The 72089-nt window shown below is 35.2% G+C and overlaps 2 protein-coding genes and 1 long non-coding RNA gene across 8 annotated transcripts in view; 1 reads left to right on the top strand and 2 right to left on the bottom strand.

Moving 5' to 3' along the window:
* Window positions 1-3912, bottom strand: part of LOC104093854 (transcription initiation factor TFIID subunit 11-like) — a 5031-nt gene extending 1119 nt beyond the window's left edge. Inside the window, exons 1-3 of one of the 2 annotated variants that reach the window (XM_070187537.1) lie at window positions 3713-3912; window positions 1302-1626; window positions 270-357 (exon numbers count right to left, since the gene is read on the bottom strand). In XM_070187537.1, the coding sequence (XP_070043638.1) occupies window positions 270-357; window positions 1302-1618 (405 nt within the window). In that variant the 5' untranslated portion in view covers window positions 1619-1626; window positions 3713-3912. Of the gene's footprint in view, window positions 358-1301; window positions 1627-3712 lie in introns of both variants that reach the window. The other variant, XM_070187536.1, reaches the window with a different exon arrangement.
* A 17257-nt stretch (window positions 3913-21169) lies between these two features.
* LOC117278673 (uncharacterized) lies at window positions 21170-24364 on the top strand. Its single transcript, XR_004509025.2, has 3 exons — window positions 21170-21475; window positions 23089-23157; window positions 24149-24364. It is a non-coding gene; the product is annotated as an uncharacterized lncRNA (long non-coding RNA).
* Window positions 24365-35925: 11561 nt separating this feature from the next.
* Window positions 35926-43085, bottom strand: LOC104104010 (transcription initiation factor TFIID subunit 11-like). 5 transcript variants are annotated; one of them, XR_011411476.1, is made up of 7 exons: window positions 42892-43083; window positions 40475-40799; window positions 39443-39530; window positions 38387-38486; window positions 37017-37177; window positions 36471-36610; window positions 35926-36383 (listed from the first exon to the last, which is right to left on the bottom strand). XR_011411476.1 is itself a non-coding variant. In XM_070187255.1 (6 exons), the coding sequence occupies exons 2-5, from the start codon at window positions 40789-40791 to the stop codon at window positions 37050-37052; spliced, it is 633 nt and encodes a 210-aa protein (XP_070043356.1). In that variant the 5' UTR covers window positions 40792-40799; window positions 42892-43083; the 3' UTR covers window positions 35926-36383; window positions 37017-37049. The 5 variants fall into 5 exon arrangements, 1 of the variants encoding a protein (XP_070043356.1); XR_011411475.1 differs by having other exon boundaries at window positions 36471-36926; XR_011411477.1 differs by having other exon boundaries at window positions 36471-37177; window positions 38405-38486; window positions 42892-43085.
* Between the last annotated feature and the right edge of the window lie 29004 nt (window positions 43086-72089).

Consider the following 72089-nt stretch of genomic DNA (forward strand, 5'->3'; position numbering starts at 1 on the left):
TTATGAAGTCACATTAGATAGAAAAATTAAGTTCTGCCCATTTTCTCAGTATATTCCTTTTTGTCTAACTCCATTTCCCAGCCCAAGCAAACATAAGGCAACACATACATGAATAAGGCCACAAACACACACGCACAAGCTAAGGGAGAGGAGAGAACCACTCTCAAGACATCATCTGTTGTACTTTGTGTACAATAATATAGAACATATTCAGGCTTTGAAATTGAGGAAAATAAAATATGGTAAAGGGGGAGAATGGCAAAACATACCCGCTTCATGTTCAATTTCTGAAATCCAGATCTCCGAAAAGATTCATATCTACTCATTTGCTCCTCCGTAAATTGGGATAATATGGACCTGAAAGAGAAATGATTAAAAAAAAATGTGGTCTCCTTTTTTGCTTTCACTGATTTGAAAGGAACGGAAAATAGATAACAAAGTTTGACAACAAAAAGCCACGTACAAGTTTTCCGAAGCCAATATCCACCTCCTTTCTTCTACCTTATCTTATCCAAAAAAAATATCTACCTTCTTTCTTGAAGTGTCATAGTGACATTATTATTACCAGGTCGAAAACTGCTGAATATAGGAGAGAAATATTATCTTAATTGGAGCTTACATAACAAGGAGGTTTAAAAGAAAAACTTTAACATAACAGGTATATATAAAGCTGCGATGTACTATTCCCATTAGTTACTTTCCCATTTTGCCCTCACTTAACAATGCTCATACAAGAAAGACTTAGAGACTTGCTGGGAGAAAAGTATTTTTTTTTTATAGTAGGAGGCACCTCATAAAGTTTTACATAGAGCTACTCTTTTTTTTCCTTTTGGGGGATAAATTTTTGCATAGAGCTAATTTGAAAATGTGAATTTAATATTTAACACCTACTAATATTTTCTATTGGTATTTAACTGTATTATATCAAGCAAGATGCATCTTATAGTCTTATCTGTTCACAGATCTCAATAGAAGCATCAACCTTCTGGATATAGATACATAGTTTTTGAGAATTTTCATAGAGCAGATATCCTGTGGGTACGCAACATACTGAAGAGAGTTAAATTAATAGTTTGAGTAACAAATAAACAAGGAAGGGGAGAAAGACGAGAGGGAAGGAAACAAATGATATGAAAAGGAGCTTTTCTTGTATGCAAAGCGACTATTAGGCAGCTCCAACCAGCCACAGAAGCTATCACGGAACAAGATAATACCATACAATCCTGACAATTCTCTATGACTGAAATCCTTAAAAACAAAAAAGAATCAAGAAATTTGATAACATAAATTGACAAACTTACTGCATCTTAGACATTTTGTCAGGATCACTACTTGCTGAGAATTTTCCTAACTGCACATCCATGTTTTCTTCCTCTTCCTCCTCATCTTCCTCTTTGGGCTTGCTAATTGGACCAGTAGTACCAACAGAGACTGATGCAGCTCTAGATGCTGAAGGGTTGTCACGAGAACCGGTATTAGCATCATCACCTCCATGAACATGAACATCAACTGCAGCTTGGTCTTGGCCTTCATTCTCGTCAATGCCAATAGGGGATTCAGGGAGTGAGTCGTCCTGCCCCTCAAAAGCAGCTTCAAAAGGATCCTTAGATCGCTTCATGGAATTCACTGCACCAGAATGTGAGATTCAGGTGAAGTGTACACCACACTTATCATTCATCCATTTTGATTGAGATAAACCAACTTCCAACCATGAACACTGGTGTATTATGTTAGCAACCTTTTTTGGGGCAAGCATGGTAAAAAGATAAGAACTAGTTTGATTTGGACCTCATATGATAGATGTTCTGAGAAACTCTCAAACCAGGTTGATTGATAAATTAATGGCATTGAACTCTTACAGCTCTGATATTCTCAAGTCACATGATCAATTGCAAGCATGAAAAAAGATTAAAGCATTCAAAAGGAAGGTAAACAAAAGGATGAAGCAACAATGTTAAAGGAACTATGTTGCACTTTGGATTAGAAGCGACACCATCCATTTATATTTCTAGATGAAGAAAAAAATGAATGAGACTAGAAAATAAAAGCAGGTAGTCAACTAATCATGAAAAAAAACAAGAAACGCTGCACTATAGCAAGCGAGACCAAAAAGGTAAAGTAGTTGCACACTTTATTTTCAAGTAGTTGCCCCCTTGTCCTGTTAGTTTTTGATTATATAATTGTAGTTGTTTCCTTGAAAGAAAATTTGAAAAATAGAGTAAGATGCAAAACCTAGCACATAGTATAAAGAGATTAGAGAGGAATGCTATCATTCTTTACTTTTCTTTCCTTTGATTATTCACACTTTATCTTTTACCCTTTGTAAGCATCTCCTTTTAGTTCTAGAGTGTCTTGAGATATCATCATGGTTCTTTTTTTGATCGGTAAAGAGTTACTTTGTATTAATAAATAAAACCAGCAAAAAGCATAAGATGATGCCGGGAATGTTACAAACAAAAGGAATATATTACAGGTTGTGTAATGTGCTAATGAAGTCAATCAAGGCATCGGGGACAGAGACATTTACGACAGCCATGTTACACCAAACTTAAGCAAAAAGAAAACATTTGTTTTTGATATACACTACCAGTCCACCATACCGCAGCTAGTATAGATATCATCATGATTCTAAAAATAACATTTTATACTATTCACCAAATTTCATCTACTTAATCATATAAATTTAGGCTTTTGGCCGACTCTCGTTGGCGCATATGTTGAAAACTCCATAGGGTATGGCCCTACCGCTTTACCCTCCTCCCAACTTAAGAATAAGATTATGTATATGAGCAACACGGGAATTGACTATTTAAAGACGAAAATTTCCTTTTAAAGTAAGTAATTCATGTACAGTCAAACCTCTCTATAACAGCCTCGTTTATTCCAGATATTTTTGGATGTTATAGCGAATTGTTGTTATAGAAAATATATATATTATAACAGAACATGAAATTTGGTTCCGGAAAAACTTGGCTTTTATAGTGAAGTGTTGTTATATAAAGATGTTGTTATAGAGAGGTCTGACTGTATAACAATTCCTTCACTAAGCATTACATTACTATCCCTTCATCACTAATCACCGCAAAAATAATCATTGCATTATAATCACCGCATAACTAGCAAATGAATCCAACTTGTTTGGGATTGAGACATAATTGTTGTTGTTGTTATTGTTATATAAGTGAATTACACAACTCCTTAGTTGATTAGGGTAGTTTGGCACCTCCAAATTCCCTGTAAGACATTTGCATACATCATTCAAGAATATTGCAACACAGAATCTTAGCATGTCTGAACAGAGTGTAGATACAAAGAAATCCTCTTCTTTTTTTTTTCGATAACTAAGAAATCCCCGAGGTTTAGTGGTGCTTTGTTTGAAAAACAGTGGATAATCCCCCCCCCCCCCCCCTATCCTTCTCTACTTAAAGGACATGCTTTTGTCTGCAGGAGAGTCAAACTTGTAATGTGCGCCTAACCCACACATCACGGCTGAGTAAATCCTATAGGTCACAATTCACAAAGGGAAAGAATTGCATCTCATTTCAATCATAAGAGTCACACTAACAATTCAAGCAGACATATACTAATCAAGAATGTGGTAGAGAAATGCATTCACCATTCAATTAATCCTACTATAATATTACATGCACACAAACTAATCAAGAATGAGTATAAATCTTCTAAATATATAAATAGAAAGGAAAATCAAAACCTTTGAAAGCAAAGGGACCCAAAATATCGTAATTCTGAACCCTCGCAAAGATGATTCGGAATGGCGCGCCGTGTCGGCGAGTATATGAGATGGGTTCCGCTGTTTTGAAGAAATTGAACGGGCTTTGGGTTCGTGGGTTTGAATTCGGGTCAGCTCATGGGTCGTGGTCTTTAGTTTGGGAAGTGCACAAAATCGCCATTTTAAGATCTCTATTTAAAGTTGAAAAAAAAGTCATATTTATAAATTAAAATAATTTTGATTGGTGAAATTTATAAATTTTTTAAAGTATAACCGTCTCAAAATTAATTGTACACCGCCAAATATGAAGTTTGAATGTAGTTCAATAGATTGGGGTAGAGTTTAACGTTTTAAGTATATACAAATGTCTGAAAAAGAATAAAAAGTTTGAGTTTTGTCAAAATTAATTATATTTTAAATACTTTTTAAAAATTAAAGTTGTCTTAAATGAGATCGCTCAAAGCGGTTACCAGATGTTGTAGAGATTAAAAAAACTACAAGAATAAGTTACAAATAGACATTACTTACCAATAACTAGCCATTAAGTCATGCTACTAAAAATAACCATTAAGTCATGCTACTAAAAATAACCATATAAAAATTACCAATGATATATAACATTTAAAAAATCAATGCAAAAGAAATTTTTTCAATGGATATAGTCGGAATCCGTTGAAAACACATATATGAGGTAGTATACAAAATTTGAGAAAAATTAGAGGTGACTTAGATTTGCTTGAAGTCAACATTTATTACGAATGACACAAAACATTCAAAAAAATTTAGGCAAAATAAAAATTAATGAGTATGGTTAAAATTAATTGAAAACAAATAAATGAGGTAAAAAATAAAATTTGAAAAAAATTAGATGTGATTTAGACTATTCCGGAGTCAAAATTCGTTATGAATGATATAAAATAGTCAAAAGATCTAGGCAAAAAGATAGTTTTTTTCAAAAGGTATTTTAAATTCATTGAAAACACATAAATGAGGTTAAAAAAAATAAAATTTGAGGAAAACTGGAGATGATTCAGATTGGAGTCAAAATTCATTACGGAGGATATCAAATATTCAAAAAACTAAGACAAAAAAGATTTTTTTTTCCGATGAGTATGATTAGAATTTAATTAAAACACATAGATGAGATAATATACAAAATTTCAGGAAAATTAAAAATTATTTAGACTAGTTTTGAATCAAAATTCATAACGAATAATATAAAACATTCAAAAACCAAGGCAATTTTTTTTTTTTTTGGGTATGACTGAAATTCGTTGAAACATATTGATGAGACAATATACAAAATTTGAGAAAGATTAGAGGGTTTGAAGTCAAAATTTATAGTTGAAATCGAATTTAAAAATTTATGCGATATCTTATGTATATATGGATATATATGAGATACACAAGGGATAGATTGATACACATGGGATACACATCTCATGTATACATGAATATCTTTGGTTTAAATAAATCAGCAAAATAATAGTAAGAGAATGTAAACAAATATTGTCAAGCAAATTAAACATTTACGTACAATGGAGTTTCACTACAAATGGAGTCCTCACAAGGTAGGGGTAAGGTTGCGTACACACAACCCTCCCCAGACCCCACGGTGTGGGATAATACTGGGTATGCTTGTTGCTTGTTGTTGGAGTTGCACTAGAGTACCGTAGAACACCACTTGATGAGACAATATACAAAATTTGAGAAAGATTGGAGGGTTTGAAGTCAAAATTTGTAGTTGAAATCGAATATAAAAATTTATGCGATATCTTATGTATATATGGATATATATGAGATACATAAGGGATAGATTGATACACATGAGATACACATCTCATGTATACATGAATATCTTTTGTTTAAATAAATCAGCAAAATAATAGTAAGAGAATGTAAACAAATATTGTCAAGCAAATTAAACATTAACGTACAATGGAGTCCTCACAAGGTAGGGGTAAGGTTGCATACGCACTACCCTCCCCAAACCCCACGGTGTGGGATAATACTGGGTATGCTTGTTACTTGTTGTTGGAGTTGCACTAGAGTACCGTAGAACACCCCTGCAATACTGTGTTTCTTAATTTATCACGAAACGAAAAAACTAAAAAGGAAGAAACTTACAAAATCAAATAACTGTAACTTTTCTAATTAGTACAACTAGTGCTAGAACCCGCACAATGCGCGGATAATTTGACGGAATATTACTTTTATAAAATTATGATCTAATATATCATATTATTTTAATAAATAATAGTTATACTATTTTATTATTTAATGTAGTATACATAAATATAATAAAATCTATACAAAATCAAAGGATACAAAGCATTATAGTAATCAAATAAATTATTTATTCCTTATTTATTTTTTATTAAATTAGCAAATACTTAGTACTATACATTTTGTAATGTGTTTTTTTATTAATTTGTCAATTGGCTTAATATTTTGATATTACTTCTCTTCTAGTAGAACATACGTATATATTTTCTTATTCTAGAAAAATATATTTTTATATTTATGTTATACTGTTTAAAATTCTTCAATTATCTAAATTTATCAATAATTTTCTTGAGTGTTATTTATTTATATTTTGTTTATTAATTAATTCAAAATATAAATATTATAAAATTATCTTTATCCACCTCTTTTTGTACATTCATTTCTACTATAAAATTTGATTAGTTTTCTCATTTTATATTTACTAAAAATTTAAATAATATCATTTTTTACTAAATTATAATTTTTAATCCATCAAAAGCATAAAGAGATAAGCCTTTTATTATTTTTATATAAAATATACTAATATTTTTAATAATTAATAAAATGTGTTTTATATATAATATATTATCTTATGTATAATATCCTAATAATTTCTTTATATATTTGTTTTTTTCATTATGAAATTATGAGTTCTATTTATTAACTAAATTTTCGTACATGAGAAATTTAATTAGTATATGTATTTGTACGATATTATTTGATTTATTTATTTTTTTAGTATTCTTCATTTATGACTATTTTTTTATTATGATTTTAGTTATGTGTATATGTATGACTTTTCTCATAATAAATCTAATTATTTTTATAAGTCTTATATATATATATATATATATATATATATATATATATATATATATATATATATATATTCTTGGTTATCTAATTGTATTATCCATTACTTAATATTGTTAAATTGACATATGAATTATTAATAAATTACCAATTTAGTATAATAACTACTCCCATATATGTATACACACACACACACACACTACTACTACTATATTAGGAAGAAATTACTCTCTAATTTGAATTGGTAGTTTTTTATTTTTATTATTTTTGTTTTTATATTTTAAAATAATTTTAAAATTCCAATTTGAATGAGTAGAATATTTTTTGTATTTTCATTTTTTATAGATAATTATAAGATATTTATATTTATTAATTCAAGTAGTGTAACCAATTAATTTAAAATTTAAAACTTAAAAACAAATTAGTTAGAAAAGTAGTTTATTTTGTCTTAACAATGCCATTTTGCTTTTTGTGGTTAAGACACTTGTCTTAATGTAGTGCTTTTGCTTCTCCTATTCTATATAGATAGAAGAATATAGAAAGAAGATTATAAGATATCTATATTTATTAATTCAAAAAGTGTAACCAAGTAATTCAAAATTTAAAATTCAAAAATAAATTAGTTAGAAAAGTAGTTTATTTTGTCTTAACAATGTCACTTGGCTTTTTGTGTTTAAGACACTTATCTTAATATAGCGCTTTTGCTTCTCCAATTCTATATAGATAGAATATAGATAGATAGATAGATAGATTACTTAATATTGTTAAATTGACATATGAATTGGTAGTTTTTTTATAAAAAAAATTTTATTGTAAAATAATTTTAAAATCCCAAATTGAAACTACTCCTCAGTTTGAATGAGTAGAATAATTTTTTTGTATTTTTATTTTTTATAGATAATTATAAGATGTCTATATTTATTAATTCAAGTACACAACCAATTAATTCAAAATTTAAAATTCAAAAAATAATTAGTTAGAAAAGTAGTTTAATTTGTCTTAACAATGCCACTTTACTTTTTGTGGTTAAGACACTTGTCTTAATGTAGTGCTTTTGCTTCTCCTATTCTATATAGATATAGATAGAAGATTATAAGATATCTACGTTTATTAATTCAAATGGTGTAACCAATTAGTTCAGAATTTAAAATTCAAAAATAAATTATTAGAAAAGTAGTTTATTTTGTCTAAACAATGCCACTTGGCTTTTTGTGATTAAGACACTTGTATTAAAGTAGTGCTTTTGCTTCTCCTATTCTATATAGGATATAGATAGAAGATTTTCATTTTTTTATAGATAATTATAAGATATCTATATTTATTAATTCTAGTAGTGTAACCAATTAATTCAAAATTTAAAATTAAAAAAAAATAGTTGGAAAAGTTTATTTTATGTTAACAATGCCACTTTGCCTTTTGTGATTAAGACACTTGTCTTAATATAGTACTTTTGCTTCTCCTATTCTATATAGATAGAAGATTGTTTATTTAATTGAGTACTACTTTATTTGTCCATTGACAAATAGGTAAACTATAACGTGTAATTGTGATATAAAACAAAGAAGTAAATAGTAATCCGATCGTCTTAGGTATCAAATTTTATTTCGACAAGGACTAGATTCTACTTGAGTTCTTTGACAAAGTTATATTATATTATAAATATAAATCAACGCAACTATCAACCCTAATATATTTTTTCCTCTAGAGCAACAGTCAGTTCTTGGGCCTTCATCTAATAAGGTGAGAGTATTTTGTTTTTATATGAGAATGGGAACTCACAATATTCAAGAGGAAATAATTATGGATATCATAAGTAGGCTACCCGTGAAATCTCTTTTACATTTCAAGTGCGTTTCTGAATTTTGGAATACATTAATATCCGAATCTTACTTTAAGAAAAAACATCTCAAATTTCATGCCAATAACCAAAATTCTCAAAAACTGCTTTTTGGCCAAGGAATCAATAGAAATTTTTACTTTCTTTCTTCTTCTTTACCTTTTCCAAAAACAAGCGGGTTACAAATTTCTTCAGACGATGAGCTGGGTGTATCAGTGTTAGGAGGAATGCTTTGTGTTTATTTTAGCTAGAGTCTTGTAAGGGTGGTCAATTGACCATCCTTTGTCGGAAAATTATATTGTATATATTGGTAAAAAAAATATTATATTTTAAAGGTATATAATATATATTGAATACCCTTTATCGTGAATTTTTTTACTTCTTCCAAATTTGAACACCCTTAAAAAAAATTTTGGCTTCACCACTGCTCCTTAGCCCAGCAACACTCCTGCTGCTCATGACAACGCTCTCATTGTCATCCAATATTCAAAAAAGTCGGATCCCTAACAGTTATACCTTGTATAAATGTCATGCAATTCCAACAAGTTTTTGTTACCTTCCGCAAGAATTGGGTCGTGCAACTTTTGAGCAAACTGATAGTAGTTACCAAGATTAACTAACCACGTACAAGACAATACTACTGCTAAAAGTTGAAATACCCCTTCCTATATGCAATGCACTTGTCTGCATCAAATATGGAGAACTGACCTAAGTCACCAGCACTCAAAAACAAACTCGCCTGGTTTCTCGACACGTGTATACCGAGTCATGTACTACATGATTTTAATAATATCAATACTATTGGTATAAGAAATTAAGCTTTGAGTAAGTAAAACTTAAAGAATAAAGAATACGTTTATGCAAATAACGTAGATTTGGGGACTGCACGTGAAAATTTTTTATTCAAAAATAAATCTGAAAAAATTCGAAAAGTTTGTCTATAAATAGAAGATAAAAATGTGAGAAAAGAGGAGAGAAGAAAGGGAGAGGAAAGAGAGGAGGGAATGGAGAAAACAAATATTCTTCTATGCTAAGGGAATTTCTAGTCGTCTCATTCTTTCTTCCTCTTTCTTTCGAAAAAATCATCAATTCATCACCCCGTTTAAGACCCGAAAATACCCCAAATTCAAGCCTAAAGTACCCTCATAAACGTAGCAAGGTTCTGACTTTGTCTCTCCATTTTCGTTGAGGTCTCCGACGAGCCAGATTCCGATCAGATTTCCTTTCTTCATTTCATTCGAGTCCGCGAGAAGCCGTGTCGAGGTCCATTTTTTACTTTATCCTTGATTAATATATAAGTTTGGATTGTTTTATTATAATGTGTATTTGAGTAAAATTTTATGGTTCATACTTACTGATTATTTGAGCATGTTTCTTTTCCTATTCATAGTTGGCATAGATTAGTTTGTCCTCTTTTGTTGGTTTAAAGTTTTAGCAAGAACATGTTTGTTTCCTTTTAATCCATAAACAATAATAGTTTTCCAGTTCTCGTTAGTTTTCTTAAATTTTCTAGCTATTTTAGGTGGATTAGTTTTACAGAAGATTTAGTTCCATTAATTAGTAAGACATGAATCTTTCACTGTCATTATTTGTTTAATATAATTTTAGAGAAGAAAAAATCCATGTTAGAGTGAATCAAGGTGTAAAAGGCATTAACGTATAAAGGGAATTGGGCCATACGAACGTTAATGTGCCATGAAATAATTTTGATGTTAAGGAAGAATGGGTCATGTAATTTTCTGACTATAAAACTAGAAAGATCGAGCCTTTAGGAATCTTTGGGTCAAATAGTTTAAGTACTATGGCCCATAGTAATAAAATTCATAAGCTAGCTCATATTTCCTCCATAATAAATAATTGCAAAGACTTTTCATAACTTAGTAAAGTAATTCAATTTGTAAATAATTCTAGTAATTAAATTTCATACTTCTACACAATTCCATTTCATAACTCTTGACTTTACAACAATTTCAAATTAGTTTAAGAAATAATTCATGAACACAATAGTATGTTTCAAGTACGCTCTAAATTAATCAAATCATTGTAATTATGTACATGTTCGCGTGAGATAATTATGATTTCCAAAATAATTCAAGGTACGCGTTCGCGCGACTTTGGCTGAACAATCTTAATAATAATAAAAGTATTATTAATTGTGTACACGCACGCATGATATGATTTTTAATGCACCAAATAAAATGAGTACATGTGCGCGTGACTCGTTTCAAGATAATTCCATAATTACGAATAATCAAGCAATTAAAAGCGGTTTAAGGCAAAAATGCATAAATTTCCATGAACATAAAATGTCCTGAATTAGTAAAGTCAGGTATAATTATTAATGCGACCGTGCTAGAACCACGGAATTCGGGAGTGCCTCACACCTTCTCCCGAATTAACAAAATTTCTTACCCGGTCTTCTGTGTTTGCAGACTATAGTTCAGAGTCAAATTTTCTTGATTTAGGATTTAAAATAATTGGTGACTCGGAACATCGTAATTCAATAATTCCGAGTGGCGACTCTTAAAAAAAATCTCATTTCAATAATATCACTTAAAGTGAAAAAACTCCTTTATTTCCCCTTACCCCGGACAAAAAGGAGGTGTGACAGCTCTGGCGACTCTGGTGAGGAACACCAGAATTCGAGCTCGTACATGTCGACTTTTATTTGGCTTTATTAATTTTGTATATACTGTGATTTATTTGGACCTAATGTGCTACTTGTTTGCTTTTTACTGCTTTGATATTATTGAATTGTACATTATAAACTGTCTTCTCACATACCCCGTCGAGTCTTCTTGAAATTAAAATTGGGCATATGCTTGACATAGCCTGCTTTCTTTGAGATAGCCGAGGTACTTGCCACCCGGTGAAGAATTTTAGTCACACATATTTTAGGCGGGGAGCACCATCAGCTAAGCCGGAAAGCAATTCTACCGGTACGCTGACCCTCCTCGGCTCGAGTCGTCCGCTTGAGTAAGCCAGTATAGATACCTTCTCCATCAGAATTTAAACATAGAAGAACAAACCTCATGCCGGTATCCCTAGAAGGTTCTCTTTATTTGTATCACATGCATTTGACTTAGCATGGCTCGGCACATGCGCCGAGTTCTGTTTTAGGACATGTACCTTGTTGAGACCATTATGTTCATGTTATGTGCTACTTGTTGCACTATTTGGGAGGCTTGCATGTTGGTCGACTTTAGTATAAATCAGTTGAATGAATAGAGAAAAAAAAAAGAAAAAAAAAGATGTGGTCTAGTGCGCATGGTTTTTATAGATTAATTTTCACAAAAATGAGAAAAATAATTGATTTTACCAAACTACGCGGGTCTGATTCACATCGGATATGAGATACGTAGGAAACCTTTATCATGTCCGGCCCCAATTTTCAAAAATCCAAAAATATTTTCCTTTAAATCTATCTTTGAGACATCAAATCCAGAAATTTTAAAAATAAATTCCGAAAAAGAGTTGAATTCCAAAATATTTTTTGTTCTGCTTCAAAAACTTTTCTTTCGAAAATTAAAAAGAAAATTCAAAATCCAAAAATATTTTTGGAAATTCAAAGAAAAAAATCAAAATTCAAAAATATGTTAATTTTTCTTTAGAAGTCTTTCTTTCGAAAATTCCAAAAAAAAAATATTTTCTTTCTTCTTTAGAAGTCTTTCTTTCAACAATTCCCAAAACAAATCCAAAAACTTTTTCCTTGTTAGGAACTATCATGGTCTGAATTGTATAAGAGTAAGAGTTAGTTTATTTACTTTATTCCTGATCTTCCCTGAACTACGCAAGATCTGATTCATGTTCCCACATGATACATAGGCAACCCACACTAGGTTCGATCGAATGATTTTGAAAACAAAAGTGAAAAAAGAAGGAAAAAGGAGAAAAAGAAGAAAGAGGTGAAGAGCGTGTTCATTCTAACATGCTTGTTATTTGAAATAAAAGCTAGTTAAAGGTGGTCGGTTTGTTGGCTTGCAATGGTGAATCACGAAAACAACCCAGGATCACTCTATCATCTTCTCAACCAAGGGAATAAGCACCGCTATTGTTTATCCGACTAAGATCACGAAAAGGTAAGTACATAGTTTGGTGGTGAAAAGTAGAGGCAAATGTTGGTTGACTTTTACTAGGTTTGAGCAACAAGACATACTTTGTGTGAGACGATCTGTGATGATAAGGAGACATGAGAATTCTTCCAAGTCTTTTGGTAAATTTGTTGCAATAAAACTTCTCATGCCGCCAGTCCTGAAATCCGATAACCAATATTGGGAACAGTTTGATCAAAAAGTCAAAATTTGAATGTTGATTCCAAAGCAATCTTATTGAATTCCGTAGTAATGCTGATGTGAAAATGCGTAGCTAAGATGTCGAGTTTGGTAATTGGAAAGTCACTCCCCTCCTTGTCGGAAAAGAGTCTTGATTACTTATTTTGTCATAATTTCTATCATCTGGATTACTTCGAGATTACGATCCAGATGTTATTTGTTTGTCCTGTCATCAAACCTCTCTATCATTTAATCAATAAAATGTAACTTTTCGCTTTGTGTCATTTTAATCCATTGTATTTAATTCTTCTTGCATATATAGTTCTTTTCATGCCGATTTTAGTGACATGACATGCATGCAGAGTTTTCGGCTAGCTTTTGAAAAGCATGTCCAATCTTGATTTGAATCGATGAAGAAAACTTGGAGTTCCAAGGTGGAAAAACTTTGATGATAAGCCTGTGTCAAGATCACATAGAACCAAAACAGTCATATCCGTAGAGGTTAAAGGTGTTTATCTCAAACCATCATGAATATCGACTTAAGGATAATTGAAAGTTTTGAAGTCTGGCTGGACTAATCGATAAAAAGGGTTTTGGCCACGACCTACCATAATCTAATCATATTAGGGAAGAAAGCCCAAATCTCCAAAGAAGGTATATTCCCTGGAATTTTTGAATGGATTAGCTGGTACTGAAGTGCGTCCTTCCACATCAAGATAAAGAACAAAAAAATGTGGGTCCAAATTGTCAAAGGTCATTTATTACAAATAAGATATTGACTACGGAGCTATACAACTGACAAAACCAAGAAGACAGTCATGTCCATCAATGTCGAACTTGAGAAGAGATAGAACTGTTGGCATTCTTGAGGCTGGGAGGCCCTTTTTCTGCTACCCAAATACTTTAACCCCTTCCCTTGGAATCAAGTATAGAGTCAAAAAAAAAAATTGAAGATCCATGCTACCAGAAAATAGGAGCTAGGGCAATTTGATTTTTTTTTAAAATAAAAAAAATAAAAAAGAAAAGAGAAAAGAAAGAAAAAAAAAATGAAAAAACAACAACGATCTTTCGTGTTAGTTTGAGCTACGTTTGACTTGATTCCTTTAAAGGATACGTAGGCAACTCTATATTAGGGTTCGGTCTAATCAAAAATAAAAAAATCCCCAATATCTGAAACTGGGGCAGAAGTTTTCTTTATGAAGAGTCGATTCCAAGAGTTGTAAGTTACAAACCCCTCATCTTGAATCTATTTTGAGCCTTTATGCAACCCTTTCTTTCGAACCCTATCCAAAAGCCTTTCGAATAAAGACCTCCTAATTAGTCTTTAAGAATGCCAAGTGAAGCATGCAATAAGCAACAATTGTCACACGATATTGAACAATGTCAAGTTGCTCGCACAAAATAATAAATGGAAATGAGAGAGTCTTATTGGTGAAAGCCTTCATGTGCACTGTAAGGCGATGGTAAGTAAGGATAAATAAATGAGAGAGGCAGGTTGGTGAAAACCTTTCGAGGCACTACCAGTCGAAAGTGAGCTATGATTTGATGCAAATGATTGGCGCAAAGAGGCCAACATCAAAGGCGAAAGGGAATAGCAATAATAAAGGGTAGATTGGTTGGATAGATTTGGCCGCTCAGTCCAAAATGCATGTCATGATCATTAGAGTTGGCTACCACATTCAAAAAAATTCCCTTCTTTCTTTCTCCCCTCCCCCTCCCCCCCCCCCCCCCAAAAAAGAAAAAGTGGCATTTTTAGTTAAATACTATTCCTTCTTACTTTTACATCGCGTAATTGTGTGCATTTGCATTATTATTTTGAGTCAGTCTTTGTTAAAACAAACAAGAAATGATTTCAAAATTTGTTACCAACTTTCTCACTGTACAAAGCAAGTTCTGTCCTAGCACATCAAAGAGGTCATACCCAGAAAGCAACATGCACAATAAGTTGTTGAAGTAAAACAAGATCTAAAGGATCATGCAGAAGGAAGTTCTAGAGAGAAAGATTTGCTGGTGTATTTGTTTAGAATCCAGCAAATAAAGGGCCACAAAATTGATTATCGTTTTTCGAAAGTGCAAACAAAAAATGCGGGGCATATGCGGCATTTTCAAAGGCACACATCCATCTGTGATCTCCTCCAATAAGCCGAACAAAGTGTTTCAAATAAATTGAAAAGGCCACTAAGAAAGACTTTCTTCATGGAAAAAATTGATAGCACTACGGACACAAACCGATATCGGGTAAAAGATAATCAAGGTTGATTTTTAAAGGAAAAAACCGCCAAAGCGAAGACTTGCTTTGTAGACAAGGTTAGCCATACCATGGACATCAAGGTATGAAATAATTAGGGGCAATGTCGGAAAGCCAAGATCTCTAGAAAGCGATACAGAGTATCCGAGCATCTCGGTACCACACTGACAGAATCAATTTTTCGACAACAGTGATCGTGAATTCATGCAACTCAGGGCATCAAGGCCACTAACCAACCACCACTTTGAAAACTCACAATTTTTCTTTGTTTAAAGAAGAAACAAAGCAGTGCAGAATGGCGATTCATAAAGGACGAATGTCACCAAAGGTAAGTTTCCTCAAAATCTCCACTTTTCTTTATTTTTAGCATGCATCACTACCGTTCATATATCTCATTTATGAAGCTTAACTCATGTAGAACCTTTTTGTCTAAGGGGATCCAGCTCATATTTCCAGGTAGAAGTACTCTTCACTCTCAAGTTATTTTACGTAGCTTAACCCATGTAGAAATATTTCGCTTATGGGTATCTAGTTCATATTTCCGGGTAGAAATACTCTTCGCTCAGGCTGTTTTACGAAGCTTAACCCAGGTAGAACCTTTTCTCCTAGGAGGATCAAACCTATATTTTCGGGTAGAAGTACTCTTCGTTCAAGCTATTTTATGTAGCTTAACCCAGGTATAATATTTTCTCCTAGGGAGATCCAGCTCGTATTTTCGGGTAGAAGTACTCTTCGCTCAGGCTATTTTACGTAACTGTGATAATCCGATAGGTCATCTTTAATTTTAACCTTCACTTCTGTATTTCGGGACCTAGTACTTCGTTCAGGCTATTTTATGTAGCTTAACCCAGGTATAATATTTTCTCCTAGGGGGATCCAGCTCATATTTTCGGGTAGAAGTACTCTTCGCTCAGGATGTTTTACGTAACTGTGATAACCGATAGGTCATCTTTGATTTTAACCTTCACTTCTGCATTTCGGGAACTCGAATAGTTCCATTCATCCTTCCTCAATTAGCATACACAATTCGTATCTTTTTCCGGAAGGTTTTTATGAGAAAATTGATGAAAACGTGAAATCGTGCTTTAAAAACTTATTTGAGTTGACTTCGGTCAATATTTTATGTAAATAGACCCGGATCAGTATTTTGACGGTCCTGCTGGGTCTGTATCGTGATTTGGGACTTGGGCATACCCGGAATCAAATTCGGAAGTTCCTAGCTTGATTTAACGCCATTTGTCGAAAACTAGAAATTTAAATGTTTAAAGAATTCTTAAATTTGGCCATAATTGGATTTTATTGATATCGGGTCCCGATTTGCATTTTGAGAGTTCGAGCAGTTTCGTAATAATATTTATGACTTGTGTACAAAATTTGAAGTTATTCCGAGGTACGTAGGCACGTTTTCCGTTAGTTTTTGAAAAATTAAAAGTTTTGATTTTATAAAGCTTGAGTTTCTAAAGTTTGACTCGAGTTTGACTTTGTGGTTAACGGGTCCATAATTTAGTTTTGAAAGTTTGTACACGTCCATTTCACTATTTGAAACTTGTATGCAAAACTTAGCGCGATTCGGAGTTGATTTGATAGGATTCAGACGCTTGGTTAAAATTTTTGATGTTCTTGAGATCTCTTTGAAATCCATGCATTTTGGCATTCAATTCTAAATTCTAGATGTTATTTTGATATTTTGATCGCGCGAGAGATTTCATATCATGTTTTAGGACCTGTGTGTAAGTTTGGTTGAGGTCCCGAGAGGTTCGGGCGAGTTTTGAATAAGTTTGAGCAATTTGGCACTTTGGGCCGCAAAACATCGAATTTGTAGGCTTGTTAGTATGAATTCGGAAGTTATATCTTTTAATCTATAAGGAATTTGGAGATGATCCAAAATTAAAAGTTTTATCACTTTGAGTCTAGTTTCCAGAAAGTTAAACCATTCATCATTTGGACATTTTTACAGAAAGTAATGATCGATTTATTGAAGACTAGTACTGCAGTTTGCACTGCAATTGTTGAGAAGGTCGCCTTTTTAAAATGCGACCACCCTGGAAATAAGCTGAAACATGTCGCATTTTAAAGAGGTGACCTGCCTGGGCAGCTTAAAAATATATTCCAGCTTCTTTTCTTCATTTTCTTTTGAAAACTAGTCCGAGAGTGGTGATTGTTTGAGGGTTCTTCAAGGAAATCATTGGGGTGAGTGATTCTAACCCGGATTTGATTATATTTCATGATTCCATAATTATTTTTATCGTTAAATTAGTGAAAATCGGAAAAAATCTTTCAAAATTGTAAAATAAAGAGTTGAAGGGCGATTCGATATCGGAATTTGTTAATTTTGGTATGGTTGAACTCGTGTTGGAATGGGTATTCGGGTTTTGTGAATTTTATCGGATTCTGAGGTACGGGCCCGAAGGGTTGAATTTTGTTGACTTTTACGAAAATGATTTAAATTGAACCTCTTTCGAATTATGAGTAGTTTCTATAGTTTAATTTGAATTGTTGGCCAATAAATTTCTAGATTTGGTTGGTTTGGAGGCTTGTTCGAAAGGAAATGCTGTGGTCGAGTGATTGCTTGAGTTGCGAAGCAAGGTAAGTATCATGGTTAACCTTGACTTGAGGGAATATGACTTGTTTGCCTATTTGTTACGTGATTAAATGTGTGGGTACAACATATATGTGAGGTGACGAATACTTATGTGTTGTAGTTGAGTTAAATCATGCGGGGTGGAACTTGTTTTTTTGTGATTTATTGCCTATTTAATTACTATATCTATGCTTAGGTTAGGCTATTACTTATTTGATCATTCTTTCTGTATTTATTGCTCATTTAATAATTGTTGAATATTTTGGAAGTTGAGGTTGGTACCCTGGTATCATATTGGACGATAAATACAAATTCCCGCATTTAAATTATATTTTAGAATTTATATTATCCTTGCTCCAAGGTAAGGAAGAGTGTAAAAGCACGAAGGGTGATGCCGTGCTATTTTTATATTATCATCTATTGATTTATATAGTGATGAGGAGAGTTAAAGCACGAAGGGTGATGTCGTGCCATTTATATCATTTATTCATTATATTGTGGCAAAGAAGAGAGTTAAAGCATGAAGGGTGATACCGTGTCATTTCATGTTACTTATGACATCATTTTATGGTATGGATGAGAGTAAAAGCACGAAGGGTGGTGCCGTGTTATTTTTATATTATCAACTACCTGTTTTCATTGTTGATGATTTAATTGGCTGCTGCATGATATTTCTCCTACTGTAATTATCGTATCTTTTCCATTTTGCATGTCACCTCACAATTTGTACATTGTTAATCATTATGTTCGTTACTGCTTCGTATATGTATATACTTGCACAGGTTGTTTACGTAGGTGTCCTGTCATAGCCTCGTCACTATTTCGTCGAGGTTAGGCTCGACACTTACAGAGTACATGGGGTCGGTTGTACTCATATTACACTCTGCAATTTTGTGTAGATTTTGGAGTCGGTCATAGCGGCGGTCAGTAGATTGCTCGGATTGATTGCTTGTACAGAAACTTGAGGTACAGTTGCACGACGTTCGCAGCCCTGAAGTCCTCTTCCATCTTATGCTAGCTCTTTATTTCATTTCGGACAGTTTATTTCATTCCGTCCATTATTTGTATAATTCTAGTCACTCGTGCACTCCTGACACTAGTTCTGGGATGGTATTTAGACAACGTTGTTATTGTTGGTTTACTCACTCTATTTAAGATTTATTTCAGTTATGTTGGTTTCTTATTATTATTGAATTTGAACTGTTAAAAATGGCAAAAATTATTCTAACGTTGGCTTGCTTAGCAAGTGAAATATTAGGCGCCATTACGGTCCAAGGGTGGGAATTCTGGATCGTGACAAGTTGGTATCAGAGTACTAGTGATACAGGGTACCAACCTCTGGTTGCATTCCTTCCTAGTGATACGGGGTGCCAACCCCTGGCTACAATTCCTTTTAGTGATACAGGGCGTCAACCCCTAGTTACATTTTCTTTTCATTAATACAGGGTATCAACCCTTGGTTACATTCCTTTTCAGTAATACAGAGTACCAAACTGTGGTTGCCTTCCTTTCTAGTAATACAGGGTACCAACCCCTGGTTACATTTATTTTCAGTAATACATGGCACCAATCTCTGGTTACATTTTCTTTCAGTAATATAGGGTACCAACCCCTGGTTACATTTCTTTTCAGTAATATAGGGCACCAACCCCTAGTTACATTTTCTTTCAGTAATATAGGGTATCAACCCCTGGTTACATTCCTTTTCAGTAATACAAGGTACCAACCCCTGGTTGCATTCCTTACTAGTAATACAGGGCACCGATCCTTGGTTGCATTTTCTTTTCAGTAATACAGGGTACCAACTCCTGGTTACATTCCTTTTCAGTAATACAGGGTATCAACCCCTGGTTGTATTCCTTCCTAGTGATATAGGACGCAACCCCTAGCTACATTCTTTTTAGTGATACAGGGCGCCAACGCCTAGTTACATTTCCTTTTCAGTAATACAAGGTACCAACCCCTGGTTACATTCCTTTTCAGTAATATAGGATACCATCCTCTAATTTCATTTCCTTTTGGTAATGCATGGTACTATCCCGTGGTTGCATATCCTCACATAGCTAGTTTATATTGATGTCTTCGTTTTCCTTTTAATAAATTAGATAATTTATAACTTTCTTTAATAACTCACAAAAACTTTCTAGTGCCAACTTGGGGCAGAAAATATTATTCGTTTTGTTCGTCTTTGATGGCTTTGCAGGACCTTGCCGTAAAACACAGATTGTAACGATTAAAGCTTGTAGTTTTAGTTATCTTTAGAAAAGAAGAGGTCTTTTGATCACAAGACTGTCAGAGTTAGTTTTGATAATATGTCAACAACCCGTCTTTCCAAGAATCAAGTTCCAAACTCTGATAAAAAATAGAAGATTTTTCGAGCACCAAGACGGTTGGGGTCGAGCTTTGACGTAATGCACACATCGACCAGCATCTCAAAATCTATCTTCTTTGCTTCTAATTATGAAGTCAACAAGCCCCAAGCTAAAGGCACTTACCTTCCAATGTGGGTTTACACGGTTTAAAGTGTAGATGCAAGATGCAAGACACGAAGAGTAGATAGGACCCTGTATTTTCCTTTTTCTTCAATGTAATTTTACGTAATAACATGATCGCGGCTCAGAACCTCGACAAAACCTCACTCGACTCTCCAGCTCATCATTTCATTACTCTCCTTGAACTACACGTGACCTGATTCCCTTATAACCTGGGATATGTAGGCTAGCCGAAACTAGGACTCGGTTGCACTCTTGCACTCTTATCTCTTATTTCTTCCCTTTTGAATAATGATATGGTCAAAAATTAGTCAGATGGATCACCTTGTCTTTGCCTGAAAACTCTTCATGTTTCCAAGCAAAGAGGAGCATGCTGTTAGCACCTAATTTATTACCATAGTTAATTTTTATCACCTTCTACTATGTAAATATTTTTAGGGGTTTAATCTACAGTTTTTATCTTTGTTTCACCTTTTTTATAGGGTTAAAAAAATTAAAAATAATTTAAAAGGTCAATTATTATTATTAATATTTTTTTATCATTAATTTTTTTTTAAAAACCCAAAATATTTAAATAAAAAAAATTCTTTTTAAAAAAAATAAAATTCGGGTGGAAATATAAAAAAAGGGAAAGGGGAAGATGGAATTAAAAAATAAAACTAAAGGGGGTGGGAATTAAAAGGAAAGTGGAAACTAAAAAATAAAAAGTAAAGATACGTGGGAATTAAAGAAAAAAAATAAAAAAGTGGAAATTAAAAAGAAAAGTAAAGGAAGATGAAAATTAAAAATTAAAAGTAAAGGAAGGTGGGGAATGAAAACAAAAAGAGAAAGAAAATGGGAATTTAAAAAAAAACTAAAAACATTCCGAAAATTTCTCTATAAATAGAAGAGAAAAGTGTGAGAAAAAATGGAGAAGAAAAGGAGAGGAAAGAGTGGAGGAATTTTTTTTTCTTCTCCTAAGATCTAAATCTAGTAGCAAAAGACAAAAGAATAACATCAATTTCTTCTTCTAAAAAACATTCCGGCAACTTTACCCATTCTTCTCCACCTCAAAACAACTCTTCTTTTTTACATAAAACAACCCATCTAATATCTTCAACTATCGCCCAACTCAGTCGATTTTAATCCTTCGAGGTTGTTGATTCTAGTTCGAGTTTTCAGGTCTATAACTCGACTGAAGATCACTGTGTGTGGAGTTTCCCTTTCTCTGTAATCGTTTGCAATTTCGAGCAATAAAGGTTCATTTCTATATTCTTATTCTCCTAACTATTTGATTCTATTAAAGTTATATGGAAGATTTATTTCGTTGGAGTGACCCCAATTTTGAGACAATAAGTGTAACAACCTAGCCGGTAGTTTTGAATATTATAGTCACGTTTCCCAATTTACTGCTTATTTTATGCTCAAACTGTTGTTATGTAACATGTCGGGGTAGTTGGATTAGTGCTGGGGATGTTTCGCAATGAATTGTGACACTTAGTCCCAAGGTTGGAAACTTAAGTTAAAAGAGTTGACCAGATATTGACTTATGCGTAAACGACTCCGCAATGAAATTTGGATGGTTTCGATAGTTCCGTATGGTTATTTTGGACTTAGGAGTATGTCTAAATATTTATTTAGAAGTCCGTAGTTGATTTTGGCTTGGAATGACGAAAGTTGAAAATTTTGAAGTTTGGAAAGCTGAGAAGTTTGACCGAGGGTTGACTTTATGGTTATCAGGCTCGGATTTTAGTTCCGAAAATTGAAATAGGTCTGTTGTGTCATTTATTACTTGTGTACAAAATTTGAGGTCAATCGGAATTGATTTGATAGGTTTCGGCATCGATTGTAGAAGTTAAAATTTCTTAGTTCTCATTAAGCTTGAATTGGGGTGTGATTCATATTTTTGATATTGTTTAATGTGATTTGGGACCTCAAGTAAGCTCGTATCATGTTTTAGGATGTGTTGGCATAATTGGTTAAGGTCCCGGGAGCCTCGAGTGGATTCTGGATGGTTAACGGATTGGAATTTTGACTTAGAAATCTGATAATCTGCTGAGTCTTGTTTCCTTCTTCGCATTCGCGAGGGAGGTATCACGTTCGCGGAGGGCATCTGCAGGCAGGTAAGGATTTGTTCTTCACGTTCACGAAGAGGGCAAAATGTTCCCAAAGATTTGGGTGAGTTGTGCATCGCGAACGCGAGAGGGCAGCTGCGTTCGTAAAGAAGAAATGCAGCCTGGGATGGGACTCATGCGATTGGTCTACACATTCGTGTGAATGGCTTCACGATCTCGAAGCTTGGGAATGTTTTTTGTCATCGCGTTCGTGAGTGGATCCTTGCGTTCATGAAGAGGAAATTTTGGACAATAGCATTTTGTGCTTCGCGAACACGAGGCACCTTCCGCGTTCGCGAAGGGTAATTTCCTGAGCAACAGAACTTAAGTTTTGAAAATGAGACGAAGTCTCATTTTTCCACTTTTGGGATTTTGAGCTAGGTGTGAGGCAATTTCTCGGGAGATTTTCAAGTAATACATTGGGGTAAGAATTTCTAACTCGATTTCGGTTAAATTACACGAATCCATTATTGTTTTTATAATTAAATTAGTGAATTGAGTTGAAAATGGTAGAAATTTTCTAGACTTTAAATTAAGGATTTGGAGGTCGAGTTGATGTCGGAATTTGATAAATTTGGTATGATTGGACTCGTGGTTGAACGGGCCTTTATATTTTATAGCTTTTGTCGGGTTCTATGACGTGGCCCCCATATTGATATTTGAGTTAACTTTTTAGATTTTAATTTGAAAACTTAGCATTTTCATATGGAATTGATTCCTATAGCTTATATTGATTGTATCGAATTGTTTGTGGCTAGATTTGAGGCGTCTGGAGGCCGAATCCTGAGGAAAATATTTATTTGAGAAGATAATTTGCATGGTTTGAGGTAAGTAACACTTTTAAACTTGGTTTTGAGGGTATGCATCCCTGAATTACGTGTTATATGATTGATATAGAGGTGACACACATGCTAGGTGATGGGCGTGTGGGCATGCACCATAGAAATTGTGACTTAATTGATTCTGTGGAGTTGTGAAGTCAAATAATTTTGTTATTTTCCATATATTCTCCACTTTGTTTGAGAAATTGAGCTAAGACTCATATTAAAATCATGCTGAGGTTATATGCCGGTATTATTGGGACCCACAGAGGTCATGTTGCTGTTGAATTATTTGCTTAATTTGAAATTATGTACTCAGTGACATTCATCATTTGCATATCATATCTCAACTTCTGTTTCCATTCATTGATATATCATACCATCATGTTGGGATGATATTTATGACATTGTGAGCCCGATAAACTGGAGATATTGATGACTGAGTGAGGCCGAGAGCCTAGATGTGAGGATAATTATGAGATCAGGATGCACGCCACAACATATTTTATTGATTCATGCCATGATTGGCTTATTATAGCGCTTGGGCTTGATCTGCCCCTCCAGAGTCTGCACACCCACAGTGAGCGCAGGTGTGCGAGTGCCGAGCGATTGGGAGGATTGAATGACTCTGAGGAATGAGTGACTGTGAGGATTGAGTGATTGTGAGGTTTGAGTGGCTGGGAGGATTAAATGCATTGATACTCTGAGAGCATACATATGATTTTTTTCACTATGTGGCATTACAATTGGCATGCATAGTTGACATGTAGAGGTAGAGATGTATCATCCCTCATTTCAGCCACACTTGGGATATTTTACATGTATTGACCTTGAATGTTGAACTTGAAAGCATGTCTACATTTCTGTACGGTTATTTTTTATATTTGGATTATATCTGTTGAGCTTGTCACTTCTTTCAGCTCAAAGGTTAGTCATATTACTTATTGAGTACATTGGGTCGATTGTATTCATACTACACTCTACACTTCGTGTGCAGATCTAGGTACTTTCGAATACGGCTACTGCTAGATCTCCGGAGTTTTATCTGTTGGAGACTATTAAGGTCGCTGCCTTGGCGTCCCCAAACCTTGACTCTCTTTCCTTTCAGCTATTTGTATTGTTCTAAATTTCTAGACAATATTTTTATCAGTTAGACTATATTGTCATTTAGATGCTTATGTACTCAGTGACACTCGAGTTTTGGGAATGTATTATATTGAGTCACGATATTTTTTGTCAGTATTTATGAGATTTCACTCTTAAGTTTAAATTTATTATGTTTCCAAACATAAAAATACGTGGTTTATTGTGGTTTCCGGCTTGCCTAGTATTACAATAGGCTCTATCAGGACATGTGAGATTTTGGTCGTGACAAGTTGGTATTAGAACCTAGGTTACATAGGTCTCACGAGTCATGAGCAGGATTAGTAGAGTCTTATGGATCGGTACGAAGACGTCTGTACTTATCTTCGAGATGCTGCCAAAACCTTAGGAAAATTTCACTTTCTTGTATTCTGGTCATGCGAATTTCTTGATTTCGGGAAATAAACTTCTGTTATTCTATTCTCTCACAGATGGTGAGGATGCATGCTACCAGATCAGTGGACAGACACCAATTCCACCAGCTAGAGCCACGAGAGTTCAGGGTCACGGTAGAGGCCTAGGTGCAACTCGTACAACATCTAGAGCAGCACATGTAGACCCACCAGTTACTCCAGCTTAGGAGCGGATTCCAGATATAGTTGAACTGGTGGGACCAGCTCAGGCACCAGTTGTGCCTATTATGATTCCAGGCCTTTAGGAGGCTTTGACCCAGATATTGATTGTTTGCACTGGCTTTGCTCAGGCGGTTTTAGCTCAGGATGCACCAACCACTTATCAGGCTGAGGAAGGTACTCATACCCCAGTCGCCCGTACTCCAGAGCAGGTGGTGCAGGGACTTCATATACTGGGGGTACTACCATCCTAGTCAGTTGTAGTTACTCATACCCAGGTGGGTCCTGTTATGAGTGATGAGGAGAAGAAGAGACTAGAGAGATTTGGGAGGCTCCAGCTTCCATCATTCAGTGGGGGTGATTCAGAGGATACTCAGGATTTCTTGGATAGATGCCAGCAGATTATTCGAGTGTCGGGTATTCTGGAGACTAGTTGGGTTTTATTTACTACTTTTCTATTGATGGGGGCAGCCTTCAGATGGTGGGAGACCTATAAGAGAAGCAGGCCAATCGGTGCTGCACCACTTTCATGGAATGAATTCTCCATTCTCTTCTTGGAGAAGTTTGTGCCACAACCCCGCAGGGAGGAACTACGTAAACAGTTTGAGTAGCTATGTCAGAAGGGCATATGTGTGACCCAGTATGAGATGAAGTTTTAAGAGTTGTCTTGCCACGTAGTTTGGTTGGTTCCCACAGACAGGGAGAGGATTAAGAGGTTCATTGATGGCCTCAACTATCAGTTGCGTTTTGTTTTGACCGGAGAACATAGCAGGTGCTAAGTTTGATGAGGTGGCTGATATTGCTCGGTGGCTAGAGTTGGTCCGTAGTCAGGAGCGTGAGGAGAGGGAGGCCAAGAGGCCTTGTGTTTCAGGCGGATCCAGCGGTGTTCCTTCTGGGGGACAACCCTACCACAACATGAGTCGTCCTTATACGCCCGCTCAGATGGCTCATCCAGTTCATCATGGCGCATTAGCTAGGCATGGTTCATATGGTGCTCGATCGGGTCAGTGCACTCCCAGCTCAGAGTTTATCTTGTGCTCCATCAGCTTAGGGTTCATCGGTACCAAGTTCTTCTAGCAGTTATTCTGGTTCTCGGGGCTTGACTCAATCCCCACCACCACTGGGGAGTTGCTTTGAGTGCGGGGAGTTTGGACATATGTGGAGACAGTGTCCCCATCGTTTGGGATGTTTAGCTCAACAGAGAGGTCGGGCTATGACCTCCGCATCAGTTACTTAACCATCCGCTCAGCCAGCTCGAGCTGGGGCTCAGGCAACCAGAGGGTGCCCTAGAGAGGGAGGCCGATCAGGTGAAGGTAAGGTTCGATGTTATGTTATTCCTGTCAGGCTAGAGACCGTTTCTTCAGATGCAGTGATTACAAGTATTGTTTCAGTGTGCCACAGAGATGCTTCCACATTATTTGACCCTGGTTCCACTTACTGGTATGTATCATCATAGTTTTCTCGTTATCTGGATATGTCCCGTGAGCCCTTACTTTCACCTGTTCATGTACCTATGTCGGTGGGTGATACTGTTATTGTGGACCGCGTGTATCGGTCATGTGTAGTGACTATTGGGGGATTGGAGACTAGAGTTGATCTCTTATTACTTAGTATGGTTGATTTCGACATGATTTTGGGAATGGATTGGTTGTCTCCATGTCATGCTATTCTGGATTGTCATGCTTAGACAATGACGTTGACGATGCGGGGGTTGCCATGGATCGAGTGGAGAGGTTCTCCAGATTATGTTCCCAGTAGGGTAATTTCATATTTGAAGGCCCAACGGATGGTTGGGAAGGGTTGTCTGTGATATTTGGCCTTTGTGAGAGATGTTGGTAATGATACTCCTACTATTGATTCTGTTCCGGTAGTGCGAGACTTTCCGAATGTGTTTCCTGCTGACCTGTCGGGTATGCCACCCGACAGGGATATTGATTTTGGTATTGACTTAGTGTCAGGCACTCAACCCATTTCTATTCCTCCGTATCGTATGGCACCAGCTGAGTTGAAGGAATTGAAAGAGCAACTTCAGAAGCTTCTTGATAAGGAGTTTATTAAGCTCAGTGTGTCGCCTTGAGGTGCACCAGTTCTGTTTATGAAAAAGAAGGATGGTACTATGCAGATGTGCATTGACTACAGACATTTGAACAAAGTTACAATCAAGAACAAGTATCCTTTGCCGCGTATTGATGATTTATTTGACCAGCTTCAGGGAGCTAGAGTGTTCTCTAAGATTGATTTGAGGTCTGAGTATCACCAGTTCAAGATTCGGGACTCGGATATTCCGAAGGCAGCATTCGGGACATGTTATGGTCACTATGAGTTCCTTGTGATATCTTTTGGACTGACCAACGCCCCAGCAACATTCATGCACTTGATGAACAGTGTATTCCAGTCGTATATTGATTCGTTTGTCGTAGTATTTATTGATGATATCCTGGTGTACTCACATAGCTAGGAAGAGCATGCACAACATTTTAGGATTGTACTACAGAGGCTGAAGGAGAAGAAATTGTATGCCAAATTCTCCAAGTGTGAGTTCTGGCTTAGTTCAGTGGCATTCTTGGGGCACGTAGTATCCAGCGAGGGGGATTAGTGTGGATCAGAGGAAGATAGAGGCAGTTCAAAGTTGGCCTAGACCATCTTTAGCTACTGAGATTCGGAGTTTTCTCGGCTTGCCGGATATTATCGTCGCTTCGTGGAGGGTTTCTCGTCCGTTGCGGCGCTTTTGACCAAATTAACCCAGAAGGGTGCTCCATTCAGGTGGTCGGATGAGTATGAGGAGAGCTTTCAAAGCTCAAGACTGCCTTGACCACAACTCTAGTTCTAGTTTTGCCTTCAGCGTTAGGTTTTTATATAGTGTATTGTGATGCTTCTCGGATTGGTATTGGGTGTGTCTTGATGAAGGAGGGTAGAGTGATTGCTTATTCTTCACGCTAGTTGAAGCCCCATGAGAAGAACTACCATGTTCATGATTTAGAATTGGCAGCCATCGTTTACGCATTGAAGATTTGGAGGCGCTATCTCTATGGTGTGTCTTGTGAGGTGTTTACGGATCATCAGAACCTTCAGAACTTGTTCAAACAAAAGGATCTAAATTTGAGGCAGTGGAGATGGTTGGAACTGCTAAAATACTATGATATTACTATTTTGTATCATCCCAAAAAAGTCAATGTCATGTCCGATGCCTTGAGTAAGAAGGCAGTGAGTATGAGTAACCTTGCTTTTATTCCTGTTGGTGAGAGACCGCTTGCATCAGATGTTCGGGCCTTGGCCAATCAGTTTGTGAGATTAGATATTTCGGAGCCCAGTCGGGTTCTAGCTTGTATGGTTTCTCGGTCTTCCTTATATGATCACATCAGAAAGCGTCAGTATGATGATTCCTATTTGTTCGTCCTTAAGGACACAGTTCAGCACGGTGATGCAAAGGATGTTACTATTGGAGATGATGAGGTGTTGAGGATGTAGGGCCGGATTTGTGTACCCAATGTAGATGGGCTACGTGAGTTGTTTCTTGAGGAGGCTCACAGTTCGCGGTATTTCATTCATCCGGGTGCCGCAAAGACGTATCAGGACTTGAGGCAACACTATTTGTAGAGGATGATGAAGAAGGATATAGTGGGGTTTGTAGCTCGTTACCTAAATTGCCAGCAGGTGAAGTATAAGCATCAGAGGTCGGGCGTATTATTTCAGAGGCTTGAGATTTTGGAGTGGAAATGGGAGCATATCACCATGGACTTCGTAGTTAGGCTCCCACAGACTTCGAGGAAGTTTGATGCTATTTGGGTGATTGTGGATCGGTTGGCCAAGTCCGTGCATTTTATTCCAGTCGGGACTACTTATTCTTCGGATCGGTTGGCGGAGATCTATATCCGCGATATTGTTCGCCTTCATTGTGCGCCAGTGTCTATCATGGGGAAGCGATAACTATTATTGATTAGGTTATTTTTATGGACCCACAAAATTTTAGAAGATTCGGGACTGGTCACTCTAATTCATGCATTTGGTGTGGACTATAGCACACAAAAATCTGGGAATCTTCCTGAATTACCATTTTATAGCCCTAAATCGCCAAAAGAAAAATGAGGAACGGTCATGGAGAAGCGATAACTATTGTTCATTAGGTCTTATTTGAAGGACCGCAAAGTTTTAGGAAATTCGGGGCCGGTTGTCCTAAGTCATGTAGATGACGTAAAGTATAGAACACGAAAATCTGAGAATCGTCCTGAATTCAAGTTTTATGCCCCTAAAACGCCAAAAAATGAGGAACGGTTATGGCGAAGCGATGGTTATTATTCATTAGGTCATTTTTTATAGGCCCGCAAAATTTTAGGAGATTCGAGGTCTGTAACCCGAATTCATGTAGATGGTTGGGGATATAGCACGGAAAAATCTAGGAATCGTTCTGAATTCTTATTTTATGACCCTAAAATGCCAAAAATGGGGAACAGTCATGGCAGAATGATGACTATTTTTCATTGCGTCGTGTTTTATGGGCCTTCAAAATTTTAGGATATTCGGGTCGGTCGCCCACATACATGTAGATGACGTGGACTATAGCACACAAAAATCTAGAAATTGTCCTGAATTCCTATTTTATGGCCCTAAAATGCTAAAAATGAGGAACATACATGGAGAAGTAATGACTATTATTCATTAGGTTATTTTTATGGGCCCAAATAATTTTAGGAGATTCGGGGCCGGTCGCCCAAATTCATGCAGATGGCATTGACTATAGTACACAATAATCTGGGAATCGTCCTGAATTTTATTTTATGGCCCTAAAACGCTAAAAAAACATGAGCAATCGTGGCATAGCGATGACTATTATTCATCAGGTCAATTTTTATGGGCATGCAAAATTTTAGGATATTCGGGACCGATCACCCAAATTCATGCATATGGCGTGGACTATAGTACACGAGAATCTAAGAATCCTCCTGAATTCTTTTTTTGGCCCTGAAACGCCAAACAATAAAAGCGGTCATGACGAAGCGATGACTATTGTTCATTAGGTCATTTTTCTAGGCTCGCAAAATTTTAAGAGATTCGGGGCCAATCGCCCAAATTCATGCAGATGGCGTAGCACACAAAATCTAGGAATTGTCCTAAATTCCTATTTTATGGTCCTAAAATGCTAAAAATTGAGTAACGGTCATGTCAAAGCAATGATTATTTATTATTTATTTTTTATATGTCCGAAAATTTTAGGAGATTCACGGCAAGCCGCATGAATTCATATGGATGGCGTGGACTATAAGACATAAAAATTTGGGAATCATCTTGAATTCTTATTTTATGGCCCTAAAATGACAAAAAATGAAGAACGATCATGGCAAAGCGATGACTATTGTTCATTAGGTTATTTTTTATGGGCACGCAAAATTATAGAAGATTCAAGGCCGATCGCCCGAGTTCATGCAGAGGGCGTGGACTAGCACATGAAAAACTGGAAATCGTCCTGAATTACAGTTTTATGGCCCTATAATATCAAAAAATGATGAGTTTTCATGGCAAAATGATGAGTATAGTTCATTAGGTCATTTTATGGGCCCGCAATATTTTATGGCCCTAAAATGTCAAAAAATGAGTAACGGTCATGGCAAAGCGATGACTATTATTCATTAGATCATTTTTTATAGGCCCGTAAAATTTAGGAGATTCGGCATCGGTCACGCGATACATGTAGATGGCATGGAATATAGCACACACAATTCTGGGAATCATCCCGAATTCCTATTTTATAGTGCTAAAAAACAAAAAATAAGGAATGGTTATGCGAAGCAATGACTATTGTTCGTAAAGTCGTTTTTGATAAACACGTAAAATTTTAGGATATTCGAGGTCGGCCGCCTGAATTCATGCAAATGACATGACTATAGCACACAAAAATCTAGGAATCATCCTGAATTCCTATTTTATAGCTTTAAAATGCCAAAACAAAATGGAATAGTCATGCTGAAGTGATGACAATTGTTCATTAAGTCATTTTTTATGGGCCCATAAAAATATAGGAGATTTGAAACCGGTGACCCGAATTCATACAGATGGCGAGGACTATAACACACGAAAATTTGGCAATCGTCATGAATTCCTATTTTATGGCCCTAAAATGCCAAAAAACGAGGAACGATCAAGTGACTATTGTTCATTAAGTCATTTTTTCGAGCCCCCAATATTTTAGGAGATTCAGGGTCGATCACCCGAATTCATGCAGATAGCGTGGACTATAGCAAACGAAAATTTAAGAATCGTCTTGAATTCCTGTTTTATGGCCCTAAAATGCCAAAACATGAGGAACGGTCATGGCGAAGCGATGACTATTATTTGTTACGTCTTTTTTATTAGCTCGCAAAATTTTAGGAAATTCGGGGCCGGTCGCCCGAATTCATGCAAATGGTGTGGACTATAGCACAGAAAATCTAGGAATCGTCCTAAATTTATGTTGTATAGCCCTAAAATGCCAAAACGTGAGGAACGGTCATGGCGAAATAATGATTATTGTTTGTTAGGTCGTTTTTGATCGGCCCGTAAGATTTTATGAGATTCGGGGTCGGTCTTCCGAATTCATGCAACTGGCGTGGACTATAGCAAAAGAAAATCTTATAATCGTTCTCAATTCCTGTTTTATGGTCCTAAAACGTCAAAACATAAGGAACGATCATGGCTAATCGGTGACATTGTTTATTAGGTCATTTTTGTGGCCCCGTAAAATTTGAGGAAATTCGGCCCGAATTCATGCAAGTGGTGTGGACTATCTTACACGAAAAATGTGGGAATCGTCTTGAATTCGTGTATTATGCAACAACAACAAAAATTAAAAAATGAAATAGTCATGGCGAAACGATGACTATTGTTTATTAGGACATTTTTATAGGCCCGCAAAATTATAGGAGATTCGGGTCTGGTTGTCCAAATTCATGCAGATTGTGTGGACTGTAGCACAAGAAAATTTGGGAATCGTCGTGAATTCCTGTTTTATGGCCCTATAATGCTAAACAACGGGAACGGTCATGGCGAAGCATGACTATTGTTCATTAGATCGTTTTTGATAGGCCCACAAAATTTTAGAAGATTCGGGGCTGGTCACCCGAATTCATGCAGATTGCGTGGACTATAGCACACCAAAATCTGAGAATCGTCCTAAATTCGTGTAAAAATACCAAAAGAATAAGGAACGGTCATGGAAAAGCGTTGACTATTGTTCATTAGATCGTTTTTGATAGGCTCGCAAAATTTTAGAAGTGCCGGGATTGTGTGGACTATAACACACAAAAATCCGGGGATCATCCTGAATTCCTGCTTCATGGCCCAGAAATACCAAAAAACGAGGAACGATCATGGCGAAGCGATGACTTAAGTTATTTTTGTGGGCCCACAAAATTTTAGAAGATTCAGGATCGATCGCCCGAATTCATGCAAGTATACACATATTATTAGGACTTTAGTAAAAATTGTGGCGTATCTTTAGAATAACCTATTCACAAACCCTGGCGAACCACCAAAATTTGCCAAAAAATTGAGCCAGGGGGAGTAACAAAAGTCATAAGAAACTAAAGATCCTAAACTAGAAGGAACAAATTTCTTGTCAAGAACCAACAGGTAATGCAATTTTGTTACCACTCATTTCAGCAAGCTCAATTAATTAAACAATATCTTATATAGCAATACTCCTTAAAACATAATTATCTTTAAAAGCCAAAAGGCTAATCCATAGTAACAAACTCCAACGGCCTTAGGTCAGGACTTTGCGGCCATAGTAACAAAATGTGTTATCAATGCATACTCGAATTCCAATTCTGCATATCCTATGGCAATCTGATGCAAGAACACACTGCTCTCCCATCACAACATCTGAAGATTCAAAAATATATTTAAAAATAATATAAATAAATAATATATATATATATATATATATATATATATATATATATATATATATATATATATATATATATATAATGTGTGTGTGTAAAATTTGATATTTATTGTATGATTGAGGTGGACCTAGAGTTAGTACGTGCAAAGGGAATTATCAACGAAATTTACCAATCACCAAAATACCCTAATGCAAGTATTAGAGGCTGCTTTCACGGCTCAAACACAAGACCGATAGGTTAGGGAGAAACAATTTTACCGTTATTCTATGTTTTTCCTTAGTGTTTTGTAAGTTGGATACTTTCAAATTACAACTTTATTAAACCTTTTTCGAATATTATGAGTTACTGAGTTAAAAGAGAGAGAGACTAACCATTTGAAAAGACCAATGAGGTGAATAGGAAGAACATAATCATCGAAACCTTATCCATGTTGTATAAAAGAAAAGTGGTCTTTTTCTTTTACTTTTGAGTGCTTCGTGCTGTACAACGACGACGACAACAACAACAACCCAGTATAATAGTGTGTACGCAGACCTTACCCCTACCCTGGGGTAGAGAGGCTGTTTCCAATAGAAACTCGGCATCCTTCCCTCCAAGAACTCTCCACCTTGCTCTTAGGGTGACTCGAACTCACAACCTCTTGGTTGGAAGTGAAGGGTGCTTACCATCAGAGCAACCCACCTTGTCCAAGTGCTTCGTACTGTAACAATATATAATACCTAGTTCATTAATAACTTACTAATTTTGCTGGTGAACAGCCTCTATTTGCAATTATGAACTTTGATTACGATCTTGAATTTTGAATAGCGGAACAAAGAAAATCTTTTGTTTATGGAAGGTTAATGAATGAAAAATGTCTCGTCTATATAATTAACCTACCTTATATAGAGATATATATGTACTGGATCTTCTTATGAATCTCCCATAATGCAGTTCATATTTATCGAGATTTGCTATATTCACAATTTCACATTTATGTATTTTGAGACGAGTGGGTTGCTCTAGTGGCAAGCACCCTCCACTTCCAACCAAGAGGTTGTGAGTTCGAGTCACTCCAAGATCAAGGTGTGGAGTTCTTGGAAGGAGGGAGCCGAGAGTCTATCGGAAACAGCCTCTCTACCCCAGGGTAGGGGTAAGGTCTGCCTACACACTATCCTCCCCAGACCCCACTAGTGAGATTATACTGGGTTGTTGTTGTTGTTGTATTTTGATATGGAAAAATACAAGAAGTTTAGTCAAACAGGTGCATAAGTGTAACAACTTGTTTACACCAAATCGATATATGAAAGACACGTGTATTGCATATACTCTTTAAATATATATATTCTTAATTAGTTTGTAATGCGAGCAGAGGCGGATGTAGCCTTTCAGTGCCGAGTTCATCTAAACCCAATACTTTTGGTGCGATACATAAATTAATGTGTACAAGCTTAAAATTACAACAAATAGTATATATGAACTCATATAACTTAAATTTTGGATCCGTCTCTGAATGCTAAGTATTTTCCTTTTTTTGTCCTACTTTTTTGTATATTCATTTTATTCATCTACTTTATAGGATTTCATGCAATTTTGTTAACTTTTTTGAAATATGGATATAATAATAATATTCTAGCTTTCTAGGGAACAATGCAATATTTACGACCTCCTCTTAAAGGAGTTAATTTCTCACTAGAGAAAATCATATGCCTTTGTAAATGTATGTCCCAGTTATTAGCCTTTTTGAGACTTCAAAAGTAAATGCATCGTTTTTATAGGCAACCTCAGCAGTTGGAAGAACTTATCCCCCTTGCTCGGTCTCCCTTGCACTAAGCTCAAGTCTTCTAGTAAACCGACGACTAGAGTTTGGCCGTCCTGAGTTATAAACACTACTAACCTCAGTTCAATGCCTAATTTCTTCCATAGCACTCTCTATTAGAGGGCCGACTGTTGTCTTGATCGGGCGTAATGCTCCCCCTTCGTCATAAGAATTTCGAAGTGAAAAAGCCCATCAACTAGTTCAAAAGTCTACTACTAACCTTTAGCATACACACAAATATTTAGTCCTCTTAGCATACTAATAATATTTAGTTGTCTTTTGTTTTAAGATGACATATGACAACTTATTTCTCCCTTTATTTGAAAAACACATTAAGTCATTTCTCATTTGATGTCAAGTTTGGCGATGAATGTCATTCATATTGCTCCATTTAAGCTCTGTCTCAAGCCAGTATTATAAAAACTTAGTTTCTCTAACACTAATTTTCTACAATTTTTTACTAGCGCTAAAAAATTAGGACGTAAAGTAATCATATTAACGTGACTAAAACTTAATCGCAACTAACGGGTGAAATTCAAAAATAGTCAGATTTACAAGTGGTAGTTGAAAAATAGGTACAGTTTCAAAAGTAATCAAAATTTAGCCACTTTTCATATAAAGATAAATCTGAATGAAAACGTTGTTCAAAATCCGGAAAATATTCCAGCATAATATACTGGAGTTCAAATGTTTTACATATGAGCTTCCAGCATAATATACTGGAGTTATAGTATATTATACAGGAACTCCAGTATATTATTTACTCCAGCATCATATACTGGAGTTCCAGTATAATATACTGGTCCAACATAATATGCTGGAAGTTCATACACAGGTGTTCCAATCTCTGGTATATTATGCTGGAACTTTTCGTGTGCTGGAGTTTCAGTATATTATGCTGGAACTTTCCGTATTGCAACAAAATAATGGCTATTTTTCAATGTCTTTACAAACGCTGGTTACTTTTCAATTACCAGTCCGAAGACTGGCTAGCCCGTACTATTTTCACGCAACTAACTGGCATTGCCTATATTAACAGCTTGTTTGGATGGTTGTTACATGTCGTTTCATAATAATGCATCGTATTGTATTGTATTGTTTGATGAATACAATATTTGAATAGATTGTATCGTTTGTCATCATTTCATGATGTCACGCACTAACAATATGAAGAATAAACTTGCAACATTATTTAAAAAAATAGAATAAGAAGTAGAATCATTATATAACAAAGTAAGATAAAGAATAAAATATGATTATTTAATAATAAAGAAGGGCAAGATGAGAGAAAAAGCGATGCCAACACACCAAATCAATTGTTACATAAAGTGAACTTTTCGTCGTTATATAACAATAAATTTAACGATACGATACAATAAAATTTAAGTACCTATCAAACAAATATCATATTTAAAGTAAAAATACGATACAATACAATAGGTAACAACCATCCAAACAAAGCTGTAAAAAGTATTTTTGTCCAATGGTTAAAGATTTGGTCATCAACCATATCGTTCTTGACATTCTAACATTTCCTACTAAGTATGCCCTTCTGAACAGGGAAAAAGGAAAGCGACAGCTGAAAGTCAACGTACTACACTCTCAAAACTGTACAATTGAGTACTTCAAGATGTACCACGATTCATCGACTTGGCTGAATGCTCTTCAAGTTAATTCTCCGAATAATCACCAGCATCTCAAAGAAGACCCAGCATCTCACCTTGTAAAGGTAATATTGAGCTCCAGAAAACCTAAATAATCAGTCATTGAGCTTTTCATCCAAGATTTACAAGGGTGTCCGACGACTTTCTGCAAGGAAAATGGCTGGCTGGTTCAAATCTGAGATAAAAGGAAACACAAGATGAGAAACACTATCAAAACTTAGAACGTGTGAATAAATAACTGAGTATGAAAGTTGACGCCCACCGTTAGAATTAAAGAGGAGCACCCAAACTGCTCCGCACTGTCCTTTGGATTCTTTTTCTAGTCAACAAAAGTTTTAGTTGATTTTGCCTCCTTCAAACATCATGGCGGATGGAGTATTGTGGTCCATCACTCCATCTTTTCTGTTTTGTCCGAGTGCATCCAAACGTTCAATACCAATAGATGATACCAAGTCTCGCACATTCAAAGTATTAGTAGGTTATACAAAAACTAATTTAAGAGACAGTGACTAGATAGACGTGTGGTTCTTACAGATATAATGATGTTGTTATTAAATAGCCACATTTTCAGTTCGAGGTTCGGAGCAGTATGAAAATAGTTTGAGACTATTTCTTGTCAATTTTTATAAATGTTAACTTTTTCCCTCTGATTAAAGCAAACCCCACATTTAACAGGGCAAAACTGCCACAACTTTGTGAGTAGCAATGTTAACTTGACCTGAAAGTGCAAAGAATTATGGTTTTATGAAAATCTAACAAAGGCATATAAAAGGGCTCAACTGGTGTAAGCAAAGGGAGGACAGCTAACCTGAACTAAAACTACAGGTTGCTTCAACATCCGCTAACGGAAAAGTCTTGGCACTGATTTTTTTGGAATCTTGCCTTCATGTTTTAGCCTTCTATATGCTTCTCTAACGTGACACGGCCTGATTGGCCCTGTATCTTTTCTCTCTGCCATCACCATTCTAGCTGCAAAATGAATTATAATATGACTGAGTATCAAATTGATTACTTGGGGACTATGTTGCGCGGACTCTCCAAAACAGCTGCCGCACCCGTGTCGGATCCTCCAAAATAAACTATTTTTGGAGGATCCGACACGCACCCATCGATATTTTTGGAGAGTCCGAGCAACATAGCTTGGGAAAAAATTAATACAGCATAGGCCCTTCAACTTTTCTTCACCGAGGACATTTCCACCTTAAAACACTAAAGATTGTCACCAGCAGCCCTTCAGTTAACTAAAGTCTCACATAGTAAAAGCACTATTCAGGAATTAGCAACTTTTCACTGCATAATTACAGTGGAAATTGGTTAACCACAGCTCACTTAGGTTTACAAAAGACATTCCGTCTATCAATCTTTTGACGAAGGGAGAGGAGAAGCAGGGCAAAGAGTGAGATTGAGCTTTTACAGGTAGAAGGTAGCAGAGAACACTAGCAACAAAGGGGTGGCAATGCTTTTGGGTCAACAGGCATGCAGAAAAGTCATTTTATTTATCTTGCCTTAAAGCCCTTCTCATTCGCTGATTGCAGGTGTTTCCAGATCTATCAGGGCTTTTCTAGAAAAAAATAAAACCATATATGTAATGCAAGGAAAAATTAAGAATTTCATTCATAACGATTTCTTAACAATTAATATATCTTTTTGCCAATTATATTTATTATTTTGCACCGCTTTGTTCAAGATAGAACTTATTGGCAATCAGGCGCACGCCTTAGTGCCTTGCCTACACTGAAGCGCAGCCTAAGACCTAAGTGATTTTTTTGAGTTTCAGGGCTTAAGCGCGCCTCGAATGAGCCTTTGACAACAGTGGTTTAATTAGCACAGGACTCTTCCATGCAATGTGTGAATCCCTAAGACATTTTATGCCACTCTTTAGTACTTTATAGGGGTAAGTTTCCAAATAAATTTTAACCACCAACACGCTTAGTCATGGACAGTATATGACAATATGGGCTCTAAGGCTTTGAATCATGATTGTCGCAAATTGATCAGACACCAATGGCAGTTTGGCCAAATATTTGAAGCTGTGCACTAGGCTCAAAGAAAAGAAACTAAATAAAGTTTAGGGGAGAAAATAAAATCATGCCAGAAACAACACCCCTTGTTGTTTCCAAATCATGAAACATTTTGCTTCAGTAAGCATCTTATAAAAAGTTATAGATGTCTATGGACCTGTTTCAATTAGCTCACCAACAAACATTTTCGCTATCCCAGAAACCACAATTGTCATAGGAATAGATATCTTGGCACTTCCGGTGATGCTCGTCAGCAACTGCATTGACAACACAGAAGAAGATTCACGAGAGAGTACGTAAGAACATCAAATTATCCAACTGGAAAAGCAAACATCTCACGCCCTGAGGCTTCAACAAGTTCCTCATGTTTCCCAATAATATTCACAGAGATTTGGTTTCATTCTCAATTTTCTGAGAATCACGTCTGTAATGAAAGACGAAACACTTTGCTTCAATGGGCTAAATGTTAGGGATTGGTCAAATATCTGGTAATGAGGCCATCTCAACTCAAACAAATGATACCAAATCATGCTAGGAAAAGTATAAGATTAGACAAGTAAGCATCTCAATGGGCCACAAGACCATAGAGAACAAAGATATTCTCTCCAACATATATCTTTAACAATTTGTCATTTTGACATTATATTCTTACGGAAAGACAACACTTAATGCTTAAACGGGCTAAATGTTAGGGGAAAATATCAGATAAAAGGCCCTCTGAACTCACACAAATCAGACACAAACTAGCATGAGACTGCATGTGAGACAATTTCCAAATTAAAGTCTTCTCATAGAGAGTTGGAGACGGAGGGAGAAAATTACTATATTAGGAACTATGCAAGTCGAAGAGATGAAATATTTTGCGAGTATCAGAGATGAATATAAAGAAAATGGAAGTGGTTTATTGGTTATGAGGGCTCCGTGGAAGGACTGGACAATACTGATTATGAAGTCACATTAGATAGAAAAATTAAGTTCTGCCCATTTTCTCAGTGTATTCCTTTTTGTCTAACTCCATTCCCCAGCCCAAGCAAACATAAGGCAACACATACATGAATAAGGCCACAAACACACACGCACAAGCTAAGGGAGAGGAGAGAACCACTCTCAAGACATCATCTGTTGTACTTTGTGTACAATAATATAGAACATATTCAGGCTTTGAAATTGAGGAAAATAAAAGATGGTAAAGGGGTAGAATGGCAAAACATACCCGCTTCATGTTCGATTTCTGAAATCCAGATCTCCGAAAAGATTCATATCTACTCATTTGCTCCTCCGTAAATTGGGATAATATGGACCTGAAAGAGAAATGATTAAAAAAAAATGTGGTCTCCTTTTTTGCTTTCACTGATTTGAAAGGAACGGAAAATAGATAACAAAGTTTGACAACAAAAAGCCACGTACAAGTTTTCCGAAGCCAATATCCACCTCCTTTCTTCTACCTTACCTTATCCAAAAAAAATATCTACCTTCTTTCTTGAAGTGTCATAGTGACATTATTATTACCAGGTCGAAAACTGCTGAATATAGGAGAGAAAAATTATCTTAAATGGAGCTTACATAACAAGGAGGTTTAGAAGAAAAACTTTAACATAACAGGTATATATAAAGCTGCGATGTACTATTCCCATTAGTTACTTTCCCATTTTGCCCTCACTTAACAATGCTCATACAAGAAAGACTTAGAGACTTGCTGGGAGAAAAGTATTTTTTTTTGGTAGTAGGAGGCACCTCATAAAGTTTTACATAGAGCTACTCTTTTTTTTCCTTTTGGGGGATAAATTTTTGCATAGAGCTAATTTGAAAATGTGAATTTAATATTTAACACCTACTAATATTTTCTATTGGTATTTAACTGTATTATATCAAGCAAGATGCATCTTATAGTCTTATCTGTTCACAGATCTCAATAGAAGCATCAACCTTCTGGATATAGATACATAGTTTTTGAGAATTTTCATAGAGCAGATATCCTGTGGGTACGCAACATACTGAAGAGAGTTAAATTAATAGTTTGAGTAACAAATAAACAAGGAAGGGGAGAAAGACGAGAGGGAAGGAAACAAATGATATGAAAAGGAGCTTTTCTTGTATGCAAAGCGACTATTAGGCAGCTCCAACCAGCCACAGAAGCTATCACGGAACAAGATAATACCATACAATCCTGACAATTCTCTATGACTGAAATCCTTAAAAACAAAAAAGAATCAAGAAATTTGATAACATAAATTGACAAACTTACTGCATCTTAGACATTTTGTCAGGATCACTACTTGCTGAGAATTTTCCTAACTGCACATCCATGTTTTCTTCCTCTTCCTCCTCATCTTCCTCTTTGGGCTTGCTAATTGGACCAGCAGTACCAACAGAGACTGATGCAGCTCTAGATGCTGAAGGGTTGTCACGAGAACCGGTATTAGCATCATCACCTCCATGAACATGAACATCAACTGCAGCTTGGTCTTGGCCTTCATTCTCGTCAATGCCAACAGGGGATTCAGGGAGTGAGTCATCCTGCCCCTCAAAAGCAGCTTCAAAAGGATCCTTAGATCGCTTCATGGAATTCACTGCACCAGAATGTGAGATTCAGGTGAAGTGTACACCACACTAATCATTCATCCATTTTGATTGAGATAAACCAACTTCCAACCATGAACACTGGTGTATTATGTTAGAAACCTTTTTTGGGGCAAGCATGGTAAAAAGATAAGAACTAGTTTGATTTGGACCTCATATGATATAGAGTTCTGCGAAACTCTCAAACCAGGTTGATTGATAAATTAATGGCATTGAACTCTTGCAGCTCTGATATTCTCAAGTCACATGATCAATTGCAAGCAAGAAAAAAGATTAAAGCATTCAAAAGGAAGGTAAACAAAAGGATGAAGCAACAATGTTAAAGGAACTATGTTGCACTTTGGATTAGAAGCGACACCATCCATTTATATTTCTAGATGAAGAAAAAAATGAATGAGACTAGAAAATAAAAGCAGGTAGTCTACTAATCATGAAAAAAAACAAGAAACGCTGCACTATAGCAAGCGAGACCAAAAAGGTAAAGTAGTTGCACACTTTATTTTCAAGTAGTTGCCCACTTGCCCTGTTAGTTTTTGATTATATAATTGTAGTTGTTTCCTTGAAAGAAAATTTGAAAAATAGAGTAAGATGCAAAACCTAGCACATAGTATAAAGAGATTAGAGAGGAATGCTATCATTCTTTACTTTTCTTTCCTTTGATTATTCACACTTTATCTTTTACCCTTTGTAAGCATCTCCTTTTAGTTCTAGAGTGTCTTGAGATATCATCATGGTTATTTTTTTGATCGGTAAAGAGTTACTTTGTATTAATAAATAAAACCAGCAAAAAGCATAAGATGATGCCGGGAATGTTACAAACAAAAGGAATATATTACAGGTTGTGTAATGTGCTAATGAAGTCAATCAAGGCATCGGGGACAGAGACATTTACGACAGCCATGTTACACCAAACTTAAGCAAAAAGAAAACATTTGTGTTTGATATACACTACCAGTCCACCATACCGCAGCTAGTATAGATATCATCATGATTCTAAAAATAACATTTTATACTATTCACCAAATTTCATCTACTTAATCATATAAATTTAGGCTTTTGGCCGACTCTCGTTGGCGCATATGTTGAAAACTCCATAGGGTATGGCCCTACCGCTTTACCCTCCTCCCAACTTAAGAATAAGATTATGTATATGAGCAACACGGGAATTAACTATTTAAAGACGAAAATTTCCTTTTAAAGTAAGTAATTCATGTACAGTCAAACCTCTCTATAACAGTCTCGTTTGTTCCAGATATTTTTGGATGTTATAGCGAATTGTTGTTATAGAAAATATATATATTATAACAGAACATGAAATTTGGTTCCGGAAAAACTTGGCTTTTATAGTGAAGTGTTGTTATATAAAGATATTGTTATAGAGAGGTCTGACTGTATAACAATTCCTTCACTAAGCATTACATAACTATCCCTTCATCACTAATCACCGCAAAAATAATCATTGCATTATAATCACCGCATAACTAGCAAATGAATCCAACTTGTTTGGGATTGAGACATAATTGTTGTTGTTGTTATTGTTATATAAGTGAATTACACAACTCCTTAGTTGATTAGGGTAGTTTGGCACCTCCAAATTCCCTGTAAGACATTTGCATACATCATTCAAGAATATTGCAACACAGAATCTTAGCATGTCTGAACAGAGTGTTACGTGTAGATACAAAGAAATCCTCCTTTTTTTTTCGATAACTAAGAAATCCCCGAGGTTTAGTGGTGCTTTGTTTGAAAAACAGTGGATAATCCCCCCCCCCCCCCCCTTATCCTTCTCTACTTAAAGGACATGCTTTTGTCTGCAGGAGAGTCAAACTTGTGATGTGCGCCTAACCCACACATCACGGCTGAGTAAATCCTATAGGTCACAATTCACAAAGGGAAAGAATTGCATCTCATTTCAATCATAAGAGTCACACTAACAATTCAAGCAGACATATACTAATCAAGAATGTGGTAGAGAAATGCATTCACCATTCAATTAATCCTACTATAATATTACATGCACACAAACTAATCAAGAATGAGTATAAATCTTCTAAATATATAAATAGAAAGGAAAATCAAAACCTTTGAAAGCAAAGGGACCCAAAATATCGTAATTCTGAACCCTCGCAAAGATGATTCGGAATGGCGCGCCGTGTCGGCGAGTATATGAGATGGGTTCCGCTGTTTTGAAGAAATTGAACGGGCTTTGGGTTCGTGGGTTTGAATTCGGGTCAGCTCATGGGTCGTGGTCTTTAGTTTGGGAAGTGCACAAAATCGCCATTTTAAGATCTCTATTTAAAGTTGGAAAAAAAGTCAGATTTATAAATTAAAATAATTTTGATTGGTGAAATTTATAAATTTTTTAAAGTATAACCGTCTCAAAATTAATTGTACACCGCCAAATATGAAGTTTGAATGTAGTTCAATAGATTGGGGTAGAGTTTAACATTTTAAGTATACACAAATGTCTGAAAAAGAATAAAAAGTTTGAGTTTTGTCAAAATTAATTATATTTTAAATACTTTTTAAAAATTAAAGTTGTCTTAAATGAGATCGCTCAAAGCGGTTACCAGATGTTGTAGAGATTAAAAAACTACAAGAATAAGTTACAAATAGACATTACTTACCAATAACTAGCCATTAAGTCATGCTACTAAAAATAACCATTAAGTCATGCTACTAAAAATAACCATATAAAAATTACCAATGATATATAACATTTAAAAAATTAATGCAAAAGGAATTTTTTCAATGGATATAGTCGGAATCCGTTGAAAACACATATATGAGGTAGTATACAAAATTTGAGAAAAATTAGAGGTGACTTAGATTTGCTTGAAGTCAACATTTATTACGAATGACACAAAACATTCAAAAAAATTTAGGCAAAATAAAAATTAATGAGTATGGTTAAAATTAATTGAAAACAAATAAATGAGGTAAAAAATAAAATTTGAAAAAAATTAGATGTAATTTAGACTATTCCGGAGTCAAAATTCGTTATGAATGATATAAAATAGTCAAAAGATCTAGGCAAAAAGATTTTTTTTTCAAAAGGTATTTTAAATTCATTGAAAACACATAAATGAGGTAAAAAAAAATAAAATTTGAGGAAAACTGGAGATGATTCAGATTGGAGTCAAAATTCATTACGGAGGATATCAAATATTCAAAAAACTAAGACAAAAAAGATTTTTTTTTCGATGAGTATGATTAGAATTTAATTAAAACACATAGATGAGATAATATACAAAATTTTAGGAAAATTAAAAATCATTTAGACTAGTTTTGAATCAAAATTCATAACGAATAATATAAAACATTCAAAAACCAAGGCAATTTTTTTTTTTTGGGTATGACTGAAATTCGTTGAAACATATTGATGAGACAATATACAAAATTTGAGAAAGATTAGAGGGTTTGAAGTCAAAATTTGTAGTTGAAATCGAATTTAAAAATTTATGCGATATCTTATGTATATATGGATATATATGAGATACACAAGGGATAGATTGATACACATGGGATACACATCTCCTGTATACATGAATATCTTTGGTTTAAATAAATCAGCAAAATAATAGTAAGAGAATGTAAACAAATATTGTCAAGCAAATTAAACATTTACGTACAATGGAGTTTCACTACAAATGGAGTCCTCACAAGGTAGGGGTAAGGTTGCGTACACACTACCCTCCCCAGACCCCACGGTGTGGGATAATACTGGGTATGCTTGTTACTTGTTGTTGGAGTTGCACTAGAGTACCGTAGAACACCCCTGCAATACTGTGTTTCTTAATTTATCACGAAACGAAAAAACTAAAAAGGAAGAAACTTACAAAATCAAATAACTGTAACTTTTCTAATTAGTACAACTAGTGCTAGAACCCGCACAATACGCGGATAATTTGACGAAATATTAATTTTATAAAATTATGATCTAATATATCATATTATTTTAATAAATAATAGTTATACTATTTTATTATTTAATGTAGTATACATAAATATAATAAAATCTATACAAAATCAAAGGATACAAAGTATTATAGTAATCAAATAAATTATTTATTCCTTATTTATTTTTTATTAAATTAGCAAATACTTAGTACTATACATTTTGTAATGTGTTTTTTTATTAATTTGTCAATTGGCTTAATATTTTGATATTACTTCTCTTCTAGTAGAACATACGTATATATTTTCTTATTCTAGAAAAATATATTTTTATATTTATGTTATACTGTTTAAAATTCTTCAATTATCTAAATTTATCAATAATTTTCTTGAGTGTTATTTATTTATATTTTGTTTATTAATTAATTCAAAATATAAATATTATAAAATTATCTTTATCCACCTCTTTTTGTACATTCATTTCTACTATAAAATTTGATTAGTTTTCTCATTTTATATTTACTAAAAATTTAAATAATATCATTTTTTACTAAATTATAATTTTTAATCCATCAAAAGCATAAAGAGATAAGCCTTTTATTATTTTTATATAAAATATACTAATATTTTTAATAATTAATAAAATGTGTTTTATATATAATATATTATCTTATGTATAATATCCTAATAGTTTCTTTATATATTTGTTTTTTTCATTATGAAATTATGAGTTATATTTATTAACTAAATTTTCCTACATGAGAAATTTAATTAGTATATGTATTTGTACGATATTATTTGATTTTTTTTTTTTTTTAGTATTCTTCATTTATGACTATTTGTTTATTATGATTTTAGTTATGTGTATATGTACGACTTTTCTCATAATAAATCTAATTATTTTTATAAGTCTTATTATATATATATATATATATATATATATATATATATATATATATATATATATATATATCCATTATCCATTACTTAATATTGTTAAATTGACATATGAATTATTAATAAATTACCAATTTAGTATAATAACTACTCCCATATATGTATATACACACACACACACACACACACACACACTACTACTACTACTATATTAGGAAGAAATTACTCTCTAATTTGAATTGGCAGTTTTTTATTTTTATTATTTTTGTTTTTATATTTTAAAATAATTTTAAAATTCCAATTTGAATGAGTAGAATATTTTTTGTATTTTCGTTTTTTATAGATAATTATAAGATATTTATATTTATTAATTCAAGTAGTGTAACCAATTAATTTAAAATTTAAAACTTAAAAACAAATTAGTTAGAAAAGTAGTTTATTTTGTCTTAACAATGCCATTTTGCTTTTTGTGGTTAAGACACTTGTCTTAATGTAGTGCTTTTGCTTCTCCTATTCTATATAGATAGAAGATAGATATTAGGAAGAAATTACTCTCTAATTTGAATTGGTAGTTTTTTATTTTTATTATTTTTGTTTTTATATTTTAAAATAATTTTAAAATTCCAATTTGAATGAGTAGAATATTTTTTGTATTTTCGTTTTTTATAGATAATTATAAGATATTTATATTTATTAATTCAAGTAGTGTAACCAATTAATTTAAAATTTAAAACTTAAAAACAAATTAGTTAGAAAAGTAGTTTATTTTATCTTAACAATGCCATTTTGCTTTTTGTGGTTAAGACACTTGTCTTAATGTAGTGCTTTTGCTTCTCCTATTCTATATAGATAGAAGAATATAGAAAGAAGATTATAAGATATCTATATTTATTAATTCAAAAAGTGTAACCAAGTAATTCAAAATTTAAAATTCAAAAATAAATTAGTTAGAAAAGTAGTTTATTTTGTCTTAACAATGCCACTTGGCTTTTTGTGGTTAAGACACTTATCTTAATATAGCGCTTTTGCTTCTCCAATTCTATATAGATAGAATATAGATAGATAGATAGATTACTTAATATTGTTAAATTGACATATGAATTGGTAGTTTTTTTTAAAAAAAAAAATTTATTGTAAAATAATTTTAAAACCCAAATTGAAACTACTCCCCAGTTTGAATGAGTAGAATAATGTTTTTGTATTTTTATTTTTTATAGATAATTATAAGATGTCTATATTTATTAATTCAAGTACACAACCAATTAATTTAAAATTTAAAATTCAAAAAATAATTAGTTAGAAAAGTAGTTTAATTTGTCTTAACAATGCCACTTTACTTTTTGTGGTTAAGACACTTGTCTTAATGTAGTGCTTTTGCTTCTCCTATTCTATATAGAGATATAGATAGAAGATTATAAGATATCTACGTTTATTAATTCAAATGGTGTAACCAATTAGTTCAGAATTTAAAATTCAAAAACCAATTATTAGAAAAGTAGTTTATTTTGTCTAAACAATGCCACTTGGCTTTTTGTGGTTAAGACACTTGTATTAAAGTAGTGCTTTTGCTTCTCCTATTCTATATAGATATAGATAGAAGATTTTCGTTTGTTTATAGATAATTATAAGATATCTATATTTATTAATTCTAGTAGTGTAACCAATTAATTCAAAATTTAAAATTAAAAAAAAATAGTTGGAAAAGTTTATTTTATGTTAACAATGCCACTTTGCCTTTTGTGGTTAAGACACTTGTCTTAAAATAGTACTTTTGCTTCTCCTATTCTATATAGATAGAAGATTGTTTATTTAATTGAGTACTACTTTATTTGTCCATTGACAAATAGGTAAACTATAACGTGTAATTGTGATATAAAACAAAGAAGTAAATAGTAATCCGATCGTCTTAGGTATCAAATTTTATTTCGACAAGGACTAGATTCTACTTGAGTTCTTTGACAAAGTTATATTATATTATAAATATAAATCAACGCAACTATCAACCCTAATATATTTTTTCCTCTAGAGCAGCAGTCAGTTCTTGGGCCTTCATCTAATAAGGTGAGTGTATTTTGTTTTTATATGAGAATGGAACTCACAATATTCTAAGACGAAATAATTATGGACATCATAAGTAGGCTACCCGTGAAATCTCTTCTACGTTTCAAGTGCGTTTCTGAATTTTGAAATACATTAATATCTGAACCTTACTTTAAAAAAAAACATCTCAAATTTCATGCCAATAACCAAAATTCTCAAAAACTGCTTTTTGGCCAAGGAATCAATAGAAATTTTTACTTCCTTTCTTCTTCTTTATCCCCAGTTCATATTGTTAAGGATATACAGAGACTTGATTCACCTACACAATTGGCAATTTTTAAAAACCACTGTTGTTGCGATGGCTTGTTTTTCATGGAGATTTGGCCGGGTAAACCTTATAGATTCTTGCTATGGAACCCTTCCACTAGAGAATCAATAATACTTCCCCATTTAGAATTTTCAGACGAGGAATTATATGCTTACGGATTGGGATATGACTCTACTAATGATGACTATAAAGTCGTTAAGATTGACATTAATGACCAAGTTGATGAAATTCTTGCGCTGAAAAGTGGTTCCTGGAAAAGAATTCATGAAACATCAGGTAGGGTGGATTATTATCGGAGATGTGAAGGGGAATGTTTGGCATTTGTACATGGAACATTTCATTGGTACGGATATTCCGGAGGGCGAGTTGTGGTTTCATTGAATATTTCAAGTGAAAAATACGAAATAATACCTTTTCCAGAAACAAGCGGGTTACAAATTTCTTCAGACGATGAGCTGGGTGTATCAGTGTTAGGAGGAATGCTTTGTGTTTATTTTAGCAACGAGATAACTTTTAATTTATGGGCAATGAAAACTTATGGCGTCAAAGAATCGTGGACCAACTTGTTCACCATACCAACTAACGAACAACATCCTACCCCGATGTATAGGTTTTCAAATGGTGAAGTGCTACTTAATGTTTATTGCTGTATTTATAAATAATAATTCTGGAAAATATAAGTTATTGTAATGAAACAGTAATTAATTCGAGCCCACTGAATTCACAGTCTTTCCTTAAGGAATTTTAATCCCCTCTTAGTACCCAAGGTTATGGATTATTTCCTCTCAGGATAGAACGAATCACACTCTGGTATAGCGGTACTTCAAACCCCAGTGTTTCAGCGAACACAAAGTTCGGTAGCAAATCACACTTACAGTTGCTTTGTTTGAAGTTAAAACAATGCAGAACAAAGGAGTAGAAACTCAGAAAATCGTATGGAAATGCTGAGAGGAAGGAGTGCAATGTATAGCCAAAGTTGAGCGTTTTCAGTTTGGTATTTTTGTTGTGTCTTTCTTCATCAGCTGCTGCACGTATTTATAGCAGTCAGCTTTGAAGATGAACGACCCTCCACCCTCCATTGTGGAGCATGCACTAGCTTGTTTGTGGAGCAAGCACTTGGCCATGGTGGGAAGAGCATTAGGCGGCTGCTATTGCAGGTGGTGGTCAATACACGGATTGGAACATATCCGTTATAAATACGGATAATCTTACGTTAATATTTATTATTAACAAATAAATTTGGTCCAAAAAATTAATCAATCAATCATTTGACCGAATCCGAAGCCGAAGCCGAAGCCGAATCCGAAGCCGAAGCTGAACCGAGCGAGCGACGACGACGACGGCGCGAGGCTTGCTTTCTTCTTAACTCTTTAAGAGCTACAAGAAGAGCAATTATATATATACCCACCAAAAATCTTTTCCTCTTCCAATATGGGACAATGTCTCATTATCAAGAGGGGAAAACTTAAAATTTTACTCAAAAATTTTATTTTCCCTCCATTTCCCATTCACCCTCATTTTAAGACTATTTCATCTTAAATAACAAAAACCTCAACAATCCCCCACATGAATGGAGAATGGCTATATCACGGAAGTATGCATGGAAAAACTGTGTGATTTGCAAGCAAGGATTAATCGCATCTGGATAAGTAGGTTTCCCTTTGAACTTTACGTAGCGAACTTATGTCGGATATACTCGGTCAATCGGTAGATTTGATATCTTTGAACCATCGAACTTTGGTGTATACCTAGATAACCATAAGTCACACAACCGACCCTTAACCGTCTTTGGCTCTCATTGTTGTGTTCGTTTCAGCCATGAACACCGCCTGATTTCATAAGTGCGTAGAGAACTGGCCTTACAAAGTTCTCCTTGAAGCGGCTAACACTTCACACTTACATAGGTGATTCCTAAACGTGTCATCCTGTAGATACACTATTTGATATACCCCGTATCAAATTTAGAAATCATTATAAAGACTTAATGCTTTATCCTTGATACTGAACATTGTCTCATCATGAGAACGGACTAAAATTTTATTTGACAATGTTGAACCGTCATTAATGACTTTGTTTGATCTCCTTGAACCTAGATCTTGGAATCTCCAGTCTTCTAGGTAGAGTTACCGCCACAATGACATGTTCTCGGCCAAAGCCCCATTCCCCTTGATGATTTCTCAACTACCTCTCTAGTTAGGCCTTTTGTAAGTGGATCCGACACATTATCACTTGACTTTACATAGTCAATCGTGATAATTCCTCTAGAGAGTAATTGCCTAACGGTTTTATGTCTTCGTCGTATATGACGAGATTTACCGTTATACATAACGCTCCCAGCCCTTCCAATTGCCGCTTGACTATCACAATGTATGCATATTGGTGCCAACGGTTTGGGCCAAAATGGAATGTCTTCCAAGAAATTCCGGAGCCATTCAGCTTCTTCACCGGCTTTATCTAAGGCTATGAATTCAGCCTCCATTGTAGAGCGGGCAATACATGTTTGTTTGGACGACTTCCAAGATACCGCTCCTCCACCAATAGTGAATACATATCCACTCGTGGACTTAGAATCAGTTGAACCGGTGATCCAATTTGCATCACAGTATCCCTCAATCACCGCAGGAAAATTACTGTAGTGCAATTCAAAGTTCTGGGTATGTTCTAAATATCCCAAAACTCGTTTCATTGCCATCCAATGAGATTGGCCTGGATTGCTCGTATATCGACTCAGTTTACTTATAGCACAAGCTATATCTGGTCGTGTACAATTCATGATATACATTAAGCATCCCAACACACGAGCATAATCCAATTGTGATATGCTTTGGCCTTTATTCTTTGCTAATGCAAGATTCACGTCAATTGGAGTCTTTGCAACTTTAAAGCCCAAGTGCTTGAATTTTTCAAGTACTGTCTTAATATAATGAGATTGTGACAATGCCAGACCTTGAGGAGTCTTATGGATCTTAATTCCCAGAATTAAATCAGCAACTCCCAAGTCTTTCATATCAAACTTGCTATTGAGCATACGCTTAGTAGCATTTATGTTGGCAATGTCATTACTCATTATCAGCATATCATCCACATATAGGCAAACAATGACTATGTGATTTGGAACATTTTTAATGTACACACATTTATCACATTCATTTATCTTAAAACCATTTGACAACATTGTTTGGTCAAATTTCGCATGCCATTGTTTGGGTGCTTGTTTTAGTCCGTAAAGAGACTTAACAAGTCTACATACCTTCTTTTCTTTACCTGGAACCACAAACCCTTCAGGTTGTTCCATGTAAATTTCTTCCTCCAACTCTCCATTTAAGAAGGCCGTCTTAACATCCATTTGATGAATTTCAAGACCATACACTGCAGCTAATGCTACTAACATCCGTATGGACGTAATTCTTGTAACTGGAGAGTATGTATCAAAGTAGTCTAGACCTTCTCGTTGTCTATACCCTTTGACTACGAGTCTTGCCTTGAATTTATCAATAGTGCCATCATCTTTGATTTTTCTCTTAAAAATCCATTTAGAACCCAAAGGTTTATTTCCAGGAGGAAGATCAACCAATTCCCATGTATGGTTGTTCAATATGGATTCTATTTCACTATTGACTGCCTCTTTCCAAAACAATGATTCCGAAGAAGTCATAGCTTCTTTAAATATTTGAGGCTCATTCTCCAATAAGAAAGTTACAAAATCTGGTCCAAATGAAGTAGAAGTTCTTTGACGTTTACTACGTCTTAGATCCTCCTGATTACACGTACTTTCTTTTGTTTCTTCCCGAGGTCGTTTAGATCCTTCACCAAACGACTCACATTCCTTTTTATACGAATATATATTTTCAAAGAACTCAGCATTATCTAATTCTATAACTGTATTATTATGAATGTCGGGATTTTCTGATTTATGAACCAGAAATCGATATGCTTTACTATTTGTCGCATATCCTATGAAAACACAATCAACGATTTTCGGTTCTATCTTTACCCTTTTGGGTTTAGGAACTTGCACTTTTGCCAAACACCCCCACACTTTAAAATAATTCAAGTTGGGCTTTCTTCCTTTCCATTTTTCATATGGAATGGATTGTGTTTTTCTATGGGGCACTCGATTTAATATTCGATTAGCCGTAAGAATGGCTTCACCCGACAAGTTCTGTGGTAAACCAGAACTTATCAACAACGCGTTCATCATCTCCTTTAATGTGCGATTCTTTCTTTCCGCAATCTCATTAGATTGGAGCGTGTAAGGGGCTGTTATTTGATGAATAATTCCATATTCTAAACATATTTCTTCAAAAGGAGATTCATATTCACCACCCCTATCACTTCTTATCATTTTTACTTTCTTGTTAAGTTGCGTTTTAACTTCATTTTTGTATTGCCTGAATGCGTCTATTGCTTCATCTTTACTATTCAGTAAGTAAACATAGCAATATCGAGTACCATCGTCAATAAAAGTTATGAAATACTTCTTTCCACCGCGAGATGGTATTGACTTCATGTCACAAATATCTGTGTGAATTAAGTCTAAAGGATTTGAATTCCTTTCAACTGACTTATAAGGATGTTTAACATACTTAGATTCTACACATGTTTGACATTTTGATTTTTTGCATTCAAACTTAGGCAGTACTTCCAAGTTAATCATTTTCCGCAAGGTTTTATAATTGACATGACCCAAACGTACATGCCATAAATCATTTGACTCAAGTAAGTAAGAAGAAGCTGAAATATTATTATTGTTTTCCATAACCATTACATTCAGATTGAAAAGGCCCTCGGTGAGGTAACCTTTTCCTACAAATATTTTATTTTTACTTATGACAACCTTGTCGGACACAAAAACGCACTTAAAGCCGTGCTTAACAAGAAGTCTAGTAGAGACTAAATTCTTTCTCATTTCGGGAACATGAAGGACATTGTTCAAAGTCATGACCTTGCCAGAAGTCATTTTCAGAAATATCTTCCCATATTCTTCAACTTTTGCTGTTGAAGCATTTCCCATATAAACTGTCTCTCCGGGTCCAGCAGGAGCATAAGTAGCAAAAGCTTCTCTAACTGCACAAACATGGCGAGTGGCTCCTGAATCAAACCACCACAGTTTAAGATTTTCCACCAAGTTACATTCAGAAAGCATGGCACACAAGTTATCAACATCATCATGCTTTACTACCATGTTTGCTTGACCCCTTTTCTTGTCTTTCTTCGGAGCACGACACTCCGTAGATTTGTGTCCGATTTTTCCACAATTGTAGCAGTTTCCACTGAACCGCTTCTTGCTTGGGTTGTATTTCGACCAGAAGCCTTCTTCCTCTTTTTGTTATCTTTAACAATATTTGCTCCCATTATTGTTGAATTTCCACGGCCTCTCCTTTCAGCAGCTTTATTGTCCTCTTCGATTCTCAACCGAACAATGAGATCTTCAAGGGACATTTCCTTTCGTTTGTGTTTCAAATAATTTTTGAAGTCCTTCCACAACGGAGGCAACTTCTCAATCATTGCTGCTACTTGGAATGCTTCATTGATGACAAGACCTTCAGCAAGTAGATCATGAATAATCACTTGCAATTCCTGGACTTGGGTAATAACAGACTTGCTATCTACCATTTTGTAGTCCAAAAATTTTGCGGCAATAAATTTCTTCATCCCGGCATCTTCACTTTTATATTTCTTTTCAAGCGCATTCCACAATTCTTTTGACGTCTCCATGCCACTGTATACATTATACAGATTATCATCCAGTCCGCTAAGAATATAATTCTTGCATAAAAAATCAGAATGCTTCCACACTTCAATCACGATAAAGCGTTCATTCTCTGGAGTTTTATCTGGCAGATCAGGAACATCTTCCTTGATGAACTTCTGTAGACATAACGTAGTTAAGTAGAAGAACATCTTCTGCTGCCAGCGCTTGAAATCAATCCCGAAAATTTTTTCGGGTTTTTCTGCTGGTGCCAATGCTGGTGTTCGGCTTGTCGATGCGTTGGCAGTCACCGTCGGAACAACTTGGTTTTCGCTTTCAGTCGTCATTTTTTTTTTCTGTAAAAGAATGACACAAACAAACGTTTAATATACGTTTTCAAACTGGAGTAAAAATCACGTAGATTTTAATCTCCAACAAAACGCCACGAAGGCTTTACTCTCCAAAACGGGAGTACACAAAACCACAAAGGTTTTAGTTTGCAGAATAATAAGAATAACACAAATACAGAAATAAATATTAAAATTTCTTAAGATTGTTAGTCCCGCCAATATTGTTGTATTTGTAAATAATAATTCTGGGAAATATAAGTTATCGTAATGAAACAGTAATTAATTCGAGTCCACTGAATTCACAGTGTTTCCTTAAGGAATTTTAATCCCCTCCTAGTACCCAAGGTTATGGATTATTTTTTCCCAGGATAGAACGAATCACACACTGGTGTAGCGGTACTTCAAACCCCAGTGTTTCAGCGAACACAAAGTTCGGTAGCAAATCACACTTACAGTTGCTTTGTTTGAAGTTAAAATAATACAGAACAAAGAAGTAGAAACTCAGAAAATCGTATGGAAATGCCAAGAGGAAGGAGTGCAATGTATAGCCAAAGTTGAGCGTTTTCAGTTTGGTATTTTTGTTGTGTCTTTCTTCATCAGCTGCTGCACATATTTATAGCAGTCAGCTTTGAAGATGAACGACCCTCCACCCTCCATTGTGGAGCATGCACTAGCTTGTTTGTGGAGCAAGCACTTAGCCATGGTGGGAAGAGCATTAGGCGGCTGCTATTGCAGGTGGTGGTCAATACACGGATTGGAACATATCCGTTACAAATGCGGATAATCTTACGTTAATATTTACTATTAACAAATAAATTTGGTCCAAAAAATTAATCAATCCGAAGCCGAAGCCGAACCGAGCGATGACGACGACGGCGCGAGGCTTGCTTTCTTCTTAACCCTTTAAGAGCTACAAGAAGAGCAATTATATATATACCCACCAAAAATCTTTCCCTCTTCCAATATGGGACAATGTCTCATTGTCAAGAGAGCGAAACTTAAAATTTTACTCAAAAATTTCATTTTCCCTCCATTTCCCATTCACCCTCATTTTAAGACTATTTCATCTTAAATAACAAAAACCTCACACTTAACGACATGAAATATTCGGGAAGAGATGTATACAGGATATCCGATGGATCATTTGGATTAAGCAATCGAATATGGCCTTTGAATTCTGATGATGATATTGATGGAGTTATGACATATATTGGTATTGTTTATACAGAAAGTTTGATTAATCCAACATTGGGTCACTAAATTGTGTGCTGACCATCTAAATACTGTAAGTATGGCTCTCTCATTACTTAGTATTACTATTACTATTTGCTTGTTTATGTAAGATCGTGGTACTTTTTTAAATATTAATTTCATTTATTGTTTGAGAATTTTTGGCTCCAAAATTGATTAATCCAAGTATGGTTCGTTTGCTTATTGATCCTCTCAGACAAGTGACCGGAGCCATGATAAATCTTGGTTTGCAGCAGGATAGTCCTTAGTTTTTTAATTTGAGAATGTACTTCTTAAGATTCTACTAGACAACAAAGAACACTAGACCAGTCTTGGTTATATCATTATTTTTTTACTGCATTCCTCAACACCAAAGTCCAGCACTTGGTTACTGTAACTGGGGTGATTTTCTTTTGCCCGATGTTCATCTCCATGTGGTAGTCAAGCTCAGCACTCAACTCAGTCTTCCCAACACTTAGCCAAAATTTAGCACCTTTGGCCTTAGATTATTTCACGCAACGTTTCACTCAGTTTTGTTGTAGGAACAGTATAGGCAACGCTTGTAAAGTAAAGGCAACAGAATATAAAGAAAATAAGGCAACCATATACAGAAAACTATTTTTCCAACTTTGTATTCAACTTGAGCATATAAAAAAACTCAAAGTACAATGTTACAAAAGATTGCTCTTTTTAAACTTGTACTCAAAGAGTACTACTCTTAGCCTTAATTCGTTTTCCCACTAGAAAACTCTCTGATTTTAATTTGTCAAGGTGTTGCACATTCATAATTCATGTGACAGCCCACCTGCATGACACTTGTCTCACTTAGGCCTAGACACTTGTCCTACACAACCCATTATCTTATCCTAGTGTAGTTGATATCCCCCCCAACACACACAACTACTAGGATCATGGAAGTTAATTAAAACAAGGCCCCAAAACGCCTGGTAACCACCACTGACTTTGGCTTGCTGAAGCCTATTGTTCATGTGCATACCATGGCTTGAATGGGGCGCCAATGCTTTACCGCAGGCTGCCGCATTATGCCTTAGTCTCATGTCCACACACATAACCTTTGTCACGCCCCATACCATGCCTATGTTTGCCTTGCACATACGTTAGCTGCAGTGGCAGAGCCAGAATTTTCACTAAGGGGAGTCAAAATATAAATAAGTAAGCATGCGAAAAAATTAAGGGGAGTCAACATATAATATTATAAATAAAAAATAAAAATTTGACCTATCTATGCATTGTACTTTTTCGACGAAGGGGTGTCAATTGACTCCCCTTGCTAATGAGTGGCTCCGCCACTGGTTAGCTGCATTCATGTTGTCCGTGCCCTCTTCGTTTTTGCCTTGCCTTAGCATCACAGTCAAATGCCTTGAAGCCTCTTGTCGTGTCTTAGTGTCCCTCTCAGCCTACTCTTTGTCAACCTGCCTTGCCTCTCTCAAGACTTTGGCTATTGCTTGCCCGTTTTCTCTATTTGTCTTGGTGCTAGCTCGCACTCCTTAGCATGGGCGAAGCTAGAGTCTTGTAAGGGTGGCCAATTGACCACCCTTTGTCGGAAAATTACATTGTATATATTGGTAAAAAAAATATTATATTTTAAACGTATATATTATATATTGAATACCCTTTATCGTGAATTTTTTTACTTTTTTCAAGTTTGAACACCCTTGAAAAAATTCTTGGCTTCACCACTGCTCCTTAGCCTAGCAGCACTCCTGCTGCTCATGACAACGCTCTCATTGTCATCCAATATTCAAAAAAGTCGGATCCCTAACAGTTATACCTTGTATAAATGTCATGCAATTCCAACAAGTTTTTGTTACCTTCCGCAAGAATTGGGTCGTGCAACTTTTGAGCAAACTGATAGTAGTTACCAAGATTAACTAACCACGTACAAGACAATACTACTGCTAAAAGTTGAAATACCCCTTCCTATATGCAATGCACTTGTCTGCATCAAATATGGAGAACTGACCTAAGTCACCAGCACTCAAAAACAAACTCGCCTGGTTTCTCGACACGTGTATACCGAGTCATGTACTACATGATTTTAATAATATCAATACTATTGGTATAAGAAATTAAGCTTTGAGTAAGTAAAACTTAAAGAATAAAGAATACGTTTATGCAAATAACGTAGATTTGGGGACTGCACGTAGTAAGTATTTCAGAGTCTGTTGCCTCGGCATCGTTGATCCAGGTGATTCGGATGTCATGCCTGGTGACCAGTGAAATAGCAGTTGATGTTAGATTGTTTTTCTGATGAATTCCGCTCAATCTTAATGACATGAATTCTTTTTAATGAAACAAAAAAAGTAGTTGATGGACGTACGTGTATCTACAGTTATGGGTTTGGACTATATATATATACACGTGTAAAGAAAGTAACCCCAGTTATACACTTCCTTTGTTCTACTAATCCTTGTTCATTCTGAACTTGGTAGGGTGAGGTGCACTAAATGCCTTCCAATAAGGGACTACATATATTTGGTGGTTTGGTTTGAGCTAATTAAATTTCTCTTTTGGAACACCTGAAGCTTCAACTAATGCCAAATATTGGAAAGGATCTATTTAACCTTTGTTTAGCGTTCTAACTTGTCATTTACATCATTTGTGTTTTATATACCTACAATAAGGAGAGTTCTTTATTTAGCATTAGTATTTAGAACAGGCACCTATTTTCCTTAGCATGTATAAGTCATTATTGGTTTTGTTCTATATCAGAGTGTAACTTCTCTACTTGTACAATAATTTACGTTATTAGATTTAACCGTAAAAGGGACCTAAACTTTTGCACATGTCCTTTGCTTCCCCCTGCTCTCAATTAGCACAATCACTCACTACCGTCGGGCTGATTATTTTCACAAATAACGAGTAATTATACTGTGTATAAGATGAAGTTCATCTCAGAAAAAACCAAACAAATGAAATGCCCACTAGTATAGTGTAGTCATTTCCATGTGCTATATTCTTATGTTCAAAGCTTTTCATGAGAACGTCACAGGAAGCATGAAGCGCCTAAAGACAATTTACTCCTAACATGTAATACCTTTGAAGGGAATAATGCAGTGTTCAAAAAGAATTTGCTGGAACTCTACAGATATTTTACACCAAAAAAACCCATCAGCGTTGTTGGGTATAAATGTAGTGACCAAAAAGAATCTTCTTTATTTTTGTGAGCACCTAATTTTTGACCATATTTAAATTTTTATCACCTTCTACTATGTAAATATTTTTAGGGGTTTAATCTATAATTTTTAGCTTTGTTTCACCTTTTTATAGGGTAAAAAAAATTAAAAATAATTGAAAAGGTCAATTATTATTATTAATGTTATTTTTATTTTTATCTTTATTTAAAAACAAAAACAAACCCGAAATAATTAAACAAATTATATTTTAGAAAAAATCGGGTGGGAAAAATAGTAAAAGAAAGTATGGAATTAAAAAATAAAATTAAAGGAAGGTGGGAATTAAAAAAAAAAGAAAAGTAAAAGAAAGTGGGAAATAAAAAAGAAAAGCAAAGGTAGGTTGGGAATTTTTTTAAAAATGTAACAGAAAGTGAAAATTAAAAACAAATGTAAAAGAAAGTGAAAATTAAAAAAAGAAAAGTAAAGGAAGATGAAATTAAAAAATAAAAGGAAGGTGGGGAATTAAAAAAAGAAGGAAAATGGGAAGTGAAAATTTTTTATTCAAAAATAAATCTGAAAAAATTCGAAAAATTTGTCTATAAATAGAAGAGAAAAATGTGAGAAAAGAGGAGAGAAGAAAGAGAGAGGAAAGAGAGGAGGGAATGGAGAAAATAAATATTCTTCTGTGCTAAGGGATTTTTAGTCGTCTCGTTCTTTCTTCCTCTTTCTTTCGAAAAAGCCATCAATTCATCACCCCGTTTAAGACCCAAAAATACCCCAAATTCAAGCCTAAAAACACCCTTAAAGTACCCTCATAAACGTAGCAAGGTTCCGACTTTGTCTCTCCGTTTTCGTTAAGGTCTCCGACGAGCCAGACTCCGATCAGATTTCCTTTTTTCATTTCTTTCGAGTCCGCGAGAAGCCGTGTCGAGGTCCATTTTTTACTTTATCCTTGATTAATATATAAGTTTGGATTGCTTTATTATAATGGGTATTTGAGTAAAATTTTATGGTTCATACTTACTAATTATTTGAGCATGTTTCTTTTCCTATTCATAGTTGGCATAGATTAATTTGTCATCTTTTGTTGGTTTAAAGTTTTAGCAAGAACATGTTTGTTTCCTTTTAATCCATAAACAATAATAGTTTTTCAGTTCTCGTTAGTTTTCTTAAATTTTCTAGCTATTTTAGGTGGATTAGTTTTATAGAAGATTTAGTTCCATTAATTAGTAAGACATGAATCTTTCACTGCCATTATTTGTTTAATATAATTAAAGAAGAAAAAATCCATGTTAGAGTGAATCAAGGTGCAAAAGGCATTAATGTATAAAGGGAATTGGGCCATACGAACGTTGATGTGCCATGAAATAATTTTGATGTTAAGGAAGAATGGGTCATGTAATTTTCTGACTTTAAAACTAGAAAGATCGAGCCTTTAGGAATCTTTGGGTCAGATAGTTTAAGTACTATGGCCCATGGTAATAAAATTTATAAGCTAGCTCATATTTCCTCCATAATGAATAATTGCAAAGACTTTTCATAACTTAGTAAAGTAATTCAATTTGTAAATAATTCTAGTAATTAAATTCCATACTTCTATACAAATCCATTTCATAACTCTTGACTTTACAACAATTTCAAATTAGTTTAGGAAATAATTCATGAACACAATAGTATGTTTCAAGTGCGCTCTAAATTAATCAAATCATTGTAATTATGTACATGTTCGCGCGAGATAATTATGATTTCCAAAATAATTCAAGGTACGCGTTCGCGCGACTTTGGCTGAACAATCTTAATAATAATAAAAGTGTTATCAATTGTGTACACGCACGCATGACATGACTTTTAATGCGCCAAACAAAATGAGTATACGTGCGCGTGACTCGTTTCAAGATAATTCCATAATTACGAATAATCAAGCAATTAAAAGCGATTTAAGGCAAAAATGCATAAATTTCCATGAACATAAAATGTCCTGAATTAGTAAAGTCAGGTATAATTATTAATGCGACCGTGCTAGAACCACGGAACTCGGGAGTGCCTCACACCTTCTTCCGAATTAACAGATTTTCTTACCCGGTCTTCTGTGTTTGCAGATTATAATTCAAAGTCAAATTTTTTTGATTTAGGATTTAAAATAATTGGTGACTCGGAACATCGTAATTCAATAATTCCGAGTGGCGACTCTTAAAAAAATCTCATTTTAATAATATCACTTAAAGTGAAAAAACTCCTTTATTCCCCTTACCCAGGACAAAAAGGAGGTGTGACAGCTCTGGCGACTTTGGTGGGGAACACCATAATTCGAGCTCGTACATGTCGACTTTTATTTGGCTTTATTAATTTTGTATATACTGTGATTTATTTGGACCTAATGTGCTACTTGTTTGCTTTTTACCGCTTTAATATTGTTGAATTGTACATTATAAACTGTCTTCTCACGTACCCCGCCGAGTCTTCTTGAAATTAAAATTGGGCATATGCTTGACATAGCCCGCTTTCTTTGAGATAGCCGAGGTGCTTGCCACCCGGTGAAGGATTTTAGTCACACATATTTTAGGCGGGGAGCACCACCAGCTAAGCTAGAAAGTAATTCTAAAGGTACGCTGACCCTCCTCGGCTCGAGTCGTTCGCTTGAGTAAGCCAGTATAGATACCTTCTCCATCAGAATTTAAACATAGAAGAACAAACCTCTTGCCGGTATCCCTAGAAGGTTCTCTTTTTTTGCATCACATGCATTTGACTTAGCATGGCTCGGCACATGGGCCGAGTTCTGTTTTAGGACAGGTACCTTGTTGAGACCATTATGTTTATGTTATGTACTACTTGTTGCACTATTTGGGAGGCTTGCATGTTGGTCGACTTTAGCATAAATCAGTTGAATGAATAGAGAAAAAAAGAAGAAGAAAAAAAGATGCGGTCTAGTGCGTATGGTTTTTAAAGATTAATTTTCATAAAAATGAGAAAAATAGTTGGTTTTACCAAACTACGCGGGTCTGATTCATATCGGATGTGAGATACGTAGGAAACCTTTATCATGTCCGGCCCCAATTTTCAAAAATCCAAAAATACTTTCCTTTAAATCTATCTTTGAGACATCAAATCCAGAAATTTTAAAAATAAATTCCGAAAAAGAGTTGAATTCCAAAATATTTTTTGTTCTGCTTCAAAAACTTTTCTTTCGGAAATTAAAAAGAAAATTCAAAATCCAAAAATATTTTCGGAAATTCAAAGGAAAAAAAATCAAAATTCAAAAATATTTTAATTTTTCTTTAGAAGTCTTTCTTTCCAAAATGCCAAAAAAAATATTTTCTTTCTTCTTTAGAAGTCTTTCTTTCAATAATTCCCAAAACAAATCCAAAAACTTTTTCCTTGTTAGGAGCTATCATGGTCTGAATTGTATAAGAGTAAGAGTTAGTTTATTTACTTTATTCCTGATCTTCCCTGAACTACGTAAGATCTGATTCATGTTCCCATATGATACATAGGCAACCCACACTAGGTTCGATCGAATGATTTTCAATCTAACATGCTTGTTATTTGAAATAAAAGCTAGTTAAAGGTGAAAAAGGAAGGAAAAAAGAGAAAAAAAAGAAAGAGGTGAAGAGTGTGTTCATTCTAACATGCTTGTTATTTGAAATAAAAGCTAGTTAAAGGTGATCGGTTTGTTGGTTTGCAATGGTGAATCACGAAAACAATCCAGGATCACTCTATCATCTTCTCAACCAAGGGAATAAGCACCGCTATTGTTGATCCGACTAAGATCACGAAAAGGTAAGTACACAGTTTGGTGGTAAAAAGTAGAGGCAAATGTTGGTTGACTTTTACTAGGTTTGAGCAATAAGACATACTTTGTGTGAGACGATCTGTGATGATAAGGAGACATGAGAATTCTTTCAAGTCTTTTGGCAAATTTGTTGCTATAAAACTTCTCATGCCGCCAGTCCTGAAATCTGATAGCCAATATTGGGAAGGGTTTGATCAAAAAGTCAAAATTTAAATGTTGATTCCAAAGCAATCTTATTGAATTCCGTAGTAATGCTGATGTGAAAATGCGTAGCTAAGATGTCGAGTTTGGTAATTGGAAAGTCACTCCCCTCTTTGTCGGAAAAGAGTCTTGGTAACTTATTTTGTCATAATTTCTATCATCTGGATTACTTCGAGGTTGCGATCCAGATGTTATTTGTTTGTCCTGTCATCAAACCTCTCTATCATTTAATCAATAAAATGCAACTTTTCGCTTTGTGTCATTTTAATCCATTGTATTTAATTTTTCTTGCATATATAGTTCTTTTCATGCCGATTTTAGTGACATGACATGCATGCAGAGTTTTCGGCTAGCTTTTGAAAAGCATGTCCAATCTTGATTTGAATCGATGAAGAAAACTTGGAGTTCCAAGGTGGAAAAACTTTGATGATAAGCCTGTGTCAAGATCACATGGAACCAAAACAGTCATATCCGTAGAGGTTAAAGGTGTTTATCTCAAACCATCATGAATATCGACTTAAGGATAATTAAAAGTTTTGAAGTTTGGTTGGACTAATCGATAAAAAGGGTTTTGGCCACGACCTACCATAATCTAATCATATTAGGGAAGAAAGCCCAAATCTCCAAAGAAGGTATATTCCATGGAATTTTTGAATGGATTAGCTGGTACTGAAGTGCGTCCTTCCACATCAAGACAAAGAATAAGAAAATGTGGCTCCAAATTGTCAAAGGTCATTTATTACAAATAAGATATTGACTACGGAGCTATACAACTGACAAAACCAAGAATACAGTCATGTCCATCAATGTCGAACTTGAGAAGAGATAGAACTTTTGGCATTCTTGAGGTTAGGAGGCCCTTTTTCTGCTACCCAAACACTTTAACTCCTTCCCCTGGAATCAAGTATAGAGTCAAAAAAAAATTGAAGATCCATGCTACCAGAAAATAGGAGCTAGGGCAATTTGATTTTTTTTTTAAAATAAAAAAAATAAAAAAGAAAAGAGAAAAGAAAGAAAGAAAAAAAAATGAAAAAACAACAACGATCTTTCGTGTTAGTTTGAACTACGTGTGACTTAATTCCTTTAAAGGATACGTAGGCAACTCTATATTAGGGTTCGGTCTAATCAAAAATAAAAAATCCCCAGTATCTGAAACTGGGGCAGAAGTTTTCTTTATGAAGAGTCGATTCCAAGAGTTGTAAGTTACAAACCCCTCATCTTGAATCTATTTTGAGCCTTTATGCAACCCTTTCTTTCGAACCCTATCCAAAAGCCTTCCAAATAAAGACCTCATAATTAGTCTTTAAGAATGCCAAGTGAAGCATGCAATAAGCAACAATTGTCACACGATATTGAACAATGTCAAGTTGCTCGCACAAAATAATAAATAGAAATGAGAGAGTCTTATTGGTGAAAACCTTCATGGGCACTGTAAGGCGATGGTAAGTAAAGATAAATAAATGAGAAAGGCAGATTGGTAAAAACCTTTCGAGGCACTACCAGTCGAAAGTGAGCTATGATTTGATGCAAATGATTAGCGCAAAGAGGCCAACATCAAAGACGAAAGGGAATGGCAATAATAAAGGGTAGATTGGTTGGATAGATTTGGACGCTCAGTCCAAAATGCATGTCATGATTATTAGAGTTGGCTACCACATTCAAAAAAATTCCCTTCTTTCTTTCTCCTCCTCCTCCCCCCCCTCCTAGTTAAATACTATTCCTTCTTACTTCTACATCGCGTAATTGTGTGCATTTGCATTATTATTTTGAGTCAGTCTTTGTTAAAACAAACAAGAAATGATTTCAAAATTTGTTACCAGCTTTCTCACTGTACAAAGCAAGTTCTGTCCTAGCACATCAAAGAGGGCATACCTAGAAAGCAACATGCACAATAAGTTGTTGAAGTAAAACAAAATCTAAAGGATCATGTAGAAGAAAGTTCTAGAGAGAAAGGTTTGCTGGTGTATTTGTTTAGAATCCAACAAATAAAGGGCCACAAAATTGATTACCGTTTTTCCAAAGTGCAAACAAAAAATGCGGGGCATATGCGGCATTTTCAAAGGCACACATCCATCTGTGATCTCCTTTTTAAAATGCGACCACCCTGGAAATAAGCTGAAACATGTCGCATTTTAAAGAGGCGACCTGCCTGGGCAGCTTAAAAATACATTCCAGCTTCTTTTCTTCATTTTCTTTTGAAAACTAGTCCGAGAGTGGTGATTGTTTGAGGGTTCTTCAAGGAAATTATTGGGGTGAGTGATTCTAACCTGGATTTGATTATATATCATGATTCTATAATTATTTTTATCGTTAAATTAGTGAAAATCGGGAAAAATCTTTCAAAATTATAAAATAAAGAGTTGAAGGGTGATTCGATATCGGAATTTGTTAATTTTGGTATGGTTGAACTCGTGTCGGAATGGGTATTCGGGTTTTGCAAATTTTATCGAATTCTGAGGTGCGGGCCCGGAGGGTTGACTTTTGTTGACTTTTACGAAAATGATTTAAATTGAACCTCTTTCGAATTATGAGTAGTTTCTATAGTTTAATTTGAATTGTTGGCCAATAAATTTCTAGATTTGGTTGGTTTGGAGGCTTGTTTGAAAGGAAAGGCTGTGGTCGAGTGATTGCTTGAGTTGCGAAGCAAGGTAAGTGTCATGGTTAACCTTGACTTGAGGGAATATGACTTGTTTGCCTATTTGTTACGTGATTAAATGTGTGGGTACAACATATATGTGAGGTGACGAGTACTTATGTGTTGTAGTTGAGTTAAATCATGTGGGGTGGAACTTTTTTTTTTTTTTTGTGATTTATTGCCTATTTAATTTCTATATCTATGCTTAGGTTAGGCTATTACTTATTTGATCATTCTTTCTGTATTTATTGCTCATTTAATAATTGTTGAATATTTTGGAAGTTGAGGTTGGTACCCTGATATCATATTGGACGATAAATACAAATCCCTGCATTTAAATTATATTATAGAATTTATATTATCCTTGCTTCAAGGTAAGGAAGAGTGTAAAAGCACGAAGGGTGATGCCGTGCCATTTTTATATTATCATCTATTGATTTATATAGTGATGAGGAGAGTTAAAGCACGAAGGGTGATGTCGTGCCATTTATATTATTTATTCATTATATTGTGGCAAAGAAGAGAGTTAAAGCATGAAGGGTGATACCGTGTCATTTCATGTTACTTATGACATCATTTTATGGTACAGATGAGAGTAAAAGCACGAAGGGTGGTATCGTGTTATTTTTATATTATCAGCTACCTGTTTTCATTGTTGATGATTTAATTGGCTACTGCATGGTATTTCTCCTACTGTAATTATCGTATATTTTCCATTTTGCATGTTACCTCCCAATTTGTACATCCTCCCTCTCTTCTTTCTATAAAGAATTCTCAAAAAAGGAGTCAACCTGTCTAAACTTCTCTACAAAAGTCTTCCCCTCGCTGCTGGTCTTTAAACTTGCAACTGCTATCTAAGTCTAAGACAAGAAATTTTTCTTACTCTTAAGTTTGATCTTTCGATTTGGGAGTGTTAACGCCGAGTGTCGCGCGGGCCTTCATTCTTGAAAGGGCTAAAAGTAGCGCCTTAACTGAAGAGGCTCACACCTTACATCAAACTAACCTATCAACAGAAAGAATCGAGGTTGATTTCTTTGCAATAGGAAATGCAGTTGAAATAGAGATTCGCTTGAAAAGAGAGCCATTTGGTCTGAATGCTACATGAAGAACATAAGCCAGATGACGGAATGGGAAGACCCAGGATGTAGAAGATCATAACATGAGTGATTCGGCATTCTCACTCTTCCCCACGCCTATTTGTTCACCCGAGATGCAGAACTCTTTTTTTTTTTAATGAATAGATAGAGCCATGATACATTCCGAAATATTGTAAAGGGATGATGTGATCCAAGTCAACCTAGAGGCAAAGCAGTTCCTTGAGTTTGTCCATCGAGTTAGTAGAATATAGAAAGTAAAAAGGAAAAGGCATGACCAGAAGAATTGTGTGAAATAAGTGAATTTTGTGTGAAGAAAGTAAAAAACTTGCGAAGCACGCACCTCAATCACCCTGCCTGTGTGAATTGAACGAACTTAAAAGTACAACCAGCTTAAGCTGGTTTTCCACCTATTTTTTAGTGTTCGGCCATTTCTAGCAAAGTCTAAAGGACATATTCGTTGCCGATTTGGGGTTCTGATGGAAGATACTGCTGAGGTTATACACCAAGTACACACGTGATTCTGCTCTGGCAGAAGTGCACGCGCAATTCAGCTCTGGAAAAACTCCCTGAGGTCCAGAGAGAGATGAAGTTTATAGTCAACCTCTGCCTCTCAGATAGCTTTCTTTTCCAACACTTCTATGTGGAGATGGATGTAATATTAATATGATTGATAGTTTAAGTTTACTATTTGCAGTTTTCCAAAGTCTCAAATTTAGGGCTTGGTTCCGGCCTTGTTTCGTAGTGAATTTATGGATTTGAATACTTCTAACACTGAATTCTCTTTTGTAAATTCAACTTGACTTGTACCTGGAACAGAGAAAAAGGGTATCCAATTGAAATCCGAATCAAGATAATTGACGAAGGTGGTGCTTTGAACATTTTCGCTGAAGTCAAAAAGATAAATATCTACCCAGTATACCTGTCAGCTAATCACTAGCTTTTGCTAGAATAATATCGTAAAGTCGGAGAGGAAGAAGAATTCCATCATAGAGGGATCAGCGTGTAAACTTGAAGGGCTAGGGAACTCCTTTAGCTCAATAATGAAAGTTAGGGTCGATCGGAGGAGGCCTTACCTCTTAGATGACCCAAGCAGCAAAAATATCCACCCCCGTCTTTCTCTTAAAACTCACCTCAGTCTCGTAAATTTTTTCTTTCTAAAAGATGGCCTGGAACTGGGCTCTCTTCACAGCCCCTAAAGGCGTTAGGAAGAGATTTAATCAGCCAGCGTAATAACTTCAATCGATCATTTTGATAGGAAGAGATATTTATAATTATCCCAAGGAGGCTTACTACTCAGCTGATAGATCAGGTGAGCTAGCCATGATCACTAAACTCACTAAACCAGCAGCATATGAAAATTTGAATCATAGGTTTCTATATGCTTAAGGAAAATGGGATTTGCAGAGTAGGATACGAAAGTTTATTTATATACAATGGAAAGGCCGGTATCTCACTTTCGAAAGAGAGTATTGACGTGGCGGTGTAGACCTAGTTCCATAGCTGGGCTAGTCACTGGCTAGAGGGCAACCGACCTACCGGAATACCTCTTCTGTGTGTCTTTCTCGTGGCAGGAACAGAACAACAGGGAAAGACCCGGCCCAGGGCGAGGTGCATAACGGGAGGCTAGCTCAGTATATTACCTTTCCATCATAGTGAACCTCTCATTGTGATCGGGATGAGGTAGATGCCTCCCAGCCGGGGGGCGGATCCCTAATTTCTTCCATAGCACTCTCTATTAGAGGGCAGACCCCCAAAGAGCAAATAGTGTTTTTTCGCCACGCGGCTTAATCCCGATCACTCTCTCAAGAATAGGAGGCAATAATAGAGCGAATCCGTTAGAGAGTACTCCACCACGAGCTGCCAAAGCACGCTCAGTCAATCGTCAATCTCCAGCCCAAAGCTGATCATAAGCTCACCCTTCGTGTCTCGCTTCCAGCGCAGGAGGCCAAGCATTCTGCCAGACGTCCTTAATCATTATGTTCGTTACTACTTCGTATATGTATATACTTGCACAGGTTATTTACGTAGGTGTCCTGTCATAGCTTCGTCACTATTTCGTCGAGGTTAGGCTTGACACTTATAGAGTACATGAGGTCGGTTGTACTCATACTACACTCTGCAATTTTGTGTAGATTTTAGAGTCGGTCATAGCGGCGGTCAGTAGATTGCTCGGATTGATTGCTTGTACAAAAACTTGAGGTACAGTTGCACGATGTTCGCAGCCCTGAAGTCCTCTTCTATCTTATGCTAGCTCTTTATTTCATTTCGGACAGTTTATTTCATTCCGTCCATTATTTGTATAATTCTAGTCAATCGTGCACTCGTGACACTAGTTCTGGGATGGTATTTAGACATCATTGTTATTGTTGGTTTACTCACTCTATTTAAAATTTATTTCAGTTATGTTGGTTTATTTATTATTATTGAATTTGAACTGTTAAAAATGGCAAAAATTATTCTAACGTTGGCTTGCTTAGCAAGTGAAATGTTAGGTGCCATTACGGTCCAAGGGTGGGAATTCTGGATCGTGACAAGTTGGTATCAGAGCACTAGTGATACAGGGTACCAACCTCTGGTTGCATTCCTTCCTAGTGATACGGGGTGCCAACCCCTGGCTATAATTCCTTTTAGTGATACAGGGCGTCAACCCCTAGTTACATTTTCTTTTCATTAATACAGGGTATCAACCGTTGGTTACATTCCTTTTCAGTAATACAAAGTACCAAACTGTGGTTGCCTTCCTTTCTAGTAATATAGGGTATTGGTTACATTTGTTTTCAGTAATACATGGCACCAATCTCTGGTTACATTTTCTTTCAGTAATACAGAGTACCAACCCCTGGTTACATTTCTTTTCAGTAATACAGGGAACCAACCCCTGGTTACATTTCCTTTCAGTAATACAGGGTATCAACCCCTGGTTACATTCCTTTTCAGTAATACAAGGTACCAACCCCTGGTTGCATTCCTTACTAGTAATACAGGGCACCGACCCTTAGTGCATTTCCTTTTCAGTAATACAGGGTACCAACTCCTGGTTACATTTCTTTTCAGTAATATAGGGTATCAAGCCCTGGTTGTATTCCTTCCTAGTGATATAGGACGCAACCCCTGGCTACATTTTCTTTTAGTGATACAGGGCACCAACGCCTGGTTATATTTCCTTTTCAGTAATATAGGGTACCAACCCCTGGTTACATTCCTTTTCAGTAATATAGGATACCATCCTCTAATTCCATTTCCTTTTGGTAATGCATGGTACTATCCCGTGGTTGCATATCCTCACATAACTAGTTTATATTGATGTCTTTGTTTTCCTTTTAATAAATTAGATAATTTATAACTTTCTCTATTAACTCACAAAAACTTTCTAGTGCTAACTTGGGGCAGAAAATATTGTTCGTTTTGTTCGTCTTTGATGGCTTTGCAGGACCTTGCCGTAAAACACAGATTGTAACGATTAAAGCTTATAGTTTTAGTTATCTTTAGAAAAGAAGAGGTCTTTCAATCACAAGATTGTCAGAGTTAGTTTTGATAATATGTCAGTAACCCGACTTTCCAAGAATCAAGTTCCAAACTCTGATAAAAAATAGAAGATTTTTCGAGCACCAATACGGTTGGGGTCGAGCTTTGACGTAATGCACACATCGACCAGCATCTCAAAATCTATCTTCTTGGCTTCTAATTATGAAGTCAATAAGCCCCAAGCTAAAGTCACTTACCTTCCAATGCGGGTTTACAAGGTTTAAAGTGAAGATGCAAGATGCAAGACACGAAGAGTAGATAGGACCCTGTATTTTCCTTTTTCTTCAATGTAATTTTACGTAATAACATGATCGCGGCTTAGAACCTCGACAGAACCTCACTCGACTCTCCAGCTCATCATTTCATTACTCTCCTTGAACTACACGCGATCTGATTCCCTTATAACCTGGGATATGTAGGCTAGTCGAAACTAGGACTCGGTTGCACTCTTGCACTCTTTTCTTTATTTCTTCCCTTTTGAATAATGATATGGTCAAAAATTAGTCAGATGGATCACCTTGTCTTTGTCTGAAAACTCTTCATATTTCCAAGCAAAGAGATGTTTCCAAGCAAAGAGGAGCATGTTGTTAGCACCTAATTTATTATCATATTTAATTTTTATCACCTTCCACTATGTAAATATTTTTAGGGGTTTAATCTATAGTTTTTATCTTTGTTTCACCTTTTTTATAAGGTTAAAAAAATTAAAAAATATTTAAAAGGTCAATTATTATTATTAATATTTTTTTTATCATTAATTTTTTTTAAAAACCCAAAATATTTAAATAAAAAAATTATTTTTTAAAAAAATAAAATTTGGGTGGGAATATAAAAAAGGGAAAGGGGAAGTATGGAATTAAAAAATAAAATTAAAGGTGGGTGGGAATTAAAAAGAAAGTGGAAACTAAAAAATAAAAAGTAAAGATACGTGGGAATTAAAGAAAAAAAATAAAAAAGTGGAAATTAAAAAGAAAAGTAAAGGAAGATGAAAATTAAAAATTAAAAGTAAAGGAAGGTGGGGAATGAAAACAAAAAGAGAAAGAAAATGGGAATTTAAAAAAAATAAAAAAATTCCGAAAATTTCTCTATAAATAGAAGAGAAAAGTGTGAGAAAAAATGGAGAAGAAAGGGAGAGGAAAGAGTGGAGGAATTGTTTTTTCTTCTCCTAAGATCTAAATCTAGTAGCAAAAGACAAAAGAATAACATCAATTTCTTCTTCTAAAAAACATTCCAGCTACTTTACCCATTCTTCTCCACCTCAAAACAACTCTTCTTTTTTTTTTTTTACATAAAACAACCCATCTAATATCTTCAACTATCGCCCAACTCAGTCGATTTTAATCCTTCGAGGTTATTGATTCTGGTTTGAGTTTTCAGGTCTATAACTCGACTGAAGATCACTGTGTGTGGAGTTTCCCTTTCTCTGTAATCGTTTGCAATTTCGAGCAATAAAGGTTCATTTCTATATTCTTATTCTCCTAACTATTTGATTCCATTAAAGTTATTTGGAAGATTTGTTTCGTTGGAGTGACCCCAATTTTGAGACAAAAGTGTAACAACCCGGCCAGTCGTTTTGAGTATTATAGTCACGTTTCCCAATTTACTGCTTATTTTATGCTCAAACTGTTGTTATGTGACATGTCGGGGTAGTTGGATTAGTGCTGGGGATGTTTCGCAATGAATTGTGACACTTAGTCCCAAGGTTGGAAGCTTAAGTTAAAAGAGTTGACCAGATATTGACTTATGTGTAAACGACTCTGCAATAAAATTTGGATGGTTTCGATAGTTCCGTATGTTTATTTTGGACTTAGGAGTATGTCTGGATATTTATTTGGAAGTCCGTAGTTGATTTTGGCTTGGAATGACGAAAGTTGAAAATTTTGAAGTTTGGAAAGCTGAGAAGTTTGACCGAGGGTTGACTTTATGGTTATCAAGCACAGATTTTAGTTCCAAAAATTGAAATAGGTCTGTTGTATCATTTATTACTTGTGTGCAAAATTTGAGATCAATCGAAATTGATTTGATAGGTTTCGGCATCGATTGTAGAAGTTGGAATTTCTTAGTTCTCATTAAGCTTGAATTGGGGTGTGATTCGTATTTTTGATATTGTTTAATGTGATTTGAGACCTCAAGTAAGCTCGTATCATGTTTTAGGATGTGTTGGCATAATTGGTTAAGGTTCCGGGAGCCTCGAGTGGATTCTGGATGGTTAACAGATTGGAATTTTGACTTAGAAATCTGATAATGTGCTGAGTCTGGTTTCCTTCTTCGCGTTCGCGAGGGAGGTATCACGTTCGCGGAGGGCATCTGCAGGCAGGTAAGGATTTGTTCTTCACGTTCGCAAAGAGGGCAAAATGTTCCCAAAGATTTGGGTGAGTTGTGCATCGCGAACGCGAGAGGGCAACTGCATTCGTGAAGAAGAAATGCAGCCTGGGATGGGACTCATGCGATTGGTCTACAC

Source organism: Nicotiana tomentosiformis, chromosome 10 (genome assembly GCF_000390325.3).
Source record: "Nicotiana tomentosiformis chromosome 10, ASM39032v3, whole genome shotgun sequence".
Taxonomy (NCBI): domain Eukaryota; kingdom Viridiplantae; phylum Streptophyta; class Magnoliopsida; order Solanales; family Solanaceae; genus Nicotiana; species Nicotiana tomentosiformis.

Coding starts and splice junctions, on each gene's coding strand:
- LOC104104010 (XM_070187255.1), bottom strand. CDS start 40,791: ATGAAGCGATCTAAGGATCCTTTTGAAGCTGCTTTTGAGGGGCAGGAT. Junction 39,531..40,474: donor GACAAAATGTCTAAGATGCA/GTAAGTTTGTCA, acceptor TTTCTCTTTCAG/GTCCATATTATCCCAATTTA. Junction 37,178..38,386: donor TGGTGAGCTAATTGAAACAG/GTCCATAGACAT, acceptor TTCATTTTGCAG/CTAGAATGGTGATGGCAGAG.